The sequence below is a fragment of the Homalodisca vitripennis genome, chromosome 1 (assembly GCF_021130785.1).
Source record: "Homalodisca vitripennis isolate AUS2020 chromosome 1, UT_GWSS_2.1, whole genome shotgun sequence".
NCBI classification, from domain to species: domain Eukaryota; kingdom Metazoa; phylum Arthropoda; class Insecta; order Hemiptera; family Cicadellidae; genus Homalodisca; species Homalodisca vitripennis.
In genome coordinates this window covers 66594607-66666695 of record NC_060207.1, presented here as the reverse complement: position 1 = coordinate 66666695, position 72089 = coordinate 66594607, and the positions used below count along the sequence as shown (strand labels likewise).

General features: G+C 35.1%; 1 protein-coding gene across 2 annotated transcripts; it reads right to left on the bottom strand.

The window, feature by feature from the left end:
• Positions 1-20206: 20206 nt before the first annotated feature.
• On the bottom strand, positions 20207-46018 carry LOC124363722 (cAMP-specific 3',5'-cyclic phosphodiesterase 7B-like). Of its 2 annotated transcripts, XM_046818986.1 has the most exons (11): positions 45770-46018; positions 42707-42770; positions 41820-41915; positions 40219-40319; positions 39776-39907; positions 39521-39691; positions 35754-35994; positions 31928-32184; positions 28575-29186; positions 26313-26436; positions 20207-21669 (listed from the first exon to the last, which is right to left on the bottom strand). In XM_046818986.1, exons 1-11 carry the CDS (start codon positions 46001-46003, stop codon positions 21584-21586), a joined length of 2118 nt encoding a protein of 705 aa, XP_046674942.1. In that variant the 5' UTR covers positions 46004-46018; the 3' UTR covers positions 20207-21583. The 2 variants fall into 2 exon arrangements, with proteins under 2 accessions (XP_046674942.1, XP_046674950.1); XM_046818994.1 differs by lacking the exon at positions 20207-21669 and having other exon boundaries at positions 25954-26436.
• Between the last annotated feature and the right edge of the window lie 26071 nt (positions 46019-72089).

Here is a 72089-nt window from a genome sequence, read left to right as displayed (position 1 = left end):
CTATGGTAAGACAGGAACACGCACATGTTCCAGTTTATTAATAAAATCGTGTCTACGTCTACTAGTAGTCTTGCTGAAGACGGTGAGGGGAAAACAGGAAGATCTATAAATACAATATACTGCTCATTAAGTCTCCACTATGGTAGAACAGGAACACGCACATGTTTCCCAGTTTCATTAATTAATCGTGTCTACCGTCTACTAGTAGTATGCTGCAAGGACGGGGGAAACAGGAAGATCTATAATACAATATACTGTCCATTAAAGCTCCACCTATGTTAACAGGAACACGCACTGTTCCCCCGTTATATTAATTAATTCGTTGTTCTACGTCATCTACAAGTAGTGTTGCTGAAGACGGGGGAACACATGAATATCAAATAATAACAATATCATTACTGTCCATTAAGTCACCAATAATGGTAGACAGTAACACGCACATGTTCCAGTTTTATTAATTTAATCCTTGTCAACGTTCCTACTAGGTAGTATGCTTGATGACGTGGGAAACAGGAAGATACTATTAATACAATATACTTGTCCATTAAGTCCACTATTGGTAGACAGGGAACACGCACATGTTCCAAGTTTTATTAATTAATCGTGGTCTACGTCTACTAGTTGGGTATGCTGATGACATGGAAACAGGAAGATCCTATAAATATCAAATTATACTGTCCATTAAGTCCACTATGGTTAGACAGGAACACGCACATGTCTCCAATTTATTAAATTAATTAGTGTCTACGTCTGACTAGTAGTTTGCTGAAGACGGGGGAGGATACAGTGAAGATCTATATACAATATACTGTCCAATTAAGTCCCACTATTGGTAGACAGGAACACGCACATGTTCCAGTTTATTAATTAATCGTGTCTACGTCTACTAGTAGTTTGGCAGAATACGGGGGAAAAATAGGAAGATATATAAATACAATAATACTGTACTAAGTCCAACTATGGTATACAGGAACTACGAGCCAGTTTATATTAATTAATCCGTGTCTACGTCTACTAGTAGTTTGCTGAAGACGGGGGGAAACAGGAAGAATCGAAAATACAAATAATACCTGTCCATCAAGTCTCACTATGAGTAGATCATGAACACGCACATGTTCCCGTTTATATAATAAATCGTGTCTACGTCTACTTATTAGTTTGCCTGATGACGTGGAAACAGGAAGATCTATAATACAAAATACTGTCCATGAAGTCCACCCATGGTAGGACAGGAACACGCACATGTTCCCTTTATTAAATTAATCGTGGTCTACGACCTACTCAATAGGTCGTTGCTGAAGACGGGGGAGTGGAAAACAGGAAGATCTATAATACAATATACTGTCCATTAAGTTCCACTATGGGTAGACAGAACACGCACATAGTTCCCGTTTATTAATTAATCCTAGTCTACGTCTACTAGTAGTCTTGCTGTTGAAACGTGGGAAACAGGAAGATCTAATAATACAATATACTGTCCATCAAGTCCACTATGGTAGACATGGAACACCGCAGCATGTTCCCGATTTAATTAATTAATCGTGTCTATGTCCACTAGTAGTTTGCTGATGACGTGGAAACAGGAAGATCTATAATACAATATTAACTGTTCCATTAAGTCCAACAATGGTATGACAGGAACACGCACAAGTTCCCGTTTTATTACTTAATCGTGTCTACGCAACCACTAGTAGTTTGCTGAAGACCCGGGGGGAAACTGGAATGATCTATAAATTACGAATATACTGTCCTTTAAGTCCACTATGGTAGACAGGAACACGCACATGTTCCAGTTTTATTAATTAATTGTGTCTAGTCTACTAGTGGTTTGCTGATGACGTGGGAAAACAGGAAAGATCTATAATAACCAATATAACTGTCCCATTAAGTTCCCACTATGGTAGACAGGAAACAACGCACATGTTCCCGTTTATTAATTAATCGTTGTACTACGTCTACTAGTGTTTTGCTGAACGTACGGGGCAACAGGAAGGAATCTATAATACAATATACTGGTCCATTAAGTCCACTAATGGTATAACCAGAGGAACACGCACAGTTCTGTTCCCAGTATTTATTAATTAAATCGTGTCTAACGTCATACTAGTAGTTTTGCTGAAGGACGGGGGAAACAGGAAGAATCTCTATAATTAACAATATACTTTCCACTAAGTCCACTAAGGTAGACAGAGAACACGCACATGTTCCCGTTTATTAATTAAATCGTGTCTACCGTCCTACTAGTAGTTATTGCTGAAGACGTGGGTGGAAACATGAAGATCTATAATACGAATATACTGTCCCATATAAGTCCACTATGTTAGACATGAACACGCGCACTTGTTCCGCGTTTTATTAAATAGATGTGTCTACGTCTGACTAAGTAAGTTTGCTGAAGACATGGGGGAAACATGGAAGATCTATAATACAATATACTGTCCATTAAGTCCACTATGGTAGACAGGGAACACGCACATGTTCCCCCAGGTTTAAATTAATTAATTTCGTGTCTACGACCCTAAAAACCCTAGTAGTAGTTTGCTGATACGACGTGGGAAACAGGAACGATCCTTATAATACAATATACTGTCCCGATCAAGTCCACGAAGGCAGACAGGAAACACGCACTTGTTCCAAGTTTATTAATTTAATCGTGTCTACGGTCTAATAGTGGATTTGCTGATGACATGGCGGAAAACAGGAAAATCTATAATCCAATTTAAACTGTCCATTAAAATCCACAATGATAGACAGGAACACGCACATGTTCCAATATATTAATTTAATCGTGTCTACGTCTACTAGTTAGTTTGCATGAAGACGGGGGAGGAAACACGGAATGAGGTCTACTAATAACCAATATACTGTCCCATTAAGTCCACTATGGTAGACAGGAACCACGCACATGTTCCAGTTTATTAAATCAAATCTTGTCTACGTCTACTAGTAGTTTGCTGAAGACGGGAGGGAAACAGGAGAAGATATATAATACAATATACTGTCCATTAAGTTCCACTATGGTAGACAGGAACAACACGCCCACATCTTCCAGTTTATTAATTAATCGTGTCTACGTCTACTAGTAGTTTGCTGAAGACGGGGGGAAACAGGAAGGATCTATATTACAATAATACTGTCCATCCAAGTTCCATATGGTAGGACAGGAACCACGCCACATGTTCCCGTTTATTAATTAATTCGTGTCTACGTCTACTAGTAGTTTTTGCTGATGACGTGGGAAACAGGAAAGATCTATAATGAATACAAAATACCTGTCCATTAAGTCCACTATGGTAGAACCCAGGGAACACGCCAACATGTTCTAGGTACCAGTTTATTAATTAATCGTGTCTACGTCTACTAGTAGTTTTGCTGAAGACGGGGGAAAGGAAACCAGGAAGATCTATAATACAATTATACGGTCCAATTAAGTCCCACTATTGGTTATGACAGAACACGCACATGTTCCAGTTTAATTAATTAATCGTTTTCTACGTCTACTAGTAGTTTAGGCTGAAGACGGGGGAAAACAGGAAATCCTATAATACAAGTATTACTGTCCATTAAGTTCCCACTATGGTAGAACAGGACACGCACTACACGCCCCTTGCCTTGCGGGATGTTCCCGTTTATTAATTTAATCGTGTCTACGTCTACTAGTAATGTTTTGCTGTCATAGACGGGGGAAACAGGAAGATCCTATCAATTACTAAATATACTGTCCATTAAGTTCCACTATGGTAGACAGGAAACACGCGCACATGTTCCCGTTATTAATTAATCGTGTCTACGACTACTAGTTAGTTTGCTGATGACGGTGAAAACAGGGAAGATCTATAATACAATATACATGTCCATACGTCCACTATGGTACGACCCGGAAACACGCACATGTTCCCGTTTATTAATTTAATCGTTGTCTACTCTACTAGTAGTTTGTTGAAGACGGGGGAAACAGGAAGATTATAAAGATCTATAATACAATTAAACGTTCCACTATGGTAGACAGGAACACCGCACATGGTTCCAGTTTATTAATTAATCGTGTCTACGTCTATTGTAGTTATGCTGAACGACGGGGGAGAAACAGAAGATATCTATAATACAATTTTTAGAACTGTCCATTAAGTCCATCTATGGTAGACAGGAAAACACCGCACAAGTTCCAGTTTTAAATTAATTAATTCGTGTTCTAACCGTCTACAAGTAGTTTTGCTGAAGACTGGGGGAAACCGGGGGAAGATCTATTAATACAATATACTGTACCATTAAGTCCACTATAGGTAGACAGGAACACGCACATGTTTCCAGTTTTTTAATTAATCTGTGGTTCTAACGTCTACTTAGTAGTTTTGCTGAAGGACGGAGGGAAACTGGAAGATCTATAATACAAATATACTGTTCCATTAAGTATCCACTATGGTTGGACAGGAACACGCACATGTTCCAGTTTTTATTAATTAACTCGTGTCTTACGTCTACTAGTAGTTTTGCTGAAGACGGGGGAAACAGGAAGATCTATAAAAAATTACCAATATACTGATCCATTAAGTCCACTAAGGTAGACAGGAACACCGCACTTGTTCCAAGATTTTATTAATTAATCGTGATCTACGTCAACTAATAGGAAGTTCTGCTGAAGACGGAGGGAAACAGGGAAGATACTATAATTACAATTATACTGTTCCATTAAGTTCCACTATGGGGTAGACAGGGAAACACGCACATGTTTCAGTTTATTAATTAAATCGTGTTCTACGTCTACTAGTATTTGCTGAAGACGGGGTAAACAGGAAAGATTCTATAATACAAATATACTGTCCAATTACAAGTCCACTATGGTTAGGAACAGGAACACGCACATGTTTCCAGTTTTATTAATTAATCGTGTCTACGTCTACTAGACTAGTTCTGCTGAAGACGGGGGAAACAGGAAGATCTATAATTACAATATACTGTCCCCATTAAGGTCCACTAATGGTAGAGCAGTGAACACGCACTTGTTGCCCGTTTATTAATTAATCGTGTCTACACGTTCTACTAGTAGTTTGCTGAAGACGGGGGAAACAGTGAAGATCTATTAATACAAAAATATACTGTCCATTAAGTCCACTATTGGTAGAACAGGAACACGCTGCTACACATGTTCCATGATTTATTAATTAATTCGTGTCTACGTCTACTATATTATGACTGATTGACGTGGGAAACAGGGAAAGATCTATAATTACAATATACTGTCCATCAAGTCCACGATGGCAGACAGGAAACCGCACTATTGTTCCAAGTTTTAATATAATTTAATTCGTGTCTTACGTCTACTAAGTGGTTTGCTGGAAGACTATGTGAAACAGGAAGGATCTATAATACAATATACTGTCCATTAAACGTCCACTTATGGTAGACCGGAACACGCCACATGTTCCAATTTATTATATTAATCGTGTCTACGTCTAACTAGTAGTTTTGCTGAAGACGTGGAAACAGGAAGAATCTATAATACAATATACTGTCCATTAAGTCCAACTATGGTTAGGACAGTAACACCGCCACCATGTTCCCGTTTAATTAATTAAATCGTGTCTAACGTCTACTAGAAGTTTGCTGAAGACGGGGGAAACTAGGAAGATCTATAATACAAAATATACTGGTCCACAAGTCCACTATGGTAGACAGGAACCACGCCACATGTTCCCGTTTTATTAAATTAATCGTTGTCTACGTTCTACTAAGTGGATTTTTGCGATGACGTGGGAAACGAGTGAAGTATCTGTACTACAATATACTGTACCATCAATTACGCGATGGTAGACAGGAAACACGCACATGGTTCCCCTGTTATGAAAATGAAATCGTTGTTACTACGATCTACTAGTAGTTTGGCTGAATGACGTGGGAAACAGGAAGATCTATAATAACAATATACTGTCCAATTAAAGTCCAACTATGGTAGACAGGAACACGCACAAGGTTCCAGTTTATAAATTAAATCGTGGTCTACGTCTACTAGTAGTTTTGCTGAAGACGGGGGAAATCAGGAAGATCTATAAATACAATATACTGTCCAATTAAAGTTCCACTATGGTAGACAGGCGAACACGCATCATGTTTCCAGTTTATATAAATTAATCGTGTCTACGTCTAATAGTAGTTCTTGGCTGAAGAACGGGGGGAAACAGGAAGCTCTATAATACCAAAATATACTCGTCAATCAAGTCCACGACTTGGCAGAACAGGTACACGCACGATGTCCAAGTTTATTAAATTAATCGTGTCAACGTTCTACTAGTAGTTCTGCAGAAAGGACGGGGGAAACAGGAAGCTCCCCCCCCTTTTTTTTTTTTTTTTTTTTTTTTTTTATTTTCCTATAATATACAATATACTGTCCATTAAGTCCCCCACTATGGTCAGAACAGGAACACGCACATGTCTCCAAGTTTATTAATTAATCGTGTCTACGTCTACTAGTAGTTTGCTGAAGACGGGGGAAACAGGAAGATCTATAATACAATATACTGTCCATTAAGTCCACTATGGTAGACAGGAACACGCACATGTTCCAGTTTATTAATTAATCGTGTCTACGTCTACTAGTAGTTTGCTGAAGACGGGGGAAACAGGAAGATCTATAATACAATATACTGTCCATTAAGTCCACTATGGTAGACAGGAACACGCACATGTTCCAGTTTATTAATTAATCGTGTCTACGTCTACTAGTGGTTTGCTGATGACGTGGGAAACAGGAAGATCTATAATACAATATACTGTCCATCAAGTCCACGATGGCAGACAGGGACACGCACTTGTCCAAGTTTATTAATTAATTGTGTCTACGTCTACTAGTGGTTTGCTGAAGACGTGGGAAACAGGAAGATCTATAATACAGTATACTGTCCATCAAGTACGCGATGGTAGACAGGAACACGCACATGTTCCAGTTTATAATTAATCGTGTCTACGTCTACTAGTAGTTTGCTGAAGACGGGGGAAACAGGAAGATCTATAATACAATATACTTCCAGATCTAAACTGTCCATTAAGTCCACTATGGTAGACAGGAACACGCACATGTTCCAGTTTATATAATTAATCGTGTCTACGTCTACTAGTAGGTTTGCTGAAGGACGTGGGAAAACAGGAAGATCTATAATACAATATACTGTCCATCAAGTCCACTATGGTAGACAGGAACACGCACATGTTCCAGTTTATAAATTAATCGTGTCTACGTCTACCAGCTGTTTATATTTACCTTTGAAATTAACAAAAAGTATTCGCTGATAGTTAACAATATGTAATTAGTGAAATAAGGTTTTATTACTTTTTGGTTATAAAACCAATGTTATTTAAACCAGTGAGATTTTGAGAGGGCTGCATTGCGTTTGAATTTTATATATATATATATATATATATATAAGGTTCATTATATATATATATATATACGGTTCATTATATATATATATATATATATATATATATATATATATATATATATATATATATATATATATATACAATTCGTTTATAAAAATAATTACCTCATAAACTATACGTTATTTATAAATGTAGATTTTAAACTATTGTATTGTCTAGGTATAATATATGTAGTTAACAAAATTGTGACAAACACAAGATTCAAATTGATGAAATAAAAAAAATAGAAAAATCTTTGGAGGCATCAGTTTTGTTATAAATTAAGTTATGTGGATTTAACTGTTGCGTACATTTTACTACTAGCCCGTACGTTTTGGTTTCCTATTTTGCAGGAAACAGATCCTAAATTTTATTGTAAACTACATGGAATCTTCCAATCTACATTAAAAACTGGTTTTCATTCGGAAAATTTACGGAATTTTAGTATTCAGTTTGCATAATTTTTTGCAAAACCTAGATTGGCAGTACTTTAAATTCTTCATTTAACCATATAGAAATTATTACAAAATACATTTTCAAATAGAAAACGTATATAAAGCGCAAATAAAACAATATATGTTATTCTTTATTTAAAAGGATTGGCCTCTGCTTTTTTATTAAAAATAGTTTTAAGTTAGGTGGGTTACGTCCTGTTAATACCATCATCAAAAAATATTTGTCCTAATAAATATATAGTCTACCCTTCTACATAAAGTAAAATAAAGTTAAGTTAAATTTAAATTGGTGTGATCGATGATTGCAGTACAGTTGTAATTAGTGTATTACTATATTGCCTAATTATCCATAGCTTTCGATATGTCTCTGCCTGAATTAAATGTGTCGATATGGCCGTTGTTATTTTGGAATCAGGATAGTGTTAGATTTATATAAACAAAGTCGTATATTTTTACACCAGTGGCGCTGTGCCAGGGATTCAAACAGAATGCTCCAAGGAGTCTATTAATTTGTTTTTTTCTGTTCGAATGAAGTAATAGTTTCCTAATTAAATTTAAATAAAATGTATTACTTTTTTAGAATGTTTTATGACACAAACAATGGACATTTCGTACATAAATCTAGCATAACTATACATGTTTTCTCGCTTCACGAAGAGTATTGACTAGTGTTTTGAAAATTGTTTATTGAGCATGTATTAATGTTGTTGCAATTGATATCATTATTTTATATATTTCAACACGATTTTATTAAATTGCTTTGAGTTCAGCTGTTTAAAAAATTTTCATTCGATGTTAAATTAACTTCGCGAAGACCGGGTAACTTCAAATTTGAAACATAACTCAGATCTGGATGGCAATGCAATAAATATTTATATAAAAGTAAAAATAAAAATATAACTGTACATTGTTTACATTGGTTTTTGTAAGTAGGCGTGATAACAAGGAGAAACACGTAGAATAAACAAATTTTAAACTAACCTATTTACTCGTACCGTGAAAATTAATCATACTATGAAACATTTTATTACGTTAACAATACAACACATGTGATGATATTACTTTCATTGATTGGTTGGTTTCACAGCAGGATGGAACATGTTTTAAACTTAACCTGCAACGTTGTTCTGTGTTTGTTCCTAGCCGTTTATAGCAAAAGAAGGTCTATGTTTAAAACTGTATATTGAGATTATTGATGATGCATGGCAAGGCCGGAGCATAGCTTCCGCGTGCGGTGATAACAAAAGAAAATCCTGTTAAGTGTAATTTAGTTTTTTATTGTTTATTGTTTTTTTTTTTTTAATTTTACAGTAACTTCGAAAAGAATTAGACTTGAAATTTGGAAAATAGCTCAGAATCGGATGTTAATAGTACGGTATAATTAATTGATGGAATATATATATATATATATATATATATATATATATATATATAATATATACACATTATTTTTATACTTTTTGTACAATCTGAATTAACTTATTGATCTGTTTAAATGCATAAACAATTAATGTAGTCCTTTAGCTCGTTTTAAAACACGTTAAAAAAAAATTTTTATTTAATTAATAGTTGATAGTGTACTAATCCGAAAATCTGAATTTCCTTTATATACATAGTTAATTAAAGTATTCATTAGTGTTCCAGTATTTTCAATTTGCTGTTTGACATAGTTCATACAACTTAAAATACTATATGACATGTTTTTTATAACCATTTCCTTTACAATATTTTGGAAACCCAACTGTTTGGCTATTCGTTAAAAGATTTATTAGGAAATACATTTCCTTAATTAAACATGTGAAAATAGTTATTTGTAATTTGGTACGTACTTATAAAGAACGAAAATTGTGTTTACAATTATTTATCATCTCAAGGTATCATCATCTCAACGCTCAATTTCGTTCATACTATAAACTGTATCTATAAAATATGAAATCTGCAATAACCATTAAGAGAGGCGTAGGGTTTAACATTTACCACCATTTTCACTGACAAAACGCAAAGGACATTTCAGTACAATCGCATTGAAAATTGTATTTTGATACATGTTCAACGCTGCATGATTTAGTAATTTTAATAATACTATTGTGTCTCGTTATGGAATGCCAATAGTTCCAGAGCGATGAGTAACTACGGTCAATCGAAATTATTCTCTTAATTGGATGTAGAACAATGAACAATGGGAAGTCGATACTGGCTGCAGTTGCTGGGTGCGGCGACATATAACAGTGAAAGAGACTGGAGCTTCTGACGTCATCACTGACGTTGCTAGATACTGCGTTTATATACGTTTTACTATCCTTGTATCGAATTAAAATATTGTGAAAAGAGCCTTTTGTAGATTTTAGATTCGTTTCCGTAATGTTTTGCTCTAAATAGTCGAAACAGATGAGATTGGCTGGACTATGAGATGGAGCGTTAACACTGAATGATTATCAATATTGGTGGATTTCCCACTTGTCTTTATTTTTTCCAGTAACTAGTCGTAAAGAAGCTATGAGTTGTTTAACAGCTGATTAGTATAGGAAATGGCAGTGGATTATTTGATAACAACCAACTGTCGAAGTTAAAATATACTCGCTTTTTTGTTAATCGATTTAATAGAAACAAGTTTAAATTGTTATCGACCTTTAAAGATTTTTCATTTTGTAATATTTTAATCGTTACCTGGTGAGTAGACAAAACTTACTTGCCACTCAAAATGACTGTTCGGCCTCGAAAATGGCAGTCTTGTTAACATATCTGGACATAAATACCTGTATTTAAAATAACACGAACAATCTTAATAACTTACGAGCATTCATAATGACGTTTTTACATACGGATGTTTTAAATTATGTCAATCAATTGCACTAAAATAAGGTATTATTACTGTTTGGATATACATTATTGATATTGTTTATTTAGATACATTGTAACTTTTGAACAAGCTAAGCAATGTTTGATAATAATATATTATCGTGGATTTATTTCAGGATTAAAACCCCTCCCTTTTCTGGAAAATAGGAAAATTTGACATTTTAGCTTTATTAACACGAAGAGTTTTTATAAACCGTGTCTATTTCCCCAGTAATAGATCGAATTTTGCTTTACTTTCAGTGGACTCAATTTGTCAGGCCAGACATGTACCTTCTATATATTATTCTGGGCTCTGTACCCTCAGACATCCTCGCTTTTACGAACTGAACGTGCGCTGGAGGAGAAGTGAGATATACTTTAAACGGTGAGGAAAAGTACCCACCACATGTATCCACCTCGTGGGAAATATACTTATCGTTAGTACTTTATTATTGCAGACTAAAAGATATTTTTGTTTATTAAATTACAAACAGATTTTTGTAACAGAGAGTTTCATTCTTGAGTAGTATACAACAAAAATATGCATTCTTTCGTATATAGTTTCATATATTACATTTTATAGGTACCGGGTGTCTTAAAAGTCCCTCCCCCCATTAACTTTTTGATAAATAGAGATAGAGTGATTTACTTTGGAGGATGTTTATCTGACTAACTAAGGAGCTTATTGTAGATGACAATTTTGTGACTCCCCCTCTATAGTGGGGTATTTTGGAGGTAAGTCAAACTTTTTAAATAGGAACTCGTAGCAAGTGAAGAAGAATGGCTGAAACTAGAGGTCTCGAATGTTACTCTATCCAATTTTATGGCCAATTAAATTTTGAATATTTTATAAAAACACCCACAGTTTAAATTACATTTAAAGTTATTGTAAGTCAGATAACTCACTAGTTATTTTGAGAAATTAGGACACAAAATCATACAACAAGTTATTGCAACAACCGACAAACATCAAACAACCATGATTAAAATAGCATTATTATATTTTGTTTTGTCTGACCCAAGCACATTAGGAAGTCCTGGTAGACTAATAGCTCGGTTTGCCATGTCATCTCTTATTGTTCATCAGTTAATATGTTTAGGCACATTTGGTCCAGATACTGTGCCAAAGTGGTCTGAAAGGGGGTTCATATTTAAAGATTTTGACTTACCCCCAAAATACCCCATTGGGGGATGGGGAAGTCAAAGATTTTCATACGTCAAAAAACTCCCCAGTTGGTCATATAAACATCCCTCAAAATAAATCACTCTATCTCTATTCATACAAAAGTTGATATATCTGTTAATATATTTGTGCAACTAACTTTATTGTATTTAAAATTCCTGACACTTATACCTAGGTATCTTGTGTTATAGAATAATAATGGGAGATGTCTTATTTTAAATAAGTGGTTAATACACACCAAAGAATGATTAAACATTTTAATTTCTCTTTTGATATACAATATATGAATGCAATATTTTAAGATCATACAATTTACAAGTAAGGTTAAAAGCGTTTGATTTGGAATGCTGCAATTCTACGTTGAGAAACAAGCACATGTAAATATTGTCATTCATGGATATAACTCGAGAATAGTTTTACTACAGCTGGCTTACTATTCGGAGGATCAGAAAGTTAAGGCTCATTAAATATAAACTGTTTGTCTTTATCCATCGCGAACCAATACATGGAGTTGAAAATTTTTAAATATGTATTTGAATATTCAATGCTATGAATAAATGCACTTTGCACATGTACAAAAATTTTGCCATAAACAAAATAGTTCTACAATAAAAGGTACTATTAGAAATTTAAATTATTTTCTGGTAGATTAGCGATGTGGTTATTGATCCTGTGTGCACTATAGTTTTATTTTAGTTGTTTATTTAATACATTGTCTATAAAAAAGTACACGAAGTAGGAAACGATTAGAAAAAGTTTAGACTAGGAACAATATGATGGTACTAAAAATAATTATTCCTACTTGATTCAGCCAATTCCCGAACGTGGAATAGATTGGCCCTGTATCTATGATGGCCGTCGTGTGCTATCTTGTTAAATTTATATGGCTGCTTCGAATAAACTGTACTGATTATTGCATTAAGCATCTGCTATGTTAAGCTGAAACTAACAATAGGCTCCGCGCAATGACAAGACTTTGGCAGTGGTAGTGGTACGAGAATACGATGCTTACTGGAAAAGTTGCTGTCATGGTGGGGGGGGGGGGGGGTGGGGGGGGGGGGGGGTGGGGGGGGGGGGGGGTGGGGGGGGGGGGGGGTGGGGGGGGGGGGGGGTGGGGGGGGGGGGGGGTAATTGTGAAACGAATCCGATTTTCACGAACTTTTTGCATCAACTGTCTGAACGAGTTCGTCAGTCACCAAGGATGGTCTACCACTCCTCTCTTCATCATGAACGTTTTCTCGTCCACTTTTAAATAAACGTACCCATTCACGGACAACTCCTTCACTCATAACTTGTGGTCCCGTACACGGCACAAAGCTCACGATGAATAGCTGCTGCAGAGTATCCTTTGGCTGTAAAAAAACAGTATAAAACAGCACGCACTTCACATTTGGCGGTATTTTCTATTGCAGCACACATTTCAAACTGCCACAAAAACTAAACTAGCGCAGGTACGATGTTCACCCTCGACTACAGCTTGATGCCGACTGACCTGCTTAGGTGCGTGAATGCACAGATGGCGCGCTACTCCCCTCCACTACCCGCACTGTGACCAACCGGAGGTTACTTTCTGAACAGCCCTCGTACTACTGTGTATGAATAGAAATGTATAAATTGAATTGAATTAAATTAAAATAAAATTTGCATTTAACATGAAATCATAATTTTAATGAAGGGGGCATTAGCAGTACTCATCAAAGTCTAGACCAAACAACAGACATTGTGGGTGAGCCAAAAGTTCTGTTTGCGGCAACGGATGATCTCTCAGCTGATATTTTAATTCATAATCAAACACTTGTCGGCCTCTTTGACATCTCTTGAAGATTTTCCCCCTCTTCCACCACCAGCTTTGATTAATCATAATGTTGTTCCCTCTCTGCAAACAAAATCCACAATTACCTATATGCTCCTCCCAGTTTGATGTAGCTAGTGAAAAAGTTACGAGTGTCTCAGAAAATTGTAACAAAGGTTCAACAATTTTTTTAGACTAATGCAAGTAAATGTATGTTGTTTAAGAAACAAAATATTGCAGTTAGAAAGTATATGTAAAGAAAAAAATATAAACTTAATTTGTAATATCAGAACACTGGCTGAAACAAAATCAAGTAGATTCTATTTGTACCAGAGAATTTTACTCCAGCCAGCGTAGTCTGTAGAAAAACTAGGAAAAATGGTGGAGTTGGTATTTATGTTAAAAATACAATACAATTTTCTGTTGTTGATGTATCTAAATTTAATTTTTGAGTTAGATTTTGAAATATGTTGTATAAAATTAATACAAGAAAATATTTTGATTGTGAGCATTTTATAGATCTCCAAATGGAGATATTTAACAAATTTTTTAACTGTTTTGAGCATGCTGTCAAAAGGTTACTAATTAATAACCAGAGGGTACTCATAGCTGGGGATTTTAATATTGAAATGGGTAATAGTGATAATGGTAATTTGGATTTTTTCTAAATTTAGTAAACATTCTCAGATCATTTAATCTTTTTATTACAAATAATCAACCTACAACGTTTTAATTCCTGCATTGACAATATTATTGTTAATTTTAATAAAAAGCTATTTACTACTACACTTGGTGAACATTGTCTTGCAGACCATGTACCCCTTTTTTTAAAAAATGTTTTTCCACAAAGCACTTACAGAACAATCAAAACATGTTGCAAGCTAGTAATGGTTTTATTAGAAGGCACAGTGATGAAAGTCTGGATCAGTTTATTTATTAATTTAAAGAAAGAAAATTGGGACATGGATAGATGATTTTAAAACAAAATAAAATTGACATCAAAACACTTTTTAATAGTTTTTTTAAAAAATTTGTTGACTTATGGCACTATTTGCTCACCCTTAGTAAAAACCTCAAATAAATCACGGTCTAATAACGCTAAACTTGTCAAGTGGTATACACCGGAACTAGCCAAAACAAGAAATGAAATGCTTGCATTATTCACAATTTATAAAAGTTTGAATTTAAGGGGGTCAGAGCAAACTCAGGCAGCTTATAATGTATATATTCAACATAAAAAAAGGTATAGGAATGAATTAACACTAGCAAAAAAAGTTGCAGTTGAGCAGTATATTAGTAAAGCTCCTAACCAATGCAGGCTGCTTGGAAGTGATTAGTAATGAACCACTCACCTACACACAGTCAAGATGTAAATTTGGGATCCTGAGGAATTCAACCAGTATTTCATAAACTCAATTAAAGAGCTTAGTGAAGGAATTCCCCCCAGCCACCATAGTCCTGATTACTTTCTGGGAGAACGAATGATTGATCAAAATTCATTTGTTTGGCTAACAGTTTACAGCCGAGGATGTTATAAAGGCTGTGTCAAAATTCTCAAATTCAAAAGCTATGGACTATTATTGGTTGTCGAATTTCATTATTAAAAGTACTATTGAATTTATAAGTGAACCCCTAGCGATAATTTTAAATAACTGCATGAATGAGGGTTTTTTTCACCTTTACTAAAGGTGTCAAAAGTTACTCCAGTGTTTAAGAAAAGGTTGACAAAAATTGTGTAAATAACTATCGTCCAATCTCAATTGTCCCTATATTTTCTAAAATTTTTGAATCAATTATGTACAACCAGCACTATGAATGGCTATTTTGAGTTTCATAATTTAATTTCAAATAGTCAATATGGCTTCCGCCAGGGAAGATCTACAACTTCGGCTGTATTAAACATAATTGATCATACCCTAGATGGCTTTTGAAAAAAAAGGATTCCCTCTTCATTAGTTTTATGTGACCTCAGTAAAGCATTTGACAGTGTCCTTGTTGAATGTTCTTCTTGATAAGCTTTGCATTTTACGTGTTAGTGATTGTGCTTTAAGAACTTATTAAGTCATATCTTTCCAATAGATTGCAATATGTATGTGTCAGGAATAAATGCTCTCAAATGAAAACCGTGGAAACTGGTGTTCCACAGGGTTCTATTCTTGGGCCTTTTTTCTTTATTGTTTATATTAATGATCTTCCTAAAAACCTCAATACTCATTCAGTGATTTACGCTGATGATACCACCTTACTTTCTAGTCATCATAATTTAGACTGTTTGGCACAAATTACCCAACAATCTGAGAAGAGGGCTTATGAATGGTTTGCAGCAAATAAGCTAGCATGCAATTTGGATAAAACACAGTGTATTACTTTAAGCCTCAAACAGGAAATCAATTTGGTATCGGTCAAGCTCCTAGGAATTAATGTAGACTCAAAATTAAACTGGTCAACCTCATATAGATACTGTCTGTAACAAAATCTCTAGAGTAAATTACTTACTTTGGAAACTCAAAAGTTTTGTTAGTCCAGAGTATTTAAGATTGGCATATTTTGGGCTTTTTCAGTCGCACATATTGTATGGTCTACTTGTATGGGGTCATTCTTCACATGTCATTGACATTCTTGTGCTACAGAAAAAGGCTGTTCGTAATATTGGAGGAGCCAACCCACTTGAACACTGCAAACCTCTTTTTGTACAATTTCAAATTCCCACAACAGTAAATCTTTATATTTTTCAAGTTTTATTGTATACAAAATCTAATTTGAATCTTTTTCATACAAGACAGGAGATCCATCAATACAACACTAGGGGAAGGAATAAGATTGATATATTGCCTCACAGACTAGCTAAAACTAAAAGCTCGTTTAAATTAAATTTTATAAATTTTTTAATAAGCTGCCTGATGATGCGAGACTTGTTTTCCTTTAAAATATTTAAAAAAAAGTTAAGTTATATGATTGGCTAGTGAAAAAATCCTTTTTCAGCATTGAGGAATTCATGAATTGCCATATTAATGTTAGGTTTTAGTTTATAACTAACTACTAATTACTTTTATTTATTGCTACTTTACTTAAATTTCATGTGAACTTTTTACAACACTTTTGTGTTAATGCAATTTTAGCTCTAACAATGTATGTAATTTTAATAATGACTTGTCCTATTTCTGTAAACAGATCAATGGAATTAAATGATTCTTATTCTTATTCTTACTTTATAACAGTACGTTATTGTAAACTTAAGTTGACTTTACTTGGTCGTTTTAGGGCAGCAGAACATGATAAGGAATGATTTTTAACAGGACAACACACCAGAACACATACTAATTAAACAACTACTGAGAAATTCATACTAACTCTATGGATTGCAAATCAGTCAATATGACGTATCACAAACACGTGTAGTGTTTTTTACAACAATGTTGTGATAATTGTTTAAAAAAAACATTTATGTTGCAATAATATCTGTTGATATCTCCTCAGGGGTTTTTACACAGATTGTTAGATTACATTAAATTTACATTCTAACATCTTTTGAAATGTTGCTATATTAATTTTTTATGTATTTTTAGACAGTTCATATAATTAAAAAATTGCATAATTTAAAATACTCACCATACTAAATAAATCTTCTAATAGTTCCTTCCACCAGTCAGTGTAGCGTGTAGCACTTCTTGTATTATTTGTCTTTGTTTCAAGATGATCTCAATTCATTAAAAAATTAGCCTGACAGGCTTCTTTTACACAAATATGTATCTTTGGTGAATAATAATCAGTTTGACTTTCAATGTAAACAAATACTACAGTAACATCATGTTATTATTTAGAATAAGTTCTAATCAAGTAATTATAAAGTAAAACTATTATTCTCTTTGAGTAGCTGTTGTCAATCGTTATGATTGTATCACATTCGGAGAAAATGCATGACAAATCTCATATATTCATATATATATATATATATATATATATGAGATTTTTGGATATAAACATAATGTAATTACAGGATGTTTATGAAACATTTTGGAAGCGTATTTAAAAGGTAAAAAAAAATACATTTCTACTTTCTAATAAACATGGATGTGCCTTATTTCAGAGCTTCAGGTATTTAAAATTTTAAAAAAAGAGTTTATAAACACTTTCAGAATTTACCTCTGGGCATATTTTTATATGTGGTAATTCAAATAATGTCACAATGTTTGTGACACCTTTAATGAGGTACTTTTTTGATGGTTGCTGTAAAAACTATTTCAACAAAAGCACATATGGAAAAAATTTGGCATTTGATGTTTTTTATTTTGACAATTTTGTTAAAGATAGAACTAAACTCCAAATTGAAAGTTCCTTCTCATTAGTGTGCAAGACAGACAGCAATGGGATGATTTTTATAAGCTTGTATGCTTTAAGCTTCTAAATTCTTCATAATACAGTTTTAAAACTTTACAGGTTTTTTGTGCAAGTCATAACATTAACAAAATATCAATAATTATTCAAATAGTATATACAATCGTACAATATGCCTTGTATTAGTTTTTTATTGATAATACAAAATTAATAAGTCTATATAATAAATTATAAATAAAAATTACTTCAGGCAAGCGACCTGCTGATCTTAAGTCATCTGTTCCTTTATTGCCTCGTTAAGGTTATAAAGCTCTCTCAATCAAGTGGTTTTTTTTACAAATTTATTTAAAAATTTTTTAAAATATTAACACTTTTTTTAAGAATGAGAAAGGAAATTAAAAAGCTTAGGTCTAAAAAAAGAAACTAAATTTTGATACAAGGAAAGACGGAATCGGTCACCAAGAGACTTTTCTTTTGTCTAGTGTCTTATAACTATGACTGGGGATCGAGAAGCTGTTTTTTTTTTAAATATATAAACTACTAACTGTGTGATAAATAAGGATGCATGCAGGGTACGAGTACCACATGACTGGAAAAACTCCCTAAGCTGTCTCACTGATCCAGTCTCCAGACAACTCTTAATTGTCCCCTCTTTTGGATGCAGAAAATCATACAGAATGAGTAAACGAGTGAGCACTGCAGAAATTCCAGAATATAATACCGTAGCTAACTTTTTATTCAAATAAGCCACTATAACCCAAGCTGAGAGTTTCCTTGGAGACAAATTTTATGAAGGCACGTCTGGGCAAACATTTCAGAATTGAGATATTTGACTAACAGTTAATGCGGGAATGAGTACCACTTTAAATTGAAATCCTAAATGAGAAATTTTTGTTGAATGCACAAAGCTAAGAATGTGAGTGTTGAGAAAAAAATTGGTTCGGATATATTAAGAGATTTTTGAGAATGGAATTTCTGTGTTTGCCGTAAACCCCTCTAGGAGTCCGAGAGGAGGTTAAATCAAAGTGCTGGGACAGAATTCGTAATTACTATAAGTGAAAAACTAAAAATGTGTCATTTGCAAAGAAGGTTGTTGACAGAAGATTATTATTTACAATATTTGTGATAAACATGGAGTGAAAACAGCAATGGGCCAGGCACTAAGCCCTGAGATACACCTGTCTTGACTAATGAGTAGTCCCGAATGATAAGTGTTGCCTTTACAGGTTTTTCATCACACTGAAAAAGGCCAATCAGATTGTATTAAGTTGCCCCATTTATGAGAGACAGCCAAAATTTTTCAAAAACACTTTCCTCTTAGAGTGGCACTAATACCCACAGGATTAAAAAAATATTAACATGGTAAAAGTTTGGGGAGTGACAGTTTTAATTTTTATTTCTAACCCCCCATAGTTGATTTTTACACCACCAAATATTATAAATAATCATATTGCCTTTTTTTAACAAAACTTTGCTGTTTGTAAGGATGAAGTACAAAAAATATCTTACTATGTCGTAACAATAGATTTCTTTATTTTTCTTAAAACAAAACAAAATAATGTAATATATATCAAGTGTTTCTGATTCAAACAGTGGTCGAAGAATTGCTAACATAATTTGTCATAAGAACCGGCCATGTAAGTTTAAGAATTAAAATGTAATAAATGTTTTATAATACCAAGAATAACTTCATTTATGATAACGATTCTCAATCCAAAAATTGTGAGCAATGTGACTACCAAGGTAAAGAACATAAAACCTGATATTACCATCCCGATTAATTTCCAATTGCATTATTATATTATGATTATATAACACTTGCATGACCACAATCAATGTAAAATACATTTTTCAAATTAAGTATTTTGGTGTATTGGATAGATACAAAACAAAAAGAAAACACTTCTGTCAATAGATCTAGTTAATATTACATCCAATACTAACCACAAGTTTGCAAGTATTGTAGCAGTTTTGGGCTACTCATAACAAAATCTGCGGCAGAAGAGGGTTAACAAACTTTTTGTACATCCAGTATTTTTATGAACTTTGCTGCTTACAACAGAAATCCTGAAGTGCAGTTTCTATTGCCTATTTTATAATTACTAACAAAATTTATAAAATGTTTGATATTTTTTGTTTTCAAATTTTTTCTAAGACAAAATCAGCAAAAAAACAAAATAACTAATCTGTTACATATGAAGTTATACATATGTAGACTTTCTGTTTAGTATATTGATTCAATGCATTAATTAATTAAAAATCTCGTTCTCCTGATCACGCAGTCCACCTACATGAGTTTTAAGATCATGACATATTGCCTTATTTTGAGCTGTATTAGTCTTTATTCTCACTTAAAAAAATATATTTATTACACACTTACAATTAGCTGAATAATATATGAAACTTGTAAGAACTAGCTCTCTTCACACTTTTATTACAGGCTCATATCCATCAATTTTTAATTTTACACTGTGTATGTGAACCAACAGACATTTTTTTATCAAGCACTTTTTTAATTATATTACACACCTATGCTTACACAAATGAAAATTTAACTTGTAACAATATGTACTACACATTGAAATTTTTAACAAAATGTCTTGTACATGGCTAAAATTTTTTGACGCCATCGATCCAGCTACCTGGTCAGGGATGCAGATAATAAGTATCAAGTAAGTATTGATTATCACATTCTTGTGTCCTACAGGCTTTGGTTCAGCACATGTGTACCTAAACAGACTAAACATCCTACTCTCAACTATCAAATACCCTTAATGTTCCACCCTTTTTAAATTTGTTTTACATTGCACGATTTTTTAATGTTTTGAATTTAGGGAAGATTTAGATCTCATTTATTTGTTTCCTATTATATGGCCTACAATTTCTTAATTTAATTAATTATATTTTAAAAATATAGCTTTTTATATAAATTTACAGGTACTTATCACAGAGAGGTATTTTGCCGTACTTACACCTTGGTCAGTCTAAAGAACTTGAATTATTGAAATTGGGTGATATTCTCTAACGATTGACTTGATTCTTAACATTACTAAATTATGTCATTATTGTAATTCTTATACTACCTGTTAACAACTGTAACAATTTACTAAAGCAGGTGGCTTAGTTTAGTAGTGGACAGCTAAATAAAACTTTTAAGCCTACATAATTTCTGAAAACTATACTTATAACTAAATATATCTTGGTACTTTTGGGGTGGTAATATTAAAAAACAAAGATTACTTTTAAAATGTTGATAATGAAAGGGCACCAAGAAGGCCACAAAATTATTACTACATTAGAAAACACACTAAAAATATCTACTGAGTACTGACCAACCGTTTTCAACAAATGTAGCCTCCACATCAACAGCGCAGACTGTTGCAGATTAATTTTACAATGCGAACAAAAAAGTGAAGTGTAATCTTCAAGTGGCAAACACAACATCTAGCGAGAAAAAACAAGTCTATGGGACTAAATCGCAAACAACGTAACCAAAGTGCAAGCTCAAGTGGATGCAAGTGACAGCGACAGTAGATATTTTCAGTGTGGTGGGCGAGCATGCCGTTACCTGAAGGGAGGGGGGGTGTCATACGGGAGTGATGCTCGGCGGGGCATGCTCAGCAACGCTGCATTCTGGGGTCTCAAGACACCTGCGTTACACCAAGAGCCTTGTATTAGTGACAAGCCGAAGCAAGCTACTCGCAAGCAGTGCTGCGGTGGTACGTACCTTGCCCTCCCGCAACAGGTGTGCACTAGTGAGCTAAACATTGCAAACGTACGTTACAGAAAACAAAAATAAGAGAAAATTGCACCTCACATTTTTTTCTGATTCTTAAATTTTTAATAAAGAATCTGAATACTCTCTATGAAATAATCAATATAGAAGTAATTTACTGAAACAAACTTGGAAAATTTATAATTTTTCAACTATTTACACACAATTCATTTTTATGTGGACTTTTAAACAAAAAAATATAAAGAGCAGTGGTGACTAGTGTGTCTAGAGTGGTTCTAAGACATAGTGATGTGCCTTGGTGAGTCATATTGGTGTTAACCCCTTCACTTACTCCCATACAAAGGGTCCTTTGGACCGTTGAATAATATGCAATTTTTAAATTCAATGTAAAGGAGCAAAACAAGAATGGGGGTAATGTACCAGAGTTATGATCACACAAATCATATAAAAATAACTAAACAAATTAATGTACAAGGGTTCTGGAAGATATTAAAAAAGTGTAATTAGTTTTTGATTGTTTGACTTGTAAAAGTGGAGCTAAACACTTAATTGCAGGACCTGAAACCTACATTTTTTATGCCATCAGTGATTATTCACCTTCTCTGTGAAATGGCTAGTGAGATGTTGGAAATTCGGAACATTATTACGGGCTTACTTTTATGTTATTTTATCCTTCATTGTTACATTGCTACTCTGTGTTAATAGAATGTCAATAGTTGCTTGGTTACATAATACCTGTACATCTAGCTGTAAGACTGAGAAACTAGTGACTGACTATTAGTGTTTAATTTAAACTAAAAAAAAAAAAAAAAAAAAAACTGAATATTGTGATGTTTGGCTGCTACTGCACTCTAATCTATAACTATGAGACTGTTGTAGTGAGCGTTCATATTGTGCAATGTTGTTCTAAAGTGAGTTTTGGTTGGTATGCAGGGACTAGTATAAATAATGGTGATGATATATTTTTTTTATATTCATCAAGTTCTGAGATAGGCTTTCAGTAGTGCGACTGATGAACTATCAAATAGTAATGAGGAAGATATATATTATGTTATATCTATCAGTAAATTACTATTGACAAAATTAGTAATGATTTTGTATGGCTATGAAAATGAATTGTGACAAAGAAATATTCTAGGAAGGCAGAAAACTTGCACCAAGGAGTAAAAGTTTTGATGAAGAACAATGTGAAAAAATTAAATTCTGAGCATTTTTTTAACTGATTTTTAACATTTGGAGAACTGTCCCGAAGTCCAAAGTGTATGTCACTATTTGAGGCCTGCACTTGAGATGTAATATATCTATTATATTATAATGTTTGGCTACTGTGCATAGTTTTTCAATTTTATGAATTTATAATTAAAATCCACTACAATTTTCAATGTTTTTATATGTTGAATTCAAAAAAGTGTTTTAAAAAAGGTTAAGAAATCATTATTAAGTACATTTATTTGGAAAGGAGTAAAACTAATACAAAAATTAAAACAATGTTTTAAGTTAATGTAATATTAATATATTTTCTGTCTCTAAAGATGAATTAATTTATATCTTGAAGAATAAGCTATGAATGATTGTTAATTTGGATATATTTGTTACAGAATTATTTATTAAAGTTGTTTCACTATAAAAATTAATATCATAAGTTCCTCTGTTAAAATTTAAAGTTGATATTGGAATTGCTTAGATTATATGTAACAGATAAGACTCTGATATAATCGATAATCACTGACAAAAGTGACATGCAAAATCATGCATGACAAAGACCAAAGTGACTGATTTACTTATGCCACCTATAAATATGTTGGATATAAAAACAATACTCTCATAAAAATGAAACACCAAAGCAATGTGTTTCTTAGTTGGGTAAAATCATGGGCCATCTTAAGTTTACAGGCCCACACACTTTAATCTGAGAGGTTCGCTATATCTGTTTTATGCAGCTATATATCTGTCTAATGAATGAGGCTGCTAATAAGCAGGATGGACTGTACTGCCATACAATGAAAAACCAGCATTTTTTATTACAGCACTCAGTGCTTTAAAATTACTATTACATGGTCTGTTACTATTAAACTTGTTGAAAATTTAATCTGTTACAAATTTGGATCTTCACGCCTTAGTTTTTTCTGACTGCTTTAATCTATGCATAGAATTATTAGAAAAAAAGGATATTGTTCGTTTAAGTCAATGCAGCTCACACACTTCCAAACAATTCTATTTCATTGCATGATGTATTAATGTGAGAATGTTTCATAGCAGCTTATTTAAACTAAGCAGTAGTGATTACAAAATGCTTATTCTAACATTGTTATTTTTACTGTCATCTCTCAATAAATTATGAATAATTTTGAACTAAGAGTAGCCATATAATCATTAGCATAATTTTGTTTTGTAATCTTACTGAAATTGGTTGGCAAGAAAAATTCGGTTTTTAAAATTAAGAAAGTGTAGTTAGAAAAATTCAAGTGTATTATACTTGGTTTCTACAATTGACTCATAACACTCAGTTTAAGATTTTTATAACAATTAGAGCAATACTTTCAAACAAATAAATAAAATGCTATATAATTACACTTTAATAAAGGAAACTTCACAAAACATGTTTCGAATAATAATTTTATCTAGAAATTGTTTAAAATATTTGTATTTGTGTTTATAAAGTAACAAATATAGCAACAATAAAATTACTAGCCATGTTTTGGGTTTTTTTAATGGTCATAGAAATAAGAACATTTTAGATATTAAATCTTGCTTTTACTATTGTCATTTTCAAAGTTTAAACACAATTTTTGGCATGATCATTTCATTAAAAAATTGCTATACGAACACTGATTTGATTGTTTTGATTTTGTCATTTTAAACTCTGTACAATTGGTGAAAATTAACTGATAATTATTTAATTACCTATCAACTACCATAGTTATTAACTTATACCTAATTGGTGGCCCAATATGACTGTCTTTATTTACAAATTTATTACAATTTTTACACAGGATTCTAAGATTTTAAGATTATTTCCAGTTTAATGAAATCTTTAGACTAATAACATCTTCAGTAATTTTAACTAATTTTGTCAAACACAAACTAGTTCTATTTAGATGTTTCCCTAACTCACTGAGAAATTTATTCTATAAATGAGTGATCCTGAAATCAGTTCTCGGCTAATCTTCAATTTTAAAGTTTTACTTTTAACGAACTTTCTTTTCTCATCTCTTTGCTTCTTTCTATTACCTCATCCAGATTTCTCCACTTTAAATTTCCTGCTACTGCTTGATATGATGAAGTCACAATAAAGTTTATATTTTACTTTTAAAACATGGATTTTTGTTCTTTATTTACACAAAATTTTGTCTTGCCCCTATTTATTTCAATGAATGATAGACAAGGAAAGGTGTGTAGCTAGTCACTACAATTCTCTACATTCATTAAAGGAGAATACACTGTCATAAGTTCAATATTTAGCAATCACAAAATTCTTTGTAAATTCGGTTATTACGCAGGTTTTATACATATCAAAATGTTAAAATCAATTAAAAATTATTCTTGTTCACAATAAAATACATTAAGTTTGAAGGTGCATGAATTAACCTTTACTGCCAGTAACTATTGTAGAGAAAGCAGAAACTCAGCTGTGTGACGTTTCATTGCTATGGTCTATAAACTATAGATGGCCATGGTAATAGAGAACTAACAACAATAAAGTGAGTATGAAAAATGTTTTAAACATAGAAAGTCAACCAACTACCATTTACAATTATTATAAAAAGAAGGACAATCATTACAATGGATGGACTTTTAAGAGAGAAATTTAAATCTCAGGTGAATGTATCTAGTGCCTGAAACATAAAATGAAATGATCAAATCATCAATAAATACTTTTGTAAGTTGAGAAGACACATTATATACTTAACTATTAAATAGCACAAAAGTAATCAGATACGTAAATGAACAAATTTAGTAAACTTGCTACATTATCATCATGCAAATGTTATCATTTATATAAATTACATGATTAAATAGCACTCATTGTTTAGTTTGAAAACATTGATTGTCTGTTTATATTTTTTTAACTGTAAATCATTTTAAAGCAGGCTATATGAAATCTTGGAGCAATTAATATATGCTTTACTTTTAATTTACAAAAATTAATATTTCTTAATATTCAGGTAAAATATAGAAAAACGCAAAGTTATATAAATCATTTTAGCACACATATACATATATTTATAAATATACAATTAGAAGGTGCACAATATTAGCAAAAAATATATTCAGTTAAAGTCATTTTGAATACATTAACCTTCTTCTCTTGAACTGACTGATGATAAACTGTTTTATCACAATTATTAATGTATAAATTGAAACGACACTCAGACACAAGAAATGGTAAACACGTAGACCAAAGTTTCCTCTGATATTTAATAATTCTGAAAATGGACTCCACGGAGAAATTTGAAAAAAGACGAGAAATAGTTGAAGAGAGCGATCACACTCGGGACTCGAGCGTGCCGGGCTGTATGTGGCGCAGGGGCCGACTTGAGAGAGAACATCGTCTACCTGAGTGTGCGGCAATGGCAATGGCGGTGGGTACAGAGCCTCGGCGGTCATTGGCGTGACGGACTGCCTGGTCATCCATTCGTAGCAGCCCTACTGGAGCTGACCCTCGCCGTCGTGCCAAGCTCTGCAATACGTTACTTTGTAGTGCAACAGACAACGAACATTTTAAATTATTGATTTTAAAGTTCATGATACTTATAAATTTTAGTAGCTTATAATATATATTATTAAGGGTTTAACATATATACAGGGTATTCAGAAAAGTGTGTCACAAACTTCTGTGGCTGATAATCCTCACCATTCCAAACAACAGATATCCTATAAACGTAGGTCCAGAAAGTTGTAGTTTAGCAGCTAGCTGCCATTTTGTATTTTTTGTAACAAAATTAATATTTCTAGAACTAGTAAAGCTACAGATACCAAACATAGAACATAGATATTGATAAATGAGAGGAAAATTTCAAAGCATAATGGTGTGATTTGATATAATATTAACAAAATGCCACTTGAACATTTAAACGTCAAATAACCAAAAATTCTGAATAGTTATACAAGGTACCAACTAGTTTGCGATTTCCTTAAAATTATAATGGTATTTTGTTCATCAAAATCCGTCAACACATAAGCAAGCAATTGGAATTGGAATAAAATTTACAAAATAGTTGGTATCATGTAAATTTTTTATAACTGATGCAAAAACAGCAGATGCTTCTTAACTGACAATAATGTTTGTTGTTCCTGGCTTGTGCAAGCATACCTTTAGAGAAGTCGTACTAGATTATGCGTTGATGGATTTAAATGACCAAAGTACCATTGGAAATATAATAAAAATTGCAAAATAGTTGATATCATGCAAATTTTTGTAACTATACTAGTAATTTTGTTATGATCTTCAAATTACAACAGGTGCCGTTTTGTAAATATTCTAGCAAATCATAACATTAAAACAATGTTATCTCATTACTTCCTAAATTTGGTATCTGTAGCTTTACTAGTTCCAGATATATTAATTTGTTTATAAAAAAATACAAAATAGCGGTTAGCAGCTAAACAAAACATTTCTTGACCTATGTTTTACAGGACAATTTTTGATTGAAATGAAGAGAGAGTACTAATAGCTACAGAAGTTTGTGACACCTTTTTTGAACACTCTGTATATATATCCAGAATCTGGCGTAGATCAAACCGTTATTTAACATAATGTTGTAGTATATGTTGTTATTTACTATTCAATTATTTATAAATCTAGGTAATTATCTGTTATTGTATTTAAATATTTATTATTCATTACTGTTGACTTTTGATGTTACTATTAATTTATTACTCACTTATCTACACATCTAAGTGCACAATCATAGGATAGCATACAAGCATGCTCTAAGGTGTCACTTAGAGTTTTTTTTTTTTGTAGAAGAAGAAGTTGGGTTGTTGTGTTCCTGTTGATGTAATTTATATTTATCCTATTTTGTTGGAATAGAGTTTTATTTTTTAAATGGTTTATTCGTTTGTTTAAAATTTGTTTAGTTATGATTATATTATATTATTATTATTGTTGTTGTTATTATTTAAAAATTTCTGGGTACAATGAAGGAGGAATATTGGACTATTAAGTAGCCATATATACATTATTTTAAAACTGTATTAAAAATTAAGGTTTTTTTCTGAATCCCGCATGTGCTATGTGAGGTACATGGGGTCAATTATTCAATTACAAATTATAGAGAAATAAGCCAATTTGAACTGAACAAGTTTGAAATTTGGAACTTTCCATTAAGAATACTGTTTCCACAGGAAATACATCAGAATATTTTAGATGTGTCATTTACAGCTGAAAATAAGAATAGTTCAGCATAAATTTCTTTTTCTGTTAAATATTTACTGAAGTTCATATTTCTAGCTAGTCAGAAAAAAGTTATAATTTAGGTCAGAGAGTTGGCCAGTTGATAAATTAATCAAACTTGAAAATATAATATTATTACTCTTTATAGTCCCTTCCTAGATACACCTGTGTGTCAACTATACTACATTACTACTTTGTGACTATTTAAATAAATAATTGATTTAAGAATCATAAAAAACCTGCAAAATAATCTAAAATAAATATGATTTTAGGACAACGGACATGTACTTTAATGATACCTCAAAGGGTATATGAATAGGTACATAGATGAATTTAATTAATTGAAACAAATTTGTTGCTAAAAAAGTGAAGAAAAATAAATAAAAATATTATGAACACCCCAATGATAGCTACTAAAATACCTGAGGAATATTTCTTCTAGATTTCAAGGATGCAATCTCCATGTCCAACTCGTGTTGTGGATCAACATTCTCCTTCTCTCTATTGAGTTTTGCCATTTTCACTGCTTTCTCACCACTGGAATCATCACTCGAGTCACGTTTCAACGGTTCGCCTGTCCGTGACCGATCACTGCTGGAGGAGGAGGTGTCTGCGTTGAGCTCGCCTGTTGTAGACATGTAGCGCACACGCACATATGGCTGCAGTGGTGGGAAGGTCTGTTGACGTGTGAGGCGTGACGGTGGTGCCAGAGTGGTTCCGTGCAGCACGCTTGATAGTCGTGATGCCTCCACGCTCGTCGTGATACTGGCGATGCTCAGATCTGGTAAAAGATTCTCTGCACTAACCGGCCGCTCCTCTGTACTCCCTGGACACTCTGAAGGTCCCCCACTACTTCCCGAGGACATCAATGAGAGCTGTAGGTCCTCTTCCTCTTCCAGGTGCAGCAAGGGCCCCACCGTAAGCGTGAATCGCCGTCTCTGATCTACTACCGGCAGACTCTCCCGACGTATTACTGTCAGTGGCAGTACAGGTGCTCTGGTCACACTCAATGGTACACTGTGTCTTCTTCCCACCTGTGCAATACCCACTGTTAATAAACTGATAGTCAGAACATTTCATTGCTATAACAAATAAGAGCAGAAACCAGTAAACTCATATTCATATTTATCTAACTACTTCATCATTTTTACTGATGTAAACTTTTATAATTTCTGATAGTCTATCCATACATTAAAATATTGATCTAGGTGAAAACAACAACACCACAATAGTTAAAATGTGGCTGCTTGTTTTTATTAACTTTTCAATTTACTATTAAAACACTCCACAACCTTGACATTTTGAAATAATCAATGCAGGCTGACCTTTGTAACCTATAATGTTCATAAATTATAACAGTTGTTTTGAACACAATCTGTTAAGATCTTTCATCATACAGAACCCTTGAGACGTCAACTTACAGTATGTAAACATGGTTTAAATAAAAAAATACTCAAAATTTAACAAAATATTAAAGAGTAGGAATCCTCGAACTAAAACACATTTTTAATCAATCCCCTTTGAAGTGTACTATATTCATTTTCTAACTGGTGACTGAATAAAATCAATAATAGTCCTAAATTGTTTGCTATATTAAATAAGGCTATAGTAGATAAGGCACATGCAGTCTGTGTGTGTTACTAAAGCCAGCCAAGGTGGTACAATCACATATAAATATATTTTGTATGTCTAATCAGCAACAAGCGTAGCAGTGGTGTGAGCACACGTTTCTTCCTCATGCCATTCCTTGCTAACACACTCATGGGCTGTTTGCTTGCATAGCTATACGCCGCCGTATCACTAATGTATCATTGAGACTAATTTAATTTCATAGCTTATTATTTTGAGTAATAGCTAACATACTACAGTACACATTTTGAAGAGTACAGATAAACAATAACTATACCAATCTGACTATGTTGAATCAAAATATTTACTGTCATCTGGTTTTAAATTGCAAATTTTCCAGTCAGTCACTACATTGGAATTTGAGCCATTAGAAATGGTCTATCTGTTATTTAACAATGGCTTATTTTTTAAGATATAATGATTATCATTCGATTATAAATGTAATAAATTTTGTATAAGTTTCAAACCATAGAACTAAGATGTCATCCCTAACAAATGTCCAAACCTTTAAACTATATTAAACAATTTTTATAACGTTGGCATACTAGTATTCTAATTTAAGTATGGCATTCACAATGTAGGTCAAATATTAGATTCATTAACTTATAAGGTGTTTACTTGACTACTAGAAACGATTATGCACCTTGGAATTGAGACAACAAAATCCATTTTGCTGATTCAATTTATATTTTTATGGTATATATAATTATACTGACAACCATCAAGGAGCGAATATTATCTTCCAACTGCTGTACAGATCACAACTATTTGAAGCATAGTGTTAGAACAGCTACAAAACTTCAATTGTAATCTCATTAGGATATTCTTATATATTACTTCAATCACCCTGTCCGGTACTTATGACGGTTAAGCTACATAGCTTCAATTATCACCTCATTAGGATAATCTTCTATACTACTTCACACACCCTATCCCATACTTATGACACTCAAGCTAAATAGCTTCAATTATCACCTCATTAGGATAATCTTCTATAGTACTTCAATCACCCTGTCCGGTACTTATGAGGCTCAAGCTACATAACTTCAATTGTCACCTCATTAAGACATTCTTCTATACTACTTCACTCACCCTGTCCGGTACTTATGACACTCAAGCTACATAGCTTCAATTATCACCTCATTATAATAATCTTCTATACTACTTCACTCATCCTGTCCCGTACTTATGACACTCAAAGCTAAATTGCTTCAAATTGTCAGCTCATTCTATATACTACTTCACACACCCTGTCCTGTACTTATGACGCTCAAGCTAAATAGCTTCAATTGTCACCTCATTAGTATACTTGTATACTACTTCACTCAACCTGTTCGATACTTATGACGGTCAAGCTACATTGCTTCAATTATCACCTCATTATCATAATCTTCTATACTACTTCACTCATCCTGTCCCGTACTTATGACACTCAAGCTACATAGCTTCAATTGTCACCTCAATAGGATAATCTTCTATACTACTTCACACACCCTATCCCATACTTATGACACTCAAGCTAAATAGCTTCAATTATCACCTCATTAGGATAATCCTCTATAGTACTTCAATCACCCTGTCCGGTACGTATGACACTCAAACTACATAGCTTCAATTATCACCTCATTATCATAATCTTCTATACTACTTCACTCATCCTGTCCCGTACTTATGACGCTCAAGCTACATAGCTTCAATTGTCACCTCATTAGGATATACTTCTATACTACTTCACTCACCCTGTCCGGTAGTTATGACGCTCATGCTACATAGCTTCAATTATCACCCATTAGGATAATCTTCTATACTACTTCACTCACCCTGTCTGGTACTTATGACGCTCAAGCTACATAGCTTCAATTATCACCCATTAGGATAATCTTCTATACTACTTCACTCACCCTGTCTGATACTTATGACGGTCATGCTACATAGCTTCAATTATCACCCATTAGGATAATCTTCTATACTACTTCACTCACCCTGTTCGATACTTATGACGGTCAAGCTACATTGCTTCAATTGTCAGCTCATTAGGATAATCTTCTATACTAATTCACTCACCCTGTTCGATACTTATGACGGTCAAGCTACATTGCTTCAATTATCACCTCATTAGGATAATCTTCTATACTACTTCACTCACCCTGTCACCAACTCCGGTACTTGTGACTGACAGTCGTCTGCTCTCCTCCTCCTCTACTCCATTGTCCAAGTCATCCTCAGGGATCTCTTCTGCTTCACTGATTTCAGTTCGAGTCTCTTCGGCTAACTCCTGTTGGAGAAGATTCTCCCAGCGCTCTTGGTTGTCCCTCAGGTGTCCCATCATGCTCTGTGACAGGGGCGTGCCCAGGAACCTGTGCCATTCTTCCAGCAGTGGTGCCACCACAAAACGGAAGAATCCTGCAGATAGATGTCTGTATAGTACTCACTATCTGTACTGTTCAGAATAACTTTCAAATTGTTACCACAGAACTATTAATAAAATATATGGCAAGAGAATACAACACATTGTAGACAGCTGCAGTTCGACTATTGGTAATAGCTTTCAGTAAATATATTTACTGTTCAAGCCAAAATGAACACAAGGAGCTGTAAACAGATAGACTTTAAGTTCTAACTTATATTTCTACTAAAGTAAAGAGGAACACAATAGGCTGTATAAGTTTTAAAGTTGATAGCTTTTAGTGATTACAGAGCAGCAAAAAGGAACACAATAGATTGTAGAAAGTTGGAAGCAAATATAAGCTACATATTTAAATGAAGATATTCGCTATTCAAGCAAACAGAATAGTTGCTCTAGTAGATTATCATCACATAACACAAAACAGGAAAAAAATAGATCTAAATGAAAAGTTGAAAAAAGCACAACAACACAAAGTAGATAAGTTGTTCTACAAAACAATAATTATTAATAAAGAGAAGCTATGATTTCTGTTGAAATAAGATATAGACAGGTACAACAAAATTTTACTTCTCATAAATTGAGCTTTCTTTTTTAATTAAAAAAACCCCACTGAAAATGAAAATACTCATGACAGTAGAATATAATAATTTTAAAGTTTGAATTATAAGTTTCCCTTATGACACAGTCTGGAATAAGGTAATTTCATTTATAGCTGTCATCTGAATGGTGCATTATTAGTTTTAAAGGTTAATTTGTACTATGCTGCTGGAATTATGGCACACTTGGCATGTTAATAAAGAATTTAAAAAAATTTACAAACTCCATAATTTTGTAATATTATATGATTACAATTTTAAATAGCATGTACATAAATTGATTCCTAAAAGTGAGGATGTTATGGTTCAATATTGCTGTAATTTCTCAAAACTAATTTCTAAATAAAAAATATCTTGAAAACTTATGAGATACCACAAGAACACTGTTTTAGATGACTTGAGAGTTCTAAAGCACTTTTTCATTTCATTCTTCAATGTCTAATAGTTTTGAACAGCCATCATCTTGAACAGTCTAAGCATGATAGTGTACTACCCTAAGCTTCTTTGACTGAAAGAGCTGGAACAGAGTTAGCCTACAAGTGACATGACCGAGATAGTGTAACAGGGGATCTCAACATGAAATGTCTCCTACTTTCTAATATCCTGAATATCCTGTCACTCCAGAAACAGTGCAAAGGCCCTTTTAGAACAAAGTGTAATGAGAGCTTTCATTCTTGTTCTAGGCAGAAAAAATCCACAATTAGTTCATTTTGAAGCTGCATATTTTAGGTACAGGTTAAACAAGCTCTGGTTTCCAGAATATTGAGTTCCCCTAAAATCCTCCTTAAAATAAGGTCCTTAAAATTACTGCTATTGCTTTAAAGTTATATATTTTAAATTTGTATGGAAGATAAAAAAGATAAAGTAATACTAGTTTTCAATTTTAATTTGTAAGATCTATTTTTTAAAAACTCAATGTGATCAAAATCAAACTAAAGACAACTTATGTCTATTTTTCCCAAAGTTTCTGTCAACATTAAGTTAACCATCAAAATGTTACCAAAATTCGACTCCACATCCTATTCTCTTGTTTCTGTCATTTGATTATCCTTTAACACGTTCACTGCTGAATTTCAGCCCACTACTACCCAATAAGCTAAAATATATTTTTTGTTTAAACTTAAGGTTAGATGTTTTCTTGTAGACTGGGGATCGTATTTTGTTGATTGTAGCTTGGAAAAGTTTATTTTGGCCATTTTGAAAACTGGAGGTCCCGGGACATCACGCACACACAGCGCCTGACTTATCACTATCACTTGCGCAAAGGAAACACATTTTGTCTCTTATGTATAGAATTATTGTCAGAAAGGTAAAATATATTCAATTGTAGCCCGAAAAAGGGGCAATTATATATTTAGGCGATTTATAAAACTTGAGGTCCCGGGACCTCACACGCACATAGCACCCGATTTGTCACTATCATTTGTGCGCAAAACACATTTTGTCTCTTATGTCTAGAAATATTGTGAGAAAGCTAAAATATATGCATAACCAAATATTTACAATTATATATACATCCCTACCAGCCACCCAAATGTCCTGTATAATTATCCATATACAGACTATGGCTGTTGTGGAGTTTTACTCTCATTAGATTCAGAACAACATTTGCGGCGTGCCCTTTTCCTCCCATATCGTCCAAAACTCCACAGTAAATTAAAAATTTAAGCATAAATCCATGGAGATCACACAATGTATACAACTTGATTCCATACTTGTGACGTTTACTTTTAATAAAACGCCACAAACTCGCCGAGCACAGGAAGTGTAAACTACACGTGCCGAGAATTCAGCCGAGCACATACAACAAAACAAACATAACCTCAACCGTCCCGTGCAAGTGCCAAGGACACACTAATGAAAGAAAGAAGTGATGTGCACATGATGTACCGAGACCTCATGCGCATGTGCGGGACCCTCCGCTTGAGGTCCCGAGACCTCACCCGCAGTGAACTTGTTAATTAAGAAGTTTTGGATCCAGCATGTTCATGAATTATATAACTCCAAACACAAAGTGGCACAAATGCAGTAATTTTAAATTCATAGTTTATCCCTGCCTTGATTAAAAGACATCTGAAAAAGATTATTCATACGATTTAATGACTCTTTATACAGAGAAATATAAATATATACAAAACTACAACTGTTGTTCATGAAAAAAGAGTACAATAAAGTACAATTTTGTTTTTTTTAAATTTAGTTTTGGCAGTTATGCTAATTTGTACTTGGAGCAACAAATTTGGTGTTCTTAGTTTTGCTTAATATAATGACATGCATGAAAGCATCCTAAATGCATACAGGAGGAAACTTCAATTAATCTTTTTTATTTTCTCATTCATCTCATCTTTCTACAGGGACAATATCATTTTTGTTCTCCACACGGACTTCTTGCTATCTACCCAGAAAATGGAATGACAACATGTAATTAGTGAGCATTCTCAATGAGAGCAGATATTTTGATATCCGAAATTAATCTCAAAATGGCTAAACAACCTTTCTCATTTAATATAACTTGTAAATGAATACATATTTTCCAATATTAATTTATTCTTGCAAGGCCATTCAGAATCAATGATGAAATAAAAAAAGTGAAGTTGCCTGATGATGGAATCATCGATTCTAAAAGACCTCGCAAGAATATAATTAATATTGAAAATATGTATTTATTTACTAGTAATTTTAAATTAAACTATTTCCAATGCACCAAGATTCTTCATTCAACCTTTCTAAAAATTATACTGCCAGTTATACACAGAACCAGGCTGTAATTCTGTATAATAGAATTCCTCTTTATACCTCCACTAATTCATCCCTTAATAAAACTAAGGTCGCTTTCAAAACCGCTTTCATATTATTGTAATATTACTAATCCCTTATTATATATATATAGCTTAGAATACTTATAGCAGATAAAATAAAATAGGTGACGGAATTTTATATAAAGGTAAAGAATAGATTGAACAATGCACCTGCTTGTATCTTGGGCACAGAGGTGGAGAGACGGTCACACAACGAGGTGACGGGCAAGTTTAACTGTCTCTCATAGTCACCTTGCCGGTAGAACTCCTCACACACCTTCTGAGACCATTTGCGGCTGACTTCCCATGGGCGACATGGGTTTGAGATATCGGCACACTTTAGTGCTATTTGTAGGATGAAATGCCTTAGGTCTGGCTGACTCATGTCTAGCAAGTTCTGGTCCAAGTATCTCTGTAACAGTCACATTACTGATCACGCTATAATTACATTCAACTAAGCATTATAGTTGGGATGAAATTACAGTATCAGCATACAGACCTACTGATAGGTGGAATTATTTGATGTTGCTATAACACCAGGACTCCAGTAGGCAGAAGGACTTGAAATCCTGACCATTACTTTTGTTACAAACATTTTTCAGGTATTTTCAATTTACAGATGAAAATTTAAAATTATCACTGTTGAAAATTCTACTGTATTTATTCAGATCTTGGCTAGCTCAGTAAGAACATTTTGGTAAAAAATAAAATGTAAGAAACTATCACGTTCATTTTTACATCATAATCTATCTGAAAAATTTTTCATAAAAATAGAAAAAAATGAATCCAAGACATTATAAACACGAGGTTTTGCAGAAGCAAAATAAAACATCTTCAATAATTTGAAAATGACTAATTTTGTTTAAAAAGATACACGTGTATTAATTTTGGAACTAAATCTGAATTAATCCAGATTGAACTGAATTACCCATGGGACGGCAGGGCCCGAGGCTGCTGCTCGACCCGTGACTACCAGCGCCCGAGAGGCCACTACTACCTAAAATTCAAAGGTCTATCTGTACACTTTTATAATACTTTACGTTTTGCTCTGTATTTCCCTTAGTTGTTACATATGTTGTTATATTATATACAAGGACTATTCAGAAAGTAAGGAACATTTTGGAATTATAAAAAAATTAAGTACAAGAAAAACATTTTATAATATACAAGTGAAAGACGGACTAAAATACTCCTTTTCTACATAATCACCATACAAATTCAGGCAATTATCATAGGCACGGATAAAATGAAATTCCTGTGTCATAGAATTCTACCGCCTATCATCTCAGCCACACAGTGACACATATCTGGAGCTCTTCATCATTGCCAAAACACAGTGTTGTTCGCCAGGTCTTAATTTTTGGGAACAAGTGAAAATTACTTGGAGCAAGATCAGGCTGTAGGGGGGACAAGACAAACTTGCCAGTTGATTGAGTAACAGTCAAGAGTTCTTGCGTACGGTTTGCCGTATGAGATCAAGCATTGTCATGTAAAAGCAAAATTTTGGATGACAATTTTCCTCAGCGCTTGCTTTGGAGAGCTCTCCTAAGATTTTACAATGTTTGGCAGTAGCCCTCAGAGTTTATTATTGCACTACGCTCGAGAAAACCTATAAGAAGTTCGGTTACTGTGAAACGGTGGTTTTCACTAATCTTTTTGTCAACTTTGGCAACCAGATTTTCAACCAAAATGCTCGGATATCCACTTTTCTCTATATCATGAACATTTATCCTGCCATTTTTATACTGAATGCATCACTTCCTGAGAGAACTTTTCAATCATTACGCTGTTCCCATACACCTCACACAGTTCCCGACAAATTTCTATTAATTTTAAGTTTTTGCCAACAAAAAACTAATCACAGACCGCACTTCACAACTGGCAGGATTTTCGATTGCAGCACATATTTCAAATTTTAATATAAAAAGGGCAGCGTGGAGATGTTCCTGTTGTCATGGAACAGCCTGAGGTGCTCAGCATGAAGACACAAATGTATAAACGATTTGCATGTGCCTGGCAGCATCAGGTGAAAACGTTCCTTACTTCTGAATAGCCCTTTTAAATTAAAGATTTTGTTTTGTTTTGTAGCTTTTTAGATTGGTTATTAATTACAGTATATTAAAAGTGTATTACACACACATGCGCGCGCGTGCGCGCACACACACACACACATGTAAGTAACATAATTGGTGATTATAAGATAATTACTACGAAAAAGAAACTTAAATAAAAAATCAGTATCAACCATAAAATTAGTATCAAAATATTTTTATTCATTGGAAATATTTTTTATTAATAAAGTGCTTACATCTTATATTTATTATGAAATTACAGAACATTGTTTTGAAAAGTAGATTGACAAGAAATTCTTAAAAAAAGCAAGAAAGTTTACAAGCAGAGTAAAATAACTAAAATCAAACATCTGTGTCAAGGTCATTAGTGATACCAACAGTCAAAACCATTTTAAAAGCTTGTAAATAAAGTAAAAAATATTTTTTTTATTTTTTAGCTGGTGTTTTTTGGCTGGTTTTTGTTTTGTTTTTGGGCTGGTCAATTAGACGTTGGTGGTTTAAGCTTGAACCTTGGATATCCAATCAATAGGAGTTTGGCAGTTTTTGCATAAACTAGGGCAGTCCGATCAATCGGACGTTGAAATCCAAAGGGTTAATAAATAAATCATACCTTTACTTTCTGACTATTCTTTATTTTTGTAATGTTATGAACAAAATACTATGATATATTATGAACAAAATGTGATTAATGCATATAGGTGACTGTATTATAAAATGTTTGTAAATGTTACTATTTATTTTTGTGTGATTATGTCATGTGATTTTTGTGCTACAATGTTTCCATTCAACTCAATAAAAGAACCAATAATGTATGATGGTTTTTTATATTGAGATTATGTTGCTGCATGATTAAACATATTATAACATCACGAACATAAGGAACCATAAGAGGTAAGGCTATAATTTATTTTTTTGAAGGACATTATAAGTAATAGGAAATGAATTATAATAACATTGTAAGGTGACTAAACTAAATGTTCCTACTGAGTAATGTTCGCAGCAAAATATAGAAAGTGAACATAAGAAAGCTTTGTTCATGGAGCTATTATATAATTTTCAACCTGGACAAGCTGTGGAGTGGAGTATCTTGGCACATATAGGACTATGTATTTACTAGTAAGTATAGTGGTGTAACCATCAGTTTTACTCACTGCCTAATTGACAATACTAGCTTGCCTGAGTAGGGTTGAGAGAACATTAACCCTCTCCCGGGTAATTGCCATGAATCGCCTTAGCGGGGAGCCTCGCACTACCGTCCAATCGCCATCAACTGCTTTTTCATTAATCTCTGCTTTGTGCTGCCATCATAGGGCTACTTTTGGAATTGGTAACGAAAATATCTATTGGCAGTACTGTTGTCCTTGTTCATTGTTTTATACTAAATGATGCTATCTAGGAATAATATATGAAACATTTCATCAATTTCTTCATTAACAGTGATTTAGCTGTTTTTCATCAAAATTCCTTCCAATTTCTTTTAATATTTAATAAAATTACTAAATCTGTTTGTAACTTCCTGCAACTACTGTTTTACTGACATTTATTGTTATGTTGTTTTTACAGTCCTTAGTACAAGACGTGTAGTTTTATTTTAATTTGACAATACAAACATTTCTTGTACAAGCGAGTATTCATTTAGATTTAGTTTTTTAACTCATAGGTTTATAAATTTTTTAAATACCACCGTATTAAGGAGAATTTAATAACACATACAACTATGTATAACACATAATAGTTTTGTATGAGTAGAGTTGTTAAATAATAGAAACATGAGTGTGTCTCCCGCAATGGAGCGACCGATTCAATTATGCCCGGTAGAGCATGAGGTGCGTCATGGTAGTTCGACCAAGAGAGGGTTAAGTATACCTTGAACTTGTTGAGGAACTCCTGTTGGCGGGTGATATCTGTAGCCAAGATTAGAGAGCTAATCTGCTGCTCTAGCTCAGCCCTCACATCTGTCAAATCCTCTACTAGATGGCTCTCCAGCAGGCAACCGATGGCTGACCTCCAGTGATGGTTCTCCAACACTGAGGTGTTCTGCAACCATCACATTCCATTGATAAATGCAGAATCTATTATTGTTGGACCAGAATAGTTTACAGAGAAGCCTAGTATTTGTACCTCATAGAGTGCAGCCAGATGGTTGGATGTAGCTATCAGGAAAGGTTGGTTGACTCCAGGATGATCTAGATCATGAGTTACGGCAGCTATCAGGGAAGACATGATCTCCAGAGGGGTCAGATGTTGTCGAATCTGAGCAAAATTTAGTATTATAAGAACTGTGTTCAAAATAAATTTATAAACTAACCCACAACTAATTATAAGAATATTCATCAATGTTATGAATATTATTCAAAGTTTAAGTTGTTATATTTACTCCTCTTTAGTATAAAACAACCAACAATTAATCATAAACAGCATTTAACAATTTCAATCCTAATAATAATCTCAGTTTGTTTTTCTAATCAAGTTTAAGGTTTTAAAATTGATTTCAGGAAACTGAGAAAAACTATTAAAATTCACTTTAAAATTAAAACTTTTAGATAGAATTACGTTTCTTTTACCTTTTCCTCCTGAAGAAAACAATGCATTGCCTGTGTAACGTCTGTAGCGTGAATAGAGTTATGATAAGGATTTGTACTATGATAGCCTTCTTCTACTAAACCTGAAACAAATACAGGATTTATAGATTCAATTCAATCTTAACTAACACTTTAAATTCTGGAAAGCACTTTTAATATCCAATGTAATTAGACTGACAATAACAAGAAACACTCATAACAAGTACAATATAAATGACCTGAGAGGAGATTTTCAGTCCAATCTCAAATCAATCAAAACAATATTTTAATTAAAGCATTGTTTAATAATTTATACTCGTACTTTAACTGTATACTTTACTGTTTAATAATTTATAAGTTATACAAATTTCATATTATTCTTTATGATTTATCAAATTATTTTTGAGCACAACACTGGCTAAAGTAATATAGAAAATATCACTTACAATATAATATTTTATTTCACACTTTGTTAAATAATTTATGCTTGTGAGTGGTGTATTGTTCTTCTTTGTGTATCATCAATGATTTTATACACAATTTCAACTTCGATAATTAACTTAAATGCTTTTAAAACTAAAAATAAATACTTATCAACTAAATACGAAAAACATATATATATATATATATATATATATATTAATTTGTTGTATACTAAATCAAACATAATCACAAGTTGAATAAAATAATAAAATGAATTTTAATAAAGAAAACAACTTTTTTATTTTACACCCTGTTCTCATTTTTTAACTTTAAACAAATAAATACCCATCATCGTAAAAGTTCATTGGAAAAGCAATTAACAACTATTAGCCTTCTTACTACTCTATGGAAAAAGAGAACAGTTGAATTGAAAGATGTTCAACATTGCAATTTAAAAAAGGAAATGATTTTTTAAAATTGTTGTTCTTTAATGACGAGACGCTAAGGAAACTCCTTATTACACTTATGACCATTACACTTGTTGCCAGAGTGACAGGATTTTTAGGAAGGTTGGAGGTAGGGACATCCCTCCTGTGAAGATTCTATGAAAAGGGATAGAAGGTCCTATATCTCGTCATGTCATCTTGGAAGAAGGGGAGGCTAGTTCTTCTCTTGTCTCTTCCAGTCAAAGTGGGTATGGGACAGTACTCCCTAGTGTTTAGGCTAAGCATTTAACACTAAGAGAACTCCACCAACTCTAACAGTCATCCTCCACAGTAAACTAGACCTTATCGATCAACCCTTTCTTCCAATCTAGAGGTTGCCTATATGTAACCGACATGTTGGTTTTTTTCTGTACCCAGTGTAGGCCCGACTTCAAATAATAAACAAGTCAGCAGTGAACCTTCCTGCAGTAAACTAAATGAATTAAAAGACATGGAAACTAATGAGGAAACTAATTGAGTTCTTTCCTACTTAATAAAGTAAGTTCTCTTAAGTTCAGCTTACTATTGAAGCATCTATTAGAAAGTGGTACTCTACTACAGAAGTGAACTACCTATCTAACACTACTAACGAGAATGTTACAAAAAAATGGTACCCTTCTCAACTAAGCAGGTAGATAATTAATGAAGTTATATTATGCTACAAACTCCTTAGTAAAGATAAAAATATGGACTCACTAAATAATTTCCAGACTCTAACAGCATCTAAGCTGAAGTGTTCCATGAGCCCGTACCAGTGGAACAGATGAACACACAAAACTGGCAGTGATCTCCCTGAAACCACAAACAGTAATGTAACAATCCACTACAACACACAATACCAACACTAGGAACAGTTTTGTAATACACATTGATACATAGAAACTTTGCATATTGTTGCAAACATTTGTTTTCAATCATATTAATTGGTGAGCTAGGTTCTATTGAATACAAATAAAATCCTTTGTATGAGCATTTACAGTTCTTTTTAATACAATTACAAATAAGTAAATGGAAAATTTGTAAAATATAAGTACTGTACGGTACATAAATAAGAATATGAACAAAGTTTTAATAGTTATTATATCTACATTTGATCTCTTAATAATTCACCCTATATGGTCTATACTATTGTTGTTAATATTCGTGATTTTTCAGTACTAACACTTACTCCTAATCTGCAGTATAACAATCACAGAGTGAACAATACAAGATTCCTCAGGTTGCCTTGAGAGCCTGACATATCACTTTAGTGGACTATTGTATAGTAAAATTTCTATAAAACAAAGCTTAGAAACACATTTACAACATATTTAAATACTACAGTACTATTTGCACATTCCAAAATATTACAAAATTATAAGATTTTATTTATCTCGAAAAAGCACTAGATTTAATTTGTTCAGTAAATTATTGTACAACAGTATTATATTACAAATTTGAGAAATATTTAAAGCAATGATTCTAAATTAATATTTTCCACTACACACAAAAAGAGAGAATGCACTATTTTATCAATATTCTACTCTACAATAAATTATGTAGATATTTTAAATCAAACTATGATATTTAATTTTATTACCAACCTCCGGTAACATTGTCGAGTGTAAACGCGTTGAACGGCCATTGCCAGACTCGGTCCAACACACACTGAAAAAAAAAAAACAAAACTATATATAACTTTCAATTTACTATTTTTATATATTTATTATCTATATGTTATACAAAACTAAACGCATAATTTATTTGTTATTTTATTTAATTACTAGCTGTTGCCCGAGACTTCACACTCAATTTCCAAAATCAAAGTTTGTAACCTACTAATTGAAAGCACTTATGAAGTAATATGATGGAGTTGTTTGTTATTTTTCAATCCTAAATAGGCATACATGAGGTATATATTATTTCAGTATTCATGGTTAAAATAGCCAGGTTTAGTGAAATTGTGACTGGTTCTTGTATCACATTTTGGGAGTTTAGGAGCATTTTTGGTTCAAATTAATTATATTACCTCTGGTACAACTAATTTTGTCTTGTTATCCCTTTAAAGAAAATATTTAAATAGGTCTAGGAAACTTACTTTGATCAAAAGTTGTTTACTTCTGGCTCTTGTAATTTAGTTCTGGTCTGACATATTTCCAGTGCCATAGTAGAGTTTGGCTTGTTGTGCTGATGAAGAAAATATACATACATACACAGGACTAAAAAGCCTATTCAGTACAAAAAGCATTTACTTACCCTGGTATAAAGAAGAAATCCTTACTAAGTTCATGCAACATCGCAAACCGATTGTTTATAATAGGTTTTGCATAATAAAAATTGTTTTTGGGACTATACCCTGCAAAAGAATGGCTCGTAGAGGCTTGTTAGTGTCCAATTATCTGATTTTTCCTTAAGCCACAATAAAAGTGCCAAATTACAATATCAACAGATTCAACCAGTTTTGAGTACCTTAAAGGATAATTTTTAATGCGTCACTGGCGTAATCTGGAGTAACAGTTAGATATTACTTTGCTATCTGCATTAAACTACTGATCAAGAACTGTATATTTAATATTTTCTAAAATTTTATTTAAACGTACACAAATAAATTCAGCTGAAAGGGTAACAGCTGTTCAGTGTCAGTTTATTTTTGTGACATCTTTTTCTTCATATGACGTTTCAAGGACTTTAATGAATATAAAAAAAAAGAATTAGTGAAATCTGGCCACCCATTTTAAAGATTTAGCGTTTAGCAACGCATTAAGAGTGGTTACATTTTATTTATAAGAATTTCCAATAAAAATAAAATCTTTATCACCTTGTGTTTTGTTTTAATGCTTGTTACAAAATTATGGGATCGTATCTACTGAAAGCAAGTTAAATCGTTTCATAACAATAATTTAAATCTGTCTACTCAGTCTCTTTTGTTAAACATCTGGAATGTATATGAAAGATACATTAAAACCACTGTAAATTTCAGGAAAATCAATAACAATACTATATCAAATAACTGTGATGGTTCTGCATTGTGTTCAAATCGTGTTGTCACAAAATTAAAAAGCACTTCTTAAGTTTACCTCTTAAGGCTAAGATAAATAAATAACAAAACAAACACACTTAATCACTTCTAAAAGAGGAGCATTTCTTTTGGAGTCGTATTCAAAATTTGAGAAAGTGTTACTGGGAAGGAAACCGTTTATATATTTTGAAAGGAGTTTCAAGAAACTCCTTTTATTAAATAAATGTTAACTCTATCATTACCAGATATTATATATACTTAAAGCCCAAAAATGTCCAACATAAACGAACTTTTCAGTTTAAAATAGTGCTCAGAAGCTACGTAATTGTATAAACGTTATAAAACATACAATTATGCATATAATTTACAAAAGTAGTTATATTTTTAATTTATTGTCTTAATTAATTAGGATTCCTCTTATCACTAAGAGTAATAAAATATAATCAACATAGTTTCTTTTTAACTAATAACGTCGAACTTTGAATGCAAAAATTTTTCCCTATTATAGTTTGTCAAGAATCTCAAGAACCCTGAGGAATTTGGCGTCCACACACCGTCACCGTCACACGCGCAGCCCGGCCTTTAGTCTGCAAACCTGCTAATTTTTAAATTTGTTATGTTAATGTAAATTTTTAATATTTTAATGTTGCATTTTATTTCATGAAAATACGTCCGAATACGAAAAAATACCTACGACATTCCTGACGCATCTTAGAAATAAAATAGTCAATGATCAAGACAACTTTGTAATAATATGTTACTTAGACTTTTTAATAAGCACCTGTTAATAAAGTAAACTTATACTACAAAGTTGAGTTATTATTGACCACTTTGTTTAAAAGTTGCGCCAGGAATGTCGTAGTTATTTCGTGTTTTTACTCTATTTTCATTAAATAAAATGCATATTTCAAACAATTACAAAACTATTATATTAATATAAAAATTATAAAAAAATAAACTAAGGTCTACTATATGAGTCATCGCCACAGTGAAGGCAGATAGGCCGGGCTGTGCCTTGTACTCCTCTGGAGCTCCTGAGATAGCGGATAAACTATAAAAGATTGTGTCAAGTTTTTATCCCTTTTATTTCTGTCAATAAAAAACCTTTTCTTTAATTAAAAATTACACAACATTCAGTAAACTTCCTTAAATTCTCGAAATATTTAATTTTTATTTAGTTAAATAGTTATAAAACGACAATTCCTTAATGAAATTGTACTGTAAACTGGTATTACTTATTCCAGTAGGGGTCAGTGTCACTGTTGAGCGTATCCGCTAATGAACGGTAGCACTGGTTCCAAACGAAGCGGTGCGCCAATAGCGGATGCAGTCAGTGCAAATGAACATTAGACTACGCGGGGCCAACTAATACTGGGCAATGCGACGTTAGTAGTGCAGCACAAGATGAAACTCGACGCGACAGGGGAGATGCTGGCAGAGACGCTACACGACGCAGTAAATACAATAATTTTTCTCTCAGATACTAAGCCAAATATTTCTCCGGAACTTTTTACGCGAATTCGGACTTATTTGCTTCCTAGTATCACAACAGTTCGTAGTCTGAATTAATAGTCGGTTATATTTTAAACACTTGTTAGGGCAAATATTACGTGTTAACACATTATGTACAACAGAGGAAAGAAGTTACCTGGACAACGCCGTGATGAATGTCGTCAAGCAGGGCTGGCGTATCCTGCGAGAGGGAGCGAGTGGTCAAGCGTTTCCGCCGCCTCTTGTGCATTGTAAGAAAGCGGCCGGTGCGGGGGTGTCGTGACCCACGGCCGTCCAAGGCCTCCAACAGCAGCCAGTCGGAGTCGGAGAGCTGACGGGGCTTGGTCACTACCGGGCTAGTCGCTACCGGATCTATCAAACAGTTGTACATTCACATTAGTATCGGTTCTAGCAATAGAATAATCTCTTAACATTCTACTATGTCGTCGAGCCGTGGATCTGTAACACTATAGATCCTTACCACTAAAATAACACACGTTAACACAGCTGGCTATCGCAACCCTTCTTACTACTTGCCGGCAGAGTATTCAGTTGGTACAGCAGTGTACGATAACTTACTTAACATTCTACTATGTCGTCAAGCCGTGGATCTGAAACACTATCCTTTACCACTAAAATCACACACGTTATCACAGCTGGCTATCGCAACCCTTCTTACTACTTGCCGGCAGAGTACTCAGTTGGTACAGCAGTGTACGATAACTTACTTAACATTCTACTATGTCGTCAAGCCGTGGATCTGAAACACTATAGATCCTTACCACTAAAATCACACACGTTATCACAGCTGGCTATCGCAACCCTTCTTACTACTTGCCGGCAGAGTATTCAGTTGGTACAGCAGTGTACGATAACTTACTTAACATTTTATTTGATAAACCGAAATATATTTATAAAATATGCTATACCCATATAAAAAGGAAAGGTGATGATGATTTTCACACATTAAAATATTAGCTTTGTCTTCATAATTATATTGTATTTGGATAAATTGTCTTTATTATGGTGTGCATATCATATACGCAATAACACTAACAGAATCAGATAAGAACAAAAAAGCTGCCCATTCCACATCGGAAACACAGTTGATGATAGAAACGGCAGTCTGACCTGTGAGTGTGCGAGCCACACCAATTACAATCTATCACCTATTTTCCCTGTCTAAGTTAAAAACAAGTGACTAACTTTTATCGTTAAAAAAATGCGTAATCATTCTGGATTCTGAGCAAGGTTGGGATTGATCGGCTGTTATATCAAAACTCATAGCAATGTTAAACACAAGTTTGCTGCAACAACACTGTCGGTTGTTGTAAATGTGTAATCCAGGGTAGCAGTGTGAGTACGGAAGAGGCGGAAGAGATGGCCGACCATGACGAACACATCGGTAACCTTGAGTATTACGTTATTGGCAATGCCGATGTTGTCACGTGACTCTTGCCACTGATTAAGCAACTACTCGGTGATTTACCAGCTGAGTGAAGGGACAATCACTTTGACGAGCTCCAATGGCTACTTATCGTTAAAGTTAATTGTACTAACCGAAACGTTCGATAATTTGAATGGTTTACCGGGAAAGCGTGCACATAGCGATGCCGAATAATCACTTTATATTTAAGTTCATTAAAATACAAAAAACTCACAATTAAAAAGGTTAGCACGATATTCTAATAACTAATTAGTACAGCCTTATAGTTCATATAAACTTGTCAGTCTGTTAGTTACAGTAGCCAAACTAATCTACCAGATTGCAAAATTTGATAACCAGAGGTAATTATGTGCAAAATGGCCTAATTACTAGTCCAAATCCATAATAACCTGCCAGGTTTCCTAGGGAGCTAGTCTGTTGAATGTAATATTGGATGTTGGTTTTAGCTGAGCAGGAAAAACTTAATTAAAAAAATTGACTGACACAACACAAGATTAATAAAAATGTACGCATGTGGTAATCTGAATGTTGTCTTATATGGAGTGTTGAGATGTCCATTCTCAGCGATTTGGTGATAGTTTTGAACAATCAATGTTGGAATCTGCTACAGAACTAATGTTTATAGGATGAACATATTTTATTTGTGCCTAGAGAACATGTCCCGTATACTCTTGAGTAATACTTATAACAATGATTGCATGGCTCTAACTTCCTACAACAGGATGAAACACCAAGTTTGCAACTTAAATATAAAAAATCATTTGAATGTTTTGGCCTTGAGTTGTTTACAAAAAAAATTACTTTTAAAAGAATGAATTTATAACATTTGATTTGTTCTATTTGTGAACGCCGTTTTGGGATATTGTAGTAGAATTTTAAATGCTCTTCAATTTAATATGAGGGTGGTTTCTCGCACCCAAGAGGAAACTTTCTACCGTCTGACTGCAAGGGTATTTAATTTTATTTGTTGAGCAGAATTGTAAGCATTTAAACCCAATTAGTTTAAACTAAACAATTTCAACTAAATTTTAAAAGAGCATGTAGGGCCTCCTCAACTGCACTTCACGTGACAGAACGACACCAGTATCTTCCTTACGAGTTTGTTTGCGTAATTATAGAAACCACGAAAAATCAAACACAATCTAGAAAGCTCTTACCGCAATGTGACGCACAACAACCACAGAAGTTACACATGGCGGATGGAGTGGCAAACTGGAGGGAAAGCCCTGAAGGGCCCGGGCACCTTGAGCTGATGAGAGACCAGAATGCCAAGCGATGCCATGGTGCGGACGTGACTGTTGCCATGCCGATACCAGGCTAATGTGTCAGTTCTACATATCGATTGTGGTTTGTTACTTCCATTCACGAGCATAAGGTATAACAAGTTGCCTGACTTGTGTTGTTGTCAGAAACCGTTATTCCTACAAAGATTTGGTAGACTTTTAAAATTTAATGCCAAATTCAATGGTATCCTACTTGCTTCAACTGAATAATAGAAGTTAAAAACTAACAGTTTTTTTCATAAAAATTACAGCTATTGCAGTAGTTGAATGTATGTAAAGAGTAAATGTATCTGTGAATAGAAGTGATCTTTTTAAATTTAAAACAACTATTAATGATGTAAAGTACAATAATTAAATAAACGAGCCTTTGGATCGAAGGATACACTTCCTACGCGTCACACGCAACAACTAAATTTGTCTTTCGATTTGTCATTACAATTCAATAAAACATTATTCCTGAGAAATTGTAGGAATAGCGGCCCTCGTAGTATTTATTTAAGAAAAATTTAAATGCAATAATTTGATACAGTTTTGAAATAAAAACACAAATGGACTAACATGCACCAAACGAAGCTAGATAGGACACTTGTTTATTTGAATCTACATGTTCTTGTTCCTACTACACGTTTTTAAAGTTATGCCAACTTCTCGCGAAACACTGTAGGTATACACACTACAGAATGTACAACTGAACATACTGTATTCGACACTTCAACTGATGTGCACAGTTCACTGTATGTTACCTGGTGGCCCCTGACTGTAATCGATGTAATGGGAAAACCAGTGGTGCCGTGCCAGCCGCCCATCACTACAACCTCTAGTGAAACACTGTAGGTATACACACTACAGAATGTACAACTGAACATACTGTATTCGACACTTCAACTGATGTACACAGTTCACTGTATGTTACCTGGTGGCCCCTGACTGTAATCGATGTAATGGGAAAACCAGTGGTGCCGTGCCAGCCGCCCACCACTACAACCTCTAGCGAAACACTGTAGGTATACACACTACAGAATGTACAACTGAACATACTGTATTCGACACTTCAACTGATGTGCACAGTTCACTGTATGTTACCTGGTGGCCCCTGACTGTAATCGATGTAATGGGAAAACCAGTGGTGCCGTGCCAGCCGCCCACCACTACAACCTCTAGCGAAACACTGTAGGTATACACACTACAGAATGTACAACTGAACATACTGTATTCGTCACTTCAACTGATGTACACAGTTCACTGTATGTTACCTGGTGGCCCCTGACTGTAATCGATGTAATGGGAAAACCAGTGGTGCCGTGCCAGCCGCCCACCACTACAACCTCTAGCGAAACACTGTAGGTATACACACTACAGAATGTACAACTGAACATACTGTATTCGACACTTCAACTGATGTACACAGTTCACTGTATGTTACCTGGTGGCCCCTGACTGTAATCGATGTAATGGGAAAACCAGTGGTGCCGTGCCAGCCGCCCACCACTACAACCTCTAGCGAAACACTGTAGGTATACACACTACAGAATGTACAACTGAACATACTGTATTCGACACTTCAACTGATGTACACAGTTCACTGTATGTTACCTGGTGGCCCCTGACTGTAATCGATGTAATGGGAAAACCAGTGGTGCCGTGCCAGCCGCCCACCACTACAACCTCTAGCGAAACACTGTAGGTATACACACTACAGAATGGACAACTGAACATACTGTATTCGTCACTTCAACTGATGTGCACAGTTCACTGTATGTTACCTGGTGGCCCCTGACTGTAATCGATGTAATGGGAAAACCAGTGGTGCCGTGCCAGCCGCCCACCACTACAACCTCTAGCGAAACACTGTAGGTATACACACTACAGAATGTACAACTGAACATACTGTATTCGACACTTCAACTGATGTACACAGTTCACTGTATGTTACCTGGTGGCCCCTGACTGTAATCGATGTAATGGGAAAACCAGTGGTGCCGTGCCAGCCGCCCACCACTACAACCTCTAGCGAAACACTGTAGGTATACACACTACAGAATGTACAACTGAACATACTGTATTCGACACTTCAACTGATGTACACAGTTCACTGTATGTTACCTGGTGGCCCCTGACTGTAATCGATGTAATGGGAAAACCAGTGGTGCCGTGCCAGCCGCCCACCACTACAACCTCTAGCGAAACACTGTAGGTATACACACTACAGAATGTACAACTGAACATACTGTATTCGACACTTCAACTGATATACACAGTTCACCGTATGTTACCTGGTGGCCCCCGACTGTAATCGATGTAATGGGAAAACCAGTGGTGCCGTGCCAGCCGCCCACCACTACAACCTCTAGCGAAACACTGTAGGTATACACACTACAGAATGGACAACTTGAACATACTGTATTCGACACTTCAACTGATGTGCACAGTTCACTGTATGTTACCTGGTGGCCCCCGACTGTAATCGATGTAATGGGAAAACCAGTGGTGCCGTGCCAGCCGCCCACCACTACAACCTCTAGCGAAACACTGTAGGTATACACACTACAGAATGTACATACTGAACATACTGTATTCGACACTTCAACTGATGTACACAGTTCACTGTATGTTACCTGGTGGCCCCCGACTGTAATCGATGTAATGGGAAAACCAGTGGTGCCGTGCCAGCCGCCCACCACTACAACCTCTAGCGAAACACTGTAGGTATACACACTACAGAATGTACAACTGAACATACTGTATTCGACACTTCAACTGATGTACACAGTTCACTGTATGTTACCTGGTGGCCCCTGACTGTAATCGATGTAATGGGAAAACCAGTGGTGCCGTGCCAGCCGCCCACCACTACAACCTCTAGCGAAACACTGTAGGTATACACACTACAGAATGTACAACTGAACATACTGTATTCGACACTTCAACTGATGTACACAGTTCACTGTATGTTACCTGGTGGCCCCTGACTGTAATCGATGTAATGGGAAAAACCAGTGGTGCCGTGCCAGCCGCCCACCACTACAACCTCTAGCGAAACACTGTAGGTATACACACTACAGAATGTACAACTGAACATACTGTATTCGACACTTCAACTGATGTACACAGTTCACTGTATGTTACCTGGTGGCCCCTGACTGTAATCGATGTAATGGGAAAACCAGTGGTGCCGTGCCAGCCGCCACCACTACAACTAGCGAAACACTGTAGGTATACACACTACAGAATGTACAACATACTGTATTCGACACTTCAACTGATGTACACAGTTCACTGTATGTTACCTGGTGGCCCCTGACTGTAATCGATGTAATGGGAAAGCCAGCGGTGCCGTGCCCGCCCCCACCACTACAACCTCTAGCGAAACACTGTAGGTATACACACTACAGAATGTACAACTGAACATACTGTATTCGACACTTCAACTGATGTACACAGTTCACTGTATGTTACCTGGTGGCCCCTGACTGTAATCGATGTAATGGGAAAACCAGTGGTGCCGTGCCAGCCGCCCACCACTACAACCTCTAGCGAAACACTGTAGGTATACACACTACAGAATGTACATACTGAACATACTGTATTCGACACTTCAACTGATGTACACAGTTCACTGTATGTTACCTGGTGGCCCCTGACTGTAATCGATGTAATGGGAAAACCAGTGGTGCCAGCCGCCCACCACTACAACCTCTAGCGAAACACTGTAGGTATACACACTACAGAATGTACAACTGAACATACTGTACTGTATTCGACACTTCAACTGATGTACACAGTTCACTGTATGTTACCTGGTGGCCCCTGACTGTAATCGATGTAATGGGAAAGCCAGCGGTGCCGGCCGCCCACCACTACAACCTCTAGCGAAACACTGTAGGTATACACACTACAGAATGTACAACTGAACATACTGTATTCGACACTTCAACTGATGTGCACAGTTCACTGTATGTTACCTGGTGGCCCCCGACTGTAATCGATGTAATGGGAAAGCCAGCGGTGCCGGCCGCCCACCACTACAACCTCTAGCGAAACACTGTAGGTATACACACTACAGAATGTACAACTGAACATACTGTATTCGACACTTCAACTGATGTACACAGTTCACTGTATGTTACCTGGTGGCCCCTGACTGTAATCGATGTAATGGGAAAGCCAGCGGTGCCGGCCGCCCACCACTACAACCTCTAGCGAAACACTGTAGGTATACACACTACAGAATGTACAACTAAACATACTGTATTCGACACTTCAACTGATGTACACAGTTCACTGTATGTTACCTGGTGGCCCCTGACTGTAATCGATGTAATGGGAAAGCCAGCGGTGCCGGCCGCCCACCACTACAACCTCTAGTGAAACACTGTAGGTATACGCACTACAGAATGTACAACTGAACATACTGTATTCGACACTTCAACTGATGTGCACAGTTCACTGTATGTTACCTGGTGGCCCCCGACTGTAATCGATGTAATGGGAAAGCCAGCGGTGCCGGCCGCCCACCACTACAACCTCTAGCGAAACACTGTAGGTATACACACTACAGAATGTACAACTGAACATACTGTATTCGACACTTCAACTGATGTGCACAGTTCACTGTATGTTATGTTACCTGGTGGCCCCGACTGTAATCGATGTAATGGGAAAGCCAGCGGTGCCGGCCGCCCACCACTACTGAAACCTCTAGTGAAACACTGTAGTTATACGCACCGCAGAATGTACAACTGAACATACTGTATTCGACACTTCAACTGATGTACACAGTTCACTGTATGTTACCTGGTGGCCCCTGACTGTAATCGATGTAATGGGAAAGCCAGCGGAGCCGGCCGCCCACCACTACAACCTCTAGCGAAACACTGTAGGTATACACACTACAGAATGTACAACTGAACATACTGTATTCGACACTTCAACTGATGTACACAGTTCACTGTATGTTACCTGGTGGCCCCTGACTGTAATCGATGTAATGGGAAAGCCAGCGGTGCCGGCCGCCCACCACAACAACCTCTAGTGAAACACTGTAGTTATACGCACTACAGAATGTACAACTGAACATACTGTATTCGACACTTCAACTGATATGCACAGTTCACTGTATGTTACCTGGTGGCCCCCGACTGTAATCGATGTAATGGGAAAGCCAGCGGTGCCGGCCGCCCACCACTACAACCTCTAGTGAAACACTGTAGTTATACGCACTACAGAATGTACAACTGAACATACTGTATTCGACACTTCAACTGATATGCACAGTTCACTGTATGTTACCTGGTGGTCCCCCGACTGTAATCGATGTAATGGGAAAGCCAGCGGTGCCGGCCGCCCACCACTACAACCTCTAGCGAAACACTGTAGGTATACACACTACAGAATGTACAACTGAACATACTGTATTCGACACTTCAACTGATGTGCACAGTTCACTGTATGTTACCTGGTGGCCCCCGACTGTAATCGATGTAATGGGAAAGCCAGCGGTGCCGGCCCGCCCACCACTACAACCTCTAGTGAAACACTGTAGGTATACGCACTACAGAATGTACAACTAAACATACTGTATTCGACACTTCAACTGATGTGCACAGTTCACTGTATGTTACCTGGTGGCCCCCGACTGTAATCGATGTAATGGGAAAGCCAGCGGTGCCGGCCGCCCACCACTACAACCTCATCAATGTTGAATGGAACGTGCTCTAAATGCTTTTCGTTTCCATTCATTAATCCAAACAATATTTTATTTTGTTACTGATTTTTCCACTCACTCTCAGGTTGAAATGGGATTTTAATTAAATGTATTATTATACTTGCCATACATAACTCATATTGTGTGAGTGCGCATTATTGTATCTAACATCGTTATTACTCCTGTGTGCGCTTTTCAGAATCTTAAAACTCTTTCATTACATACAGCACGGTTAAAAAAATTTATACTAAAATTGAACAAGTTATATTTTTTAGCGTACTTTATACAAATTTATATTAAAATACGAGTTATTTATATTAAACGTGTTATATACCACATGGACACAGCTCATCAATCAGTACTAGTAGCGACAGTCAATCACGAGGGCCGGACGTCAAATAAAAAAAATTGTAATACTTTAATTTTAAAAATAAATAAAGATAAAGATATGTTGAAAATAAAGTATTTTCTAGTGTGTCCTTTGGTTTGATTGAGTGTGGAATTATTTTATTACTTATATGAGCGTGAAGCCTAAAAATAAACAAATCTAAAATTTTGCTCTTAGTTTGTTTATTTTTCTACTTTTTCTACTTCTGATCGAACATATTTTTGCACAAAACAAAAAAAGAATCTAAAACTGGCCAACAAATAAAAAAGTACGGGAATAGCTCAATAATACTGGCTTGGAATTTTTGGATAAAACCTATAAAACCTATAAAACCTCTTGGATAAAGTTCCAGGAATTTTGACTGGACATTAACATAAATGTCTGGCGTTGTAAGAATTAGGCTACTTACGATACGGCATAAATCAACAAGGAATACACTTAAGAGATGCAACATTAAACGTGACAAATTTATTTGTTCTAAAACGATCAGTTGCACTTTCCAGTTATTTACATATAAACAAGCAATATATTTCTATTGGTCTGAAATTTTTGGCCTATAAAAATGCAACGATGATCTGTGGCAAATTTTACTTTGAATATTTGTTCGTTCTATTATTTCTAGTTTTTCGTTAAACAACAACGGCCAATGACTGGAATGAAATTTGTTTTCTGTAATAAGTATTGATAAAAGTTGTACAATAGATTTAAGTTCAAGTATTTTTTGAAGCACTTTAAAAGATATGCCTATTTACATGAACAATAGAAACCCTTATTTGTAACACTATACGAGGAATAAAAGGCGTTAAAAGTGAGAATTTTCGGCAAATTCATAATAAAGCACAAGTATTTATAATTTTTTATTTATAAGATATGATAAGAAATAATTGCATGCGTATTATTGATCTTTGACATAAATAAGAAATGTTTAAAATAAAATATAATTTATAGAAAATAATTGTAATAAAATACTACTACTCGAGAAAATTACATAAATAATCTAATGCTGTCTCTTTGTATGCAGTGTGTGTGTTGCTCAATTACGTAAAACCTAGTAGACCTATTGAACTGGACTTTTATATGGACATTCTTAGGGGTGCCTGGTTAACATATAGGCCTATTCCAATGTTGAAAGTCCCTTCGGGCTACGCCCAATTGGTCTCTAAAGTTGCAAAAAATCTCGTCTTGGTCTCTAAGTTGCATTACATCAAATAAAAGTTATTAATTGAAAGAACCTGTTAAATGTAATCAACTGTTCTGTATAAACATTGTTTTATGACAGTACAACCCTATGTTTGATAAATTTAACCAACATTTTTATAGTTTATTTACATTTATAGTATTGACAGCATATAGTAAGCTTGATAATAACAACATTTCTTATTTCATTTATTTTGTGAAATTGCTGTTGGGCACATAGTAAAAAATAACCAGATGGGAAAACTAAAAGTTTAGTAAAAGTTTTTCTATGTTTACTGTTTTTATTAAATATATTCTTGCTAGACGTTGCTTGAATAGCCAGCTGTACTCTTGTAATCTTGTAAACGCGTGTTGACTCACGAGGTTTCATTCTTTAAATCTAGCTATAAATTGTTTAGTACTGGAATCTCGAGTTACACTGACCTATCAGGAGGCCACTGAAGACTATCAAGAACAGTTCTGCAAAGGAAGTTTACTCTCTTAAATTCAAACACCCATTAAAGTATCAAAGAAACTATTATTAGGTTAAGCTTACTTATAAAACCAGAGACAATTTGCAACCTACGTTATCTCAAAAAGTAACAGCGCTCTCTCAGTAATACTACCATTTCAAAAGCAATCCGAAAGGAGGAAGTAAATAAAGTTTTGAGTTTTTAACAACAACAAATTAAATATAAAACTATATTTTATAAAAGAGAGATCGCAATAAATCAAATAGTAAAAAACGGATCCTACAAGGAAATGTTAAGATAAAGTCGATGGTCCATAAGTTGAACGACGTAGAACCCAGTTTATAACTCGCAAAGAAAACAAGTTGAGAAAATCTAATGATGCACTCCAAGTTACTAAGGAACCTGTGCTCAATGCGGATTTAAGTTCTCCCGCAGTTGGTACACAAACGACATCCTGAATTGAAATACAAAAGCAGCTTATTTCGTTTTTAATAATGGATTACATGCCCAGCAATATACTATTGAAAGCAATATTGGGTTGTAAAGGTCGACTAACAGTGAGTAAAGTAGTAGGTCCCTCTAAAATATTTGCTAATAAAATTAATAAAGACATACTAGAGCTTACGACCGTTTTACTTTTGCTACATTTGTTTAATTACGTTAAAATAAGGTACAATACGTTTCCACAAAAAGCAAATTGTTTATATGTATTTACAATATAACTGTGAGGTGGGGGAAGGGAGGGAAAATCAGATTCTAACTAGAGCAAGATAATTAATACATAATATGTTAAAAATGTAAACTATATAGCAAAGGTAATAATTAACCTGTTTGTAAAAGATAATATTTTTAATTTTCTTACACAAGCCAACCTGGCGGCTGATCTCAGACGTTACAGCAGGTTAAAGACCTGATGTTTTACAGCGGCAATTCTACACAACCAGTAGACAACCGTGGACGACTGCTAAACTCATGAGAAAGAGTTCCACTACGCTACATTCGCCCAATTAAATAAGGAATTTATTTTATTTTAAAAGTGGACTCAGAGGGTTATAAATGATCAGTAACTTTCATGTAACAATTTTAATTCATCGGGACTGAATATGCAAAAGGGACTTGAAACTCTCTCGGGCACATCCCCTACCAGTAGGGCCCGGCGATAGAACGTCACTTCAGGATCCTAACATCACGTTCCGTATCGGAAATGGTATATTTACTGTATACACGAAGGCGGAACATCACGTCACGTCTCGTACTAGAAAAATAATGCTTGGTGTATACACAGTGGCGGAACATCACGTTACGTCTAGTACTAAAAAAAGAATGCTTGGTGTATACACAGTGGCGGAACATCACGTCCCGTCTCGTACTGTAAAAGGGCGTACACGATGGCAGGACGCCACTTCACATCTCGTACCGGAAAAGGAATGCTTGTGGGTATACACGGTGGCGGAACATCACGTCCCGTCTCATAGGAAAAAAGTATGCTTGCTGTCTATACAATGGCGGAACGTCACGTAACGTTTCCTAGGGTAAACGAAATGATAATTGTCTACAATATGGCGGAACGTCACGTTACGTTTCCTAGGGTAAACGAAATGATAATTGTCTACAATATGGCGGAACGTCACGTTACGTTTCCTAGGGTAAACGAAATGATAATTGTCTACAATATGGCGGAACGTCACGTTACGTTTCCTAGGGTAAACGAAATGATAATTGTCTACAATATGGCGGAACGTCACGTTACGTTTCCTAGGGTAAACGAAATGATAATTGTCTACAATATGGCGGAATGTCACGTTACTTTTCCTAGGGTAAACGGAATGATAGTTGTTTATATATAATGACGGAACGTCACGTCATAGAATAATTCTAGGTTTTATTGATATAACGTTGTCATTTACACTTTAAGACTGGTCGATGATTAATTAACGTTCAGTTTCAAAATGATGAATATTGTTTATTTTACAAGCAGCAACCAACCCATAAATGGCAGAGAACTAAGAAGGTCTTCCTAAAATCAAATAGTTAAGAATTTTCCTGCAGGAAATACAATATTGTATCAATAAAAAGGCTCCAGTAAATGATACACTAATATTCTAAGTTTCATTTCTAGTTGTTATGAGGCTTGTGAAACAACAGTCACAGTGTTATACTATACTTAAAGGAAATGCACATTACTACAACATTATCTTTATCAAAGTTAAATTATTATTTTGTCTCCTTAAAAAAACTCAAAGAGTTTATTTTGTATAAGCTTCCATAGAATTCCATTTTGATGATTGAGAATAAAATGATATTTTAGTAAGCTATTTAAAATCTCCTACTGACTGAATATCTAAAACAACTTTTTAGTTTTTAGATCGTAAGTCAGAACATAGAGAAGATATGATGTTATTTATTCTTAAAACCTTTAAAAAAACAGTCAAGCATTATTACGAAGGTAAAGATGATTAGTTATTTTTATCAGTATTTACGTGGAAACGCCACCTCCCCTCATCCAGAAGTTATACTTGTTTTAATGGCCACAAAGAGTCTCAAAGTTCCTATGTCAACCGAACATTCCTCTCACCAGTTATTTCAACATGTGGAGCAGAAAGTCACTTTTCACATTTTCAATGTTCTGCGCAAACACATCTGTAACACGGTGATTTAAAAAGTAGGAACTGATTTCCCATTAGCAGAGAAGAGGAAGTGTTTTCCCAGTAGATAGACATCCTAAACTGTGCTACGGCCTGCATACCAATCTCGCAGGTGAGCATTGTTGTGGAGAGCCTACCAGTCTGGCACCTGTGTCCGCTCGCACCTACTGTACATCTGCGTGGTTGGCATCACAAATTCCCTTGGTTTTGTTCCTTCCAGACATCACTCTGCATACCTAACAAGCGAGAGTTGTCTTAAAAAAACACGTACAGCCAAGGTTCCCATCCTAGTTTTGTAAATTTTCTTCCTCTTCTCCAAACAAATTTGTAGGCCTATATACGGTACTCACTCATCCGTATTTACTACCCATTTAACATGATTGGCATTATATATTATTTACCTATTCGACTTTTAACTACCTTGTCTTGTACGATATTGGAAAAAATGAACTTGAATTTTGCACTTTAGTATTGGTAAACTTTCGTTATTTATAATGATAATAGCAACGTTTGATGTTATTTGATTTAGCCCACATGATTCAGTTCAAACGTAAGAAAGATGTTTGAAACATGAAACTGTGCTCACTAAAGTAGAAACTGTTGAGAAAGAATGCCTGTTATGTCTTTGTAAGCTTGGAGGATAATTTAACAAAGTTATCATCTCATGATGTTAAATAAGATGAAGGATTTCAATGTAATATTTACACTGACAATATTACACTAATTACAAAAAGTAAAAGTGTACATTAGTGAATACGATAAAAATACATTAAAGTTAGTACACAGATGTACATTTATGCTTTAAATGTATTTTTCCTAGTGATGTTTGGTGAGAATATATAACACTATTATAAATACTGAGATATAGAAACAAAATTCTTTTAAAGAATAATGTCAATAGTATTTAAAATAACAAAACAAAGCGTGGAAAATAAAATAAAATATTCACTTTTAAATAATTTCAAACTAAGTTTCTAATTTTTCTTATAGAGTTAACGTGTTTACAACTTCAAATATTTTATTTAAAATAAACAAGTATTTAATTATTTGCTATAAATTCAATAATAATTATTAAATTTGTATTTTCAAAATTATTGATAAAATAATGGGGTGGAATAAAATTTTAAGTAAATAAGTAAGTTTTTAACTAAATCATAAAAATATATAAATATATATATTTTAATAACAACCTCGACGATTTTTGATAAACCATTGCAAAAAATTTAAATAATTATAACACTGCTGGTAGTTTGAATGAAAATTGAAAATGATATAAATATTTATTGAAATAAAATAAAATAATAAGAAATCAAATTTTGTAATTTATGGTAAATTTCATATGAAAAATCAGCATACTGAAATAATTATTCTCGTGGTAGTACTTCCACACAAAAAATACAATGTGACCCCCAGAGCCCCTCCGTCACAACGGTTGCACAACGTTTGGAACATTATATATAAAAAACTAAAAAGTCAGTCTACCACGTCAGCATTTAAACATTTTAAGCCTCTAAAATCGGAGTTGTATTTAAATAAAGGGCATTCTCTGAGAATATGATTGGTTCTCTGTAAAAGCACTACACTCTCGAATTCGGGTGAATCAATTCGGCCTAACTTCTACCTCATGTACCCGCAGCTGTCATTGCCGAAAACGGCTTATCTACACAACGGTTTCCTCGGGAGGTCCATCCTTATGGGTTTCGAATTAGAGCTAAATTAAAATAGATTATTTATCACCATAGTGTTCACAAATTCTGCGGTCCAGGCCTCACCTACACTAAGGCTCTGTTGCTAGCTTCCTTTAAGTGATAATAGGACGGGTTCTTGGATTTAAGCCTCCGTCTAAGATCAGTGACATTTCTGTTGATGGTTAGCTCGGGATTCGTCGAAGTGCTTCATTTAACAGTCTTCTCCTTACTTGCGCTGAAGAGATTCCGCTGAGTGCATGCAGCCACCATGTGGGAGTGGGCCTGATAACAGTCTTCTCCTTACTTGCGCTGAAGAGATTCCGCTGAGTGCATGCAGCCACCATGTGGGAGTGGGCCTGATAACGGCCTTCTCCTTATATGCGCTTAAGAGATTCCGCTGAGTGCATGCAGCCACCATGTGGGAGTGGGCCTGGTAACGGTCTTCTCCTTATATGCGTTGAAGAGATTCCGCTGAGTGCATTCAGCCACCATGTGGGAGTGGGCCTGGTAACGGTCTTTTCCTTGTATATGCGCTGAAGAGATTCCGCTGAGTGCATTCAGCCACCATGTGGGAGTGGGCCTGATAACGGTCTTTTCCTTGTATATTCGCTGAAGAGATCCCGCTGAGTGCATTCAGCCACCATGTGGAAGTGGGCCTGATAACGGTATTTTCCTTGTATATGCGTTGAAGAGATTCCGCTGAGTGCAGGCGTCTACCATGTGGGAGTGGGCCTGATAATGGTCTTCTCCTTATATTCGCTGAAGAGATTCCGCTGAGTGAATGCAGCCACCATGTGGGAGTGGGCCTGATAGTGCCGGATATTATCCTCATTATGCTGTTAAGTTTTGTATCTACGACTTTAGTGTTGCAGCTGTTCGAGACACGATGGGGAGCCATATTCAGCCGCCGATTAAACAAGGGCAAGTGCAAGTGATGAGGTTTTTAAAACCTCCGCACATGCTCCCCAACTTGTGCATCTCATTTTAAGAATTATATTAGTTCCAGATTTAATTTTTCTAGCGCACATAGTCAGATGGTTTTTGAATAAGAGTATTTTATCCAAGGTGATGAATAAGTAAGAAGGTGTTGAATGGAACTGAAGCTATTGGTCACGGGATTTAACTGTGATCCTGGTCCAAGCCATTGTCGTGTTCATAAGGAAGGTGGTTATCCCTGGTATAATGCTTAGCTGGAGGCTCCAGTTCACGAAGAACGACTCGAGAGTCCGGAAACCAGACGCCAAAAGTTCTACCATTGTCTGGAGGGCTCTACGCGGATGGCCCAGAGCGATGTCGTCAGCGTAGACGAACGTCTCCGACACCGTACCAGGCAGGTTCGCAATGTAGAAAATGAACTGTGTGGGTGCGAAGACCTCCGTCCCCCCCCCCTAAGGTAAAAAGCCCTGAGGGAAGCTGTTTTTTCAGTCTTCTCCAACTGCGCTTCTATCCAACAAGCAAACCTGGATAGAACTATTACTCAGCATTTTAGAAACTATTTTTTAATATATTCGAGCATTTAATCAATTTAGAGAACTTATACAACAGTCCATGTTTCAATTCTTTGTCACGCGCAGCTGATAATTCCACAAATAGAGCAGACGTTAATAGATTTGTCTGGAATTCTTTTCAATAAATGTTGTGAGTGTATGAAACTGGTCAGTGCGCGAGCATGTTGCCCTGAACGAAGCCTGTACGATCGGGTTGTGACTTTCAAGCAAAGGGCCTACTCTGTCTAGGACCAGCCTCTCCAGAAGCTTGCTACATATCCTTACCTTTGCAAAGGGCCAATAATTCTCAGGACGGTATGGTAATTTCTCCGGTTTTAGAATGGCGATGATCTAAACCCTTCTGAAAGATCCAGGCAATTAACTGGTCTCAACGATATTACTGAAGAACTTACAGAACCAGGTCCTGGTCCAAGTGCCGCTGTGCTTCAAGAATTCTGGGAATAGGAGATCAGAACCTCCTGCCCAACCCAGCTTGATAGTGTGATAGCTCCGAAGAAGGGGATAGTTCCAGCCGATTGAGGGCTTTAAGATTAGGTACTTGGTTCTTTAAGAAGTTTAAAATTTGGTTTGATGTTACCGGACTAACTACGTTAGCCGTCTTTGCATCCCTTCCGGGGCAAGGAGCATCCAGGTCTGTCGGATAGAATGTTTGAAATCGAATTTTTCTTCAACTGACATCCATTTTTCCTGCGGACCCTGTCCAAGGACAGGATTACGGTCTGTTGCATCTTCTTCTTTCCCAGTCCTCCAATACCCTTGAAAGATGTCTGAGTAAAACAAACTGCCTCGCCAAACCATGGTTATGCACCCAAGAACAAGTGGTACCACACCAATAAATAAAACAGCCTAGAGCGTATTATACGTGACTGACTTAACGTACTTGCAAGCCTTAAAACACTTCCTTTATGACAGCGCCAAGTTCCAAATACCCCCCTTTAACTTGACCACTAATCTAGGCTTCACAAAGTACGGATAATTAATTAAGAATGAATGTTGACCACGAAACGATGCCGCCTTGAACTAGTTTACCACAAACCCGCATAAAACAGTATCAAACTAATTAGCTTTAAGCCGGGACATTAATTTATAAAATGAAAACTGCTTCACCAGAAGGGTTTAGCACGTACAATTTCATTTCTAGCACTATCGTCTAAAAATATACGTGAGAACCGAGTTAATTTTATAATTTCCTGTACAATACGTTAACTTTAATATTTACAAAAAGTTCTCGGCAGTAAGAACTATATAATCCAAAATAAATACTTACGGACAGTCGGACACGCCTCACGGGAATCAGTATCTTCGCTGAGACATGTCTAACAACAATTACCACACTTATACCGAAAGTGGGTGTTCAACTAGATACGTAAAAAGCGGTCATGACGATTGTATTATCCGAGAATCAAATATTGTAATACTATAAACTGTGTGTGAGTACAAACAGGTAGAGGCTAACATTTGGCAGTTTAAGCATTTTAGATTTTTATATGTAATCTGTGTTTGAACTAAAGACACAATTGCGTGAAACTTCCGACAAGAGTTAAAGGGAAATCCCGTAGTTAAAAAAAAACGGACGAAAAATATGGTTACTTGATGAAAACAAGTTTCTAGAATTATTAAAATAAATTATTAATTAATATTAGCTGCTTTCAGCAAATGAATAACTATTTCAATTAAATATATTTTACAGAGACCAAGACGCAAATATACACACACAGTTCACAATACGACCATGAAAAACGGACGTTATATTTTATGTCCCTAATGTCTATATTACGAGTTAGCAAGAATGTTTGGGAACAAAGATACACCAGGAAACTTGAAACGTAATTATAATGACATCCACGAACTTCTCAAATATACACACACAGTTCACAATACGACCATGAACAACGGACGTTATATTTTATGTCCCTAACGTCTATATTACGAGTTAGCAAGAATGTTTGGGAACAAAAATACACCAGGAAACTTGAAACGTAATTATAATGACATCCACGAACTTCTCAAATAAACACACACAGTTCACAATACGACCATGAACAACGGACGTTATATTTTATGCCCCTAACGTCTATATTACGAGTTTAGCAAGAATGTTTGGGAACAAAGATACACCAGGAAACTTGAAACGTAATTATAATGACATCCACGAACTTCTCAAATATACACACACAGTTCACAATACGACCATGAACAACGGACGTTATATTTTATGTCCTAACGTCTATATTACGAGTTAGCAAGAATGTTTAGGAACAAAGATACACCAGGAAACTTGAAACGTAATTATAATGACATCCACGAACTTCTCAAATATACACACACAGTTCACAATACGACCATGAACAACGGACGTTATATTTTATGTCCCTAACGTCTATATTACGAGTTAGCAAGAATGTTTGGGAACAAAGATACACCAGGAAACTTGAAACGTAATTATAATGACATCCACGAACTTCTCAAATATACACACACAGTTCACAATACGACCATGAACAACGGACGTTATATTTTATGTCCCTAGCGTCTATATTACGAGTTAGCAAGAATGTTTAGGAACAAAGATACACCAGGAAACTTGAAACGTAATTATAATGACATCCACGAACTTCTCAAATATACACACACAGTTCACAATACGACCATGAACAACGGACGTTATATTTTATGTCCTTAGCGTCTATAGTACGAGTTAGCAAGAATGTTTAGGAACAAAGATACACCAGGAAACTTGAAACGTAATTATAATGACATCCACGAACTTCTCAAAAGTGCACAACGACAATCCTTTGCGATTGGCGTCAGCTGAAATGTTCCGTAAAAGTATTTGCGATAAAACCAGAAAGATCCACAAAGAATGGCGAAACGTGACTATAACCACCCACAAGAGTTGGTCACGGACTACACCGCAGATCTATACGAGCCACGCATGTTCTGTCCCAACAGCTACTCTTGTGACTTCCTTTCTTAAACCTAAAGGAATAGTTTATAACGTTCTTATTTCCATGCCAATCGCGTTTAATAAATGTAATGAATTATTTTAACACAAGTCAGTTTTAAAGTTACAATTCTTGTACCTTCACGCTATCCCCAAGATTTGTGCGATCTGAAAGCTGTGTTGTAAGATAGATTACTGAAATCTATGATCGACAACTACCTGATGAGATCCAGTGAGGTCAAAACACGGTGTACTAGTGAGAGAGCAGCCTTGTGTCTGCTCAGAGCTTATCTTCCCGAGCGGAGTCACTTATAGAATGGCAATTACAGGGAGGGTGTGCACGCACAAAACATAATCTTCAATATCGAATCCGCCACATGAAACAACACTAGGTTAGTATTCTCTTTTTAAATTCATGCAAAAAGACATTTACAAACAGTATTTTTTTAGTGAAATAAATAAAGCAGTAGTGATACTTTTAAAGTTAGATCATTTACGTAAATATTGATAACAAGAGTAAAAGAAATTAGCCAATTTATTAAATGTTATTAGCTAATTATCAATTCGCTGTTAATTAAATAGAATTATATGAGTTTATTATATTTAATAAAATATTTATATCTACAGACTAAGTACAATAATATATCCGTACTTTTATAATTCTGCTACTTTTATGAATTCCTTATTTAGGCCTATACTCATTCGTTGTGATTTATAGGAAACATGAACATGAATTTAAACATACAAGACGAAAGTCGGAAAAGCAGATCTACTTAGAACTTAAAAATTATCTTCCAACTGCTTACTTCTCTAACATTAACTTATTTTATACACTGCAGCTATGTTTAATCATGAGTTTTCGCAATGCAGAGTAGTACATTTAACTTTACCACAGTTCCAGAACATAGTAGATCTAACACACCAGTGAACACTTTTAAAAGCACATTCCCATTTACCGTAAGCAAATACTTACGAAAATACGAATAAGCAAAAAAAGCTAATTTAAAAAATATTGAGGCAAAGTGAAGCATAATTACACAACTAACAAAATTAAAAGAACATAATATGAAATACTGATATTTCGCAGTAGTATCGACATTACACAATCACACCATTTACAAATACTCCAAACCTCAACCATTACTATGTTCTACCGCATAGACAATAAACTTGCTAGTCAATCTTACTAATAGTCTAACACCCCAAACTTCTTCGCACTAGATGTCGCCAGCTCCATGGCCGAGCGTAGGACGGGAGACTGCCTGTCCGTATACTTAACAAACAATCGACATCCTGCCACTCGTGGAGTGATGAAGTGTTTTATCACTACTACCATCTCCGTTCTGCTTTCCATACAGTAAACTTGCTGGTCAATCTTGCTAATAGTCTAACACCCCAAACTTCTTCACACTAGATGTCGCCAGCTCCATGGCCGAGCGTAGGACGGGAGACTGCCTGTCCGTATACTTAAACAAAACAATCGACATCCTGCCACTCGTGGAGTGATGAAGTGTTTTATCACTACTACCATCTCCGTTCTGCTTTCCATACAGTAAACTTGCTGGTCAATCTTGCTAATAGTCTAATAACCCCAAACTTCTTCACACTAGATGTCGCCAGCTCCATGGCCGAGCGTAGGACGAGAGACTGCCTGTCCGTATACTTAACAAACAATCGACATCCTGCCACTCGTGGAGTGATGAAGTGTTTTAATCACTACTACCATCTCCGTTCTGCTTTCCATACAGTAAACTTGCTGGTCAATCTTGCTAATAGTCTAATAACCCCAAACTTCTTCACACTAGATGTCGCCAGCTCCATGGCCGAGCGTAGGAACGGGAGACTGCCTGTCCGTATACTTAACAAACAATCGACATCCTGCCACTCGTGGAGTGATGAAGTGTTTTTATCACTACTACCATCTCCGTTCTGCTTTCCATACAGTAAACTTGCTGGTCAATCTTGCTAATAGTCTAATAACCCCAAACTTCTTCACACTAGATGTCGCCAGCTCCATGGCCGAGCGTAGGACGAGAGACTGCCTGTCCGTATACTGTAACAAACAATCGACATCCTGCCACTCGTGGAGTTGATGAAGTGTTTTATCACTACTACCATCTCCGTTCTGCTTTCCATACAGTAAACTTGCTGGTCAATCTTGCTAATTAGTCTAATAACCCCAAACTTCTTCACACTAGATGTCGCCAGCTCCATGGCCGAGCGTAGGACGAGAGACTGCCTGTCCGTATACTTAACAAACAATCGACATCCTGCCACTCGTGGAGTGATGAAGTGTTTTATCACTACTACCATCTCCGTTTTCTGCTTTCCATACAGTAAACTTGCTGGTCAATCTTGCTAATAGTCTAATAACCCCAAACTTCTTCACACTAGATGTCGCCAGCTCCATGGCCGAGCGTAGGACGGGAGACTGCCTGTCCGTATACTTAACAAACAATCGACATCCTGCCACTCGTGGAGTGATGAAGTGTTTTATCACTACTACCATCTCCGTTCTGCTTTCCATACAGTAAACTTGCTGGTCAATCTTGCTAATAGTCTAACACCCCAAACTTCTTCGCACTAGATGTCGCCAGCTCCATGGCCGAGCGTAGGACGGGAGACTGCCTGTCCGTATACTTAACAAACAATCGACATCCTGCCACTCGTGAGTGATGATGAAGTGTTTTATCACTACTACCAATCTCCGTTCTGCTTTCCATACAGTAAACTTGCTGGTCAATCTTGCTAATAGTCTAATAACCCCAAACTTCTTCACACTAGATGTCGCCAGCTCCATGGCCCGAGCGTAGGACGGGAGACTGCCTGTCCGTATACTTAACAAACAATCGACATCCTGCCACTCGTGGAGTGATGATGTGTTTTTATCACTACTACCATCTCCGTTCCGTTCTGCTTTCCATACAGTAAACTTGCTGGTCAATCTTGCTAATAGTCTAATAACCCCAAACTTCTTCACACTAGATGTCGCCAGCTCCATGGCCGAGCGTAGGACGGGAGACTGCCTGTCCGTATACTTAACAAACAATCGACATCCTGCCACTCGTGGAGTGATGAAGTGTTTTATCACTACTACCATCTCCGTTCTGCTTTCCATACAGTAAACTTGCTGGTCAATCTTGCTAATAGTCTAATAACCCCAAACTTCTTCACACTAGATGTCGCCAGCTCCATGGCCGAGCGTAGGACGGGAAACTGCCTGTCCGTATACTTAACAAACAATCGACATCCTGCCACTCGTGGAGTGATGAAGTGTTCTGTTATTGATATTGAGTAAATATAGAACCTTTGCTTATAACCTTTTTTAGGTCGCATAATTTACTCAGGATTTTCTTGCCCCCTAGATAAGGATTCTGGATTACGCTCTATTGTGTGTCTTTTATGTAAAATGTAAGGATTGTTCTTAATCACGATTGGACATTGCTGATCGTTTCGTGAGATAACATACTCGTCTGGACTGTATCTTTCGATGTGACACGCATATAGAAGGTTTGCTATTACAAAATAACGAGTTGTAGATTTGAGCTCAGATGCATTTTTCAATAGTAAGCCAACGATACGTTCACGATCCCCAAACAATCTTTCTCGTGCTCACCTCTTCACTATCAAAGGGCTAATAATAAATCATTCATTGTTAGTATATCTATCTACATAAATTGAAAAAAAAACTCACAGGATTTGCATTAAACTGTGTTCAAGAAGTAATTGAAAGGACAACAATAAGATAATTCTATCAGCAATCATATTTTTTTAACTAAGACAACTTCATGATATAAGGGTAAGAACAGACAGGGGGCGGCGCGGTCTATTGCTAGTCATAGTGAATATGGCGCTGTGCATGGTTGATCATATGTTATATTTACGTCATCGCTATTGTTTAACAATAGGTATTTTATGCAACGTACAGAGTGTGGTGTGTGAGGGAAAACATCAAAATGGTGAATACCATCTTTTGTTTTTCAGTTGTGATTACGAAATTAAAACATGTTTTTCAGCACAACAGAAGGCCTACGACTAATAAAAAAATTAAATATCTTACTTGGTATTTAGAAGAACAGAATATATAATGGAGGTGGTATGGGGAATACTTTGATAATAAACACTGGCCATCCATGTGTGTCTAAAAACTCTTTTAGACGCTCCAAAAAATGAAACGCAGTTGTGCCAATCAATGACGAACCTCCAAGCCAAGCCGCAACCTGTGTTGTCGTACCATAATTTAGAGGATTCTGTCATATATTACAATAATTGAACATGAGTAGACATTACTAGATGTACACGTACATAACATATATCATATAACAAACTATTTACCTCGACAGTTTAAGAAACTGGGCTACATTATTTATTCTACTTCTGATCCCCACTGTCTAAGTTCAAAATTGAACAACTTTCGCATTCTTTGTAAATTCTAAATGGAGAGAAACAACAAATTTAAACAAAACAATACAAATAAAGCCATGTTCGACAGATACAACAGAATCGACTACTTAATATTCACATGGTTATTAAATCTTATATTGATAATTTCTTTATGCTAACTTCTAAAAAATGTAAACTTACTTAATAATTTAGCACTTCTTAATATACATAAACTACTTACTGCGCGTGATATTAAGGGACACTCGAACCTAAGTTTTTGGTTTTATCGCTTTTTTAAAAAACAGTGTTCAGGTGTGATATTAGAGTAAAAAGTTATCATATTCTTAAATTTACAACCCCCTCCCACTAGTTGGCGGAGGGTTGATAAAACGTGTATGTGAACAATCAAAACGTTGTTACCGTCGATTTAATTTGATCGTTGATAGGGTCTAATTTTTTTGGGAATATATATATATATATATATATATATATATATATATATATATATAAATCTGTCACCTCTGGTATTAAAACTAACATCTAGTTAATATTCAATTTACATATAATGGTGTAACTTTACCATTTTTGTTATTTTTAAGCATACGAGACATTGTAGCTACACATCCATTCTTCAAGTTAAACATCTTAGCTCATCTTACATAGAATAAGGTACCTAATAATTTGTTCTAAACACAGAAAATAAAATTTTCTGAACACTTGAAGTAGAGTGTTGTAAAATCAAACTGAAATGCAATGCACGTTTATTTTTTATTTAATAAAACAGATTTATATATTTATATTATCCTAACACGTGATACATCTAAATAATGACCAATAAGTGTCGAAAAGATTAAAGAAATAATTGTTTTAAGCATTTCGCCAGTTTTATTGTGGAATTCCCCCTTAAATGTATCCAGACAACGGAGTTGAAAATGGCTCTCAATTTACATAGCGTTTCTTAAAGAACTTTTGGAGAAATCGACAGACAAAGTTCCCGCCAAATCCTGGATTTAGAACTTGTTAGCTGTTAACTTTAAAAACTTAGTTTTACTGCAAACTCGCACTGCAAACTGTGAATCTCACACGTCAACTTCAACTCAACTGTACGCCAACTTTATACACTGTGCGTCAACGTACGTAGCTTAACTTATTTTATGGAAAAGATTCATCGAAATATACAAAAAAAGTTTATTAACTGAACTGATGAAACCTTATCGCGAGAACTGATTAAAAACTTTCCCTTTTCTTCAAAATGATGAAATTTACACAACATGATGTTTTTCACTCTTAACTTGTATTAAGACCAACCTTCCCTACCTTTAACACAAACTAAACTAACACTAATGGAGAATGGAATGGCATATTGACACCAAATTATTCACCACCATTCTGTAAAACAGTATAGAGAATCAATTATAATTAGTCTATTTCTACTTAAAAATGAACGAAAAATATCTTCTATTAATCTATTTTTTATTCAAATTATGTATTTAAGATTAAAATATTGTTAACTTATTACTATACAACTGTAAACAAATGTACTAAGACAAATAAACTACACAAGAGATGAATACTGACAAGAAATGACAATATGTCTTAATGTGGGGGGGGGGGGGGGTGGGGGGGGGGGGGGGTGGGGGGGGGGGGGGGTGGGGGGGGGGGGGGGTGGGGGGGGGGGGGGGTGGGGGGGGGGGGGGGTGAAAGCTAAAAGTAAAAATCTGCGAAAAAAGTTTCTTTTAATATTTTTAAACCTTAATAACTTCCTATTTCGACGCTCACCTAAACTAATGCAATTTCACCATTAGGATAAATTACTCTTAAAACCAAACGATAAACTAGGTTGGATGCTTATAAAGTGCAACTTGGTTCTGGACTCCGAAATATAATTTCATATTCATCCAGAACATGTGATACAACGTGGCTTATAAAATAATAAACAATAATAAATTATAAAGTGCGGTAATAAAGTCAGTCCAGAAGACCAGCAAGGCAACTGAGAAACTCTATTGTCAGTGAAAGACAGAGAAAGCGATGTCAGTATGTTGAAGGGTTACAACAGCTGTCATAGATCAGCTGATACAGTACCTGTCGCCTGTTGTCGCTGACTAATTGATAATACATGACTGATTAGTTCCGTGAACCACACAGCGCAGTGATGAACATCTTGCTACATGGTTACTGTATCAACTCTCAATTATATTTACCTTCAGATTGCTTATTATGGTTTAATTATTTATAATTATCCATCATCTTTATAGTAGTTAAGTGTAAAATGAACTATTAACAAAATTAATGTTAGACAAAATCAACAAAGTTATTAGTAGCAAAATATGCTCTCAAGTAAAAGAAGGGTGAGCTAGCACCAAAAATGCGCGGAAATCACGTTTGTTGTAATTTTGAAAACGACGCGAATGAATGTATCAATACAGTACCAATAATTATTTTGGTCAATTTTGCAAACATTTAAAAAACTTATCCCTAAAAATGCCGATTTTACTGCATCCTTTATTAGATTTCATTTATTCCCTATAATTCTGTAGGTTCAGCTCACGTACATAGCCCTCATTCTCGTCGTTCGTAAAATATTGCGTCTGATTTGAATGACCACCTCTAGGCAGACCATCGAGTGTTTTTTCAAACAGTTGTAGCAAACCTAAGCAAAGGTTACGACTGAAATTGATAGAGAAGTGAGTGGATAATAATAATAGGGAGGGTACAGATTCCTATGATAAACTCTGTCAGCTGTATCCCTGATGATATAAGCTGACGGATTAACACTAACACCAAACAACGTCTGAAGATCTTGTAATCATCTCGGTTGACACCTTCACTGCGACA

Coding starts and splice junctions, on each gene's coding strand:
- LOC124363722 (XM_046818986.1), bottom strand. CDS start 46,003: ATGTACAACTGTTTGATAGATCCGGTAGCGACTAGCCCGGTAGTGACC. Junction 35,995..39,520: donor AGTTCCTCAACAAGTTCAAG/GTATACTTAACC, acceptor TGACTGTTACAG/AGATACTTGGACCAGAACTT. Junction 32,185..35,753: donor TGTGCCCAAGATACAAGCAG/GTGCATTGTTCA, acceptor ATCTATCTGCAG/GATTCTTCCGTTTTGTGGTG.